We start from the raw sequence: 72089 nt of genomic DNA on the forward strand, positions 1-72089 counted from the left end.
CCCTGGCTGCTTCCTTTCCAGCTGAATCAGAGAGTTTGCAACCTTTGCATCCAATTGTACTGGAAACTGAGCTTCAAATTGAAGATCCTATCCATCAGTAAGACTGTCTACTTGCACCTCCTCAGCACTATCTGATTCATTCTTTACCTCATCCCCACTGCTGCTAAGACCCATAATCCATACTTTCATTACCTCCAGACTCAATAAGGCAGATTTTCCTGTTTCTGGGTGTATTGGATTGCCTGGGCACAGTGCATGAAGGAAACTGAGCAGAGAATAGCACATGCCTATAAGAATCCCCCACCCCTGACACCCCCACACCCCTCCCACCACAAGCCCTGATTTTCTATCCACTAGTCTAAGTAGCTGGAAAATTGGTTGAGCTCCTTTATGAATGTGTGATTCAGATCCAAAATACTTGCAATGATTGGTTAACATAAAAGGAGAGGGGTTTCACTCTCAATGGGCAGTGAGTGGCCAATGAGATTATTTGACATGCATGAGGTAACTGCCGACTTAACTCTATTTTTAAAGCGTGTTACGTGGCTATTTCTCATGCTGGTAAACGGGTTTATCATGTAAGCGGGGGTTTGTTTTGCAAATTGTGAGAAACTGTTTGGCAGCCTGTTGTAAAACAAAGAGATGGAAAATAATAGCCCGATCAAAGATTCCAGCAGAATTCCATTTGTAGAATGCTGTGAGGAAATCAGTAATGATTGTAATTAGCCTAATGAAATGACAGTCCAACATAACATGGCATTCAAATATAATGCAGGTAAGCTGACAGTACAGATTTCCTGTATCCTTCCTATGTATTTTGCTTTATTAACATTAGGACTGGGTAGTGTTGAACAGGATATATTTTCCCCTATAACTATGGAATGTTTCAAAGGACAGATGTGTTTATTTGGAGAAGTGAAGTAATTACACTGCTGAATGGGAACATGTGGTGCAACCTAATTATATTCTCACACCTGCTGCAGGGAATGTTTGATATGATGGAAATGGGAAATAATCATCCATGGGATTGAGGCCCACCTATGCTAGCTTTATAAAGTGTTTGCCATTCATTTACCTTATGAGTGAACTCAGCTGTTACAGGAGTAGGGCTCACGTGTAATCGGTTTAGATTTGCCAATATTGAAAACATCACTGAGCAGATTGAGTTCACCAAACTTTTACAACAAACCAAAATCTGAATAGGTTGGATGGCGGGGATTTAGATCAAACCAGCTAAAGCTCCTGCTGGCGAGTCGCCGTACAATTGTGTTTGTTGAGGGGTAGCACGATGGTGTGGCCATCAGAGCTGGGATACTGACTGCGATGATGTGGTCTCACAACTATGATTCCCTTCAAGCTGAAATCTTCTGATGTCAACCACGCTTTGCTGGGATGGTACTAAGCTGAGGTCAGTACCTACTTCCACACAAGGGGCAAAGAGGATCGTGCACTTTTTATTAGCCAGTTGGAGTATCATTGGTAGAGTTCTGAGAACAGCGTGCTCCACTTCTCTCGGGTGTGTCAGCCACGGCTCAGTTGGTAGCAACCTTGCCTCTGAGTCAGAAGGTTGTGGGTTCAAGTCCCACTCCAGAGACGGGGACAAAAATCTAGGCTGACACTCCAGTGTAGTGCTGAGGGAGTGCTGCACTGTTGGAGGTGGACGTAAAAAGTCCCATGGCACTATTTCAAAGGAGAGCAGGGGAGTTATCCCCAGTGTCCTGGCCAATAGTTATCCCTCAAACAACATCACTAAAAATAGATTATCTGGTCATTATCACATTGCTGTTTGTGGGAGCTTGCTGTGAGTAAATTGGCTGCTGCAGTTCTGACATTACAACAGTGACTACACTTCAAAAGTACTTCATTCCTCGACCAGCATCACTAAAACAGATTATCTGGTTGTAAAGCGCTTTGCAATGTCCGGTGGCCATGAAAGGTGCTATAAAAATGCAAGTCTTTCAAGCCTTTGCCTGCATGATGCAAGGCAAAATTAAGGAACTAATAAGCATCTGTTGGTTTAATTGCAGGAAATTTGCACTGTCCGTCTCATAATTAGTTTACTGTTACTAATCCCACAAGCTATTACATCAACGGTCACTGCATCTCCAAGTCATCTGTTGTCGTTGACATTTCTAAGAGATGTTATATGAAGCTTTATAAATGCAAATTATTTTTTCCAGTATTGTTGTGCATTTTATTGCTTGCAATCAAGAAACAAACAGCTAGCGTTCTATTTCTCATTATATGGGAATGTGTTTCGACATGACCATGATTGGGCATAGAAGCAGCCACAACTTGTTTGTGTGCAATCTGAAAATCAGTCCCAAATTGTCCATCTGTTTCGAGTTCAATCCACAGAAGGTCGGTAGCCGTTGATGATTGGAAATTTAAAGGAATATAAATAAGCAAAAGGTAAGTGCATTCCCTTTGTTAAACCTGTTGGCTGAGAGAGAGAGATCAACTTTGGCAGAAAGGAGCCAAGTGGGGAAGTCAGGTCTAAGATAAACACTGGAGATTGCACCATGTGGCTCAGTGGGTAGCACACTTGCCTCTAAGTAAGAAGGTTGTGGGTTCAAGTCCCACACCAGAGACTTGAGCACATAAATCTAGGTTGACACTCCAGTGCAGTGCTGAGGGAGTGCTGCACTGTCGGAGGTGTCGTCTTTTGGATGAGACGTTAAACCGACACCCCGTCTGTTCTCTCAGGTGGGCGTAAAAGATCTCATGGCACTATTTCGAAGAAGAGCAGGGGAGTTATCCCCAGTGTCCTGGTCAATATTTATCCCTCAATCAACATAACAAAAACAGATTAGCTGGTCATTATCACATTTGTGGGAGTTTGCTGTGTGCATATTGGCTGTCACGTTTCCCACATTACAGCAGTGACTACACTCCAAAAGTGCTTTATTGGCTGTAAAGCGCTTTGAAACATCTGGTGGTCGTGAAAGGCGCTATATAAATCCAAGTCTTTCTTTTTCATTAAAATTAGTTTTTTTTGTCCGTATTCATTCAGGATACTGGCAATGGAGCCCCACTGAAATTCTGACAAAGAACACTTTTAAATAAGACAAATTGGAGAAAGGTACAATGATCCATTTTGAAGCCAAAGCTCAATCATGGTCACAGCTGTACCTAGCAATACTTCAAAATATGTGAATGTTGAAATAGTCCCATTAGGAAAGTGCATAAATGTAACTTGGGATAGATTGAACACACAATAAACTTGATATACCGTGTATAACACGTGCAAACTAGGATTCAGAATTTGGTATAAAAGGCTTAAATGCATAACTATTTATAGGTTGAAAGAGATGTCTGAGAATCATTTGGAATTCTACTTTTGTGAAATGGGATGTTTCTATTTGCTGTGCACTTCCATCAGAATATGAATCATGGATTCAGTGAGTACGCTCCTGCCTTGCCAGTGTTTTATTTTCCCAATGTTTCTTGGTTGCAGAATAACTTGGCCCACTCTCCTGCACTCAGTTCAGTTAGAAGAAAAAAAGCAAAGTAGTTGAAATGAAAGTGTGTTAGAAAACAGGATTGTCTATGAATTCACTCCATAAGTAAATCTACAAACGTTCAATATGCCTTCTAATCCAACATCAGAAACACTAGATAACTTCAGCTCCTATAGCATAAATGCAGTGCATTTGTAAGTCTTATCTCACGGTGGGAACAGCAGCTTACTGCAAGACTTTCGGTACTGTTATAAACTCTTGAAGCTTGGTACTTAATATGTTATGTTTTACACTAAGTAGTTGGACATTTATTACACTTTGTTATGACATACAAAATGCTTTCATATCTGCAAGAAATGATTGAACCTCTGAGTGTATTGGACTAAACCCAGAGTTTTGAAACAAGTGCTCTTATGTCTGGTCCAGAACCGCTGGCTGTTTCACAATCACAATATTGAATTGGCTAGAGATAAGTGTTGCAACAGGCTCCAAATAACATTGTTTTGTGTGTTGGCAATGTGACAGTGGTATATGGTCAGGAAATAGACGTGTGCACTGAAGCGTTTGGGATAAGAGATCATGGCGGCCAGCATTAATTTCGGTTTATGTCTGTGATGCAGCTGCAATCCATGAGTCTGACATGAGGGGCTACTACCATTGCACTGATAGTAGAAAATGACCAACAGTCTCGGAGAAGGCGGTGAGCAGATCAGTTAGGAGATTGGCCAACAATAAAAACCTGCTTCGTGCCTTTCTTCTTTCTATTGAAATTAGCCGTTCTCCAATGGCAATTGTGGTATATTCTCTAGGACGTCACCAACACACAGACTACAAGATGGCTCTTAACACAGGAACTATCAGGTGACCTGAATCTTGATGTCTTTATTGTATTCACAGCAATGGCTGCGTTACCACAGTAGTCCACTAGGTGGAGCTATATATATTACACTTCTCTTTCCTTAATGAAGAAGTAATTATAACAAACAATCATCATACATAACTTGTTTGTTTATACATAACAAAAGATATGGACTTATTTTGCCATATTTACAAATCAAACTTAACCACTGTTTTTTTTGTTTTGAAGAGGATACCTTTGCTTTCGAATAGAACTTTCCAAACATGGTGTCGAACTTAGACTCATTCTAGTCTGACTCTGAGGAAAGTTTTCCTCCAAGGGACGCCTTTGATCTACATTTGAAATCTCCACAACTTCGGACTGTTTGGCTGCCTCGGACTCAGATTTAAATCCTGACTTTCTCTTGGATTTGTTTCTAATACATTGGATGTAGGATTTGCTACTGGTATTGCACTTTTAATAAGACTATCTGATTCATCAGAAATAATCGAATCATTCCAACTTTCAACTCCTTCCACATCTATAGGTAAAATAGGATCAATGGGAACAAACCTAATCTGTCCATGATCAAACATCTTGACCAAATATGTGCGAGGACCACATATCTTCACTATTTTTCTTAGTAACCACTTTAACCATTTATGGTGATGGCTCTTCACTCTCATCTTCTGATTCAATGTCACACTTATCTCTCTTACTCGACTTCGATCATGATTCTCTTTCTGTCTAATTGCTTCTCTTCTACTGACTGTGCCACGTTTGGCTTTAGCCACGAGAATCTAGTTTGTGGCTGTCTTTTGAGAAGCAGCTCTGCTGGTGTTCTACCAGTAGTTGTATGAGGAGTATTATGATAAGTAATCAGAAAATTAGACAACTGCCATTTCTTTGTATTTGGATCCAGCATTTGCTGATGAGGGCACATTTTACAATTTGTACTGTGCGCTCTGCTGCACCATTTGAAGCAGGGTGGTACGGTGGAACCTTGGTGTGGTTCACACGATTTCTGCTCGTGAACTGTGCAAATTCTTCCGAACAAAATTGCGGTCCATTATCAGACACAATTTCTTCTGGGAGGCTATGTGAAGAAAATAATCTTTGCAAATTGTCTAGTGTTTTACTTGTTATTTTCCGCATCAGAAACACCTCTACCCACGTCGAATGGCTATCAATTACAATGAACAATTGCTGTCCTTCTAGCTCAGCAAAATTGATAAGTAACCTTTGCCACACCCTGGGAGGTCATTTCCATGGCTGTCATGGTACTGATGGTGGTTTCTTGTTTACTGATTGACATGTTGTACACTGACTAACGATATACTCTATGGGCTAGAATTTGCTATCAGCCCACCAGTGCCTGATTGCCACCCAAAAGATTGGGAAGATTATCGCCGGCAAAAACTTCCACCCAAAAAATAAAAAAATCCGCCGAGTGAAAAACATGGGCGTTGCATCCCCATTCTGGGTGAAAAAGTGCAATTTAGGGTCAATTGGGCGGTTCCTATCCAAAATGAGCAATAAATTAAAAAAATCAATGAAAATTTACCTCGAGGCTGCAGGTTGGGCCTAGCAGCAAAAAAATTATTAAAATAATCAAAACAACATTCCCAATACTGTTTTAAATTAAATAACCACAACAGATTTTTAAAATAATTAGTAAAAAAACAATTACTAGCCTTTTTCTTACAGAGCTACTCACCTACTGCCTAGCTCCGCTGATCCTCGTGGACGTTTTTTTTCATAATCACCTATGGGTCACCACTGACCCAAATAAGACCACGGCGATCTCAGGATGGTGCACGTCGGCACCTTGAAACCGCCGACGTAACTCAGGTAAGGAATTTTCCGCTTACCAGAAATCGGGCGGTAAGCCACAGGAAATTCTAGCCCTATATCTTTATCTAGATCTCGCCACCATAAGTAACTGTGTGCAAAACTCTTGGTCAAGCACATTCCCAGATGCTGGTCATGAAGATCTAATAATTTGGACCTGAATTTATTTGGAATAACTACTCTTGCACCCCACATGATACAATCTTTATCCACGGACATCTCATTCCTACGAATGAAGTATGGATGAAAATCTTTCTCTGATACCTCGTTTGGCCAGCCATTTGCGATGTAATCATACACCTTTGACATAACTGGGTTACATTTGGTTCCGAGGGACTGCCTATGATGATGATGATGACATCTGGTTGTTCTACCAATCTCTTCAGCTGTGACTGGCAGTTCATCAATGTATGAAAAATAGAACACTTCTTCCCCATCGGGTGTAACTTGTGATGGGAATGGCAATCTAGACATAGCATCAACATTACTGTGATCTGCTGATCGTCTGTACTAAATGTCATACATACCATATATACTCGCGTATCCTACGATCTCACGTATCATGCGACCCCTAAATTTTCGTCCCCAAAACATGATTTTATCATATATCTCATGTATCATGCGAGTCACTTTTTTGAGATACCAGATGCCACTAGGCTAGGCTTTCAAACAAGTTTAACAAGTACCCAACACGTAACAAGTACCCTAACACATAACAACGATCGAATACAGACCTTAACAACCGAATCATGAAACATCGAGTGGATTCTGTTGTGAAAGCTGTTCGCGAATCGAACACCGATACAGCAATCGTTCCAGCTGGCTTGACTAGCGTCGTTCAGCCACAGCCTCTACTGTGTTTGCGGGTAAAAGAAGCATGGGCTGAGATAGATGGAGCCTCTAATAATGCAGCAAACTTCAGAGGGAGTTGTGGGTGGCGATCTCTAGACCACAGCAAAGATACAGTACAAGTGACAATAGAGGCTGCAATCCAGCCCAGGAGATACCTGCTGAGATTCAGCGTGGATACGGTCTGCTTAACAGCCTAACAGCCTAATCTTGGCCAGCACTTCACACCCGCAAATTTTGTATCTCACGTATCATGCGACCCCCCCAAATTTAGGTTACAATTTAGGTCTTCAAAAGTCGCATGATACGCGAGTATATACGGTATATGCTGACAAAATCAAAGCCCATCTCTGCATTCAGGCTGCAGCTAATGTTAGAACTGGGGACTTTGGATGGAGGATTGCTGTCAAGGGCATATGGTCCGTAACAATGGTAAACTTATGACCATACAAGTATTTGTGGAACTTCTTGAACCCAAAAATTAATGCCAAAACTTCCCTATCGATTTGCGCATAATTCCGCTCACTGGCACTGAGAGTGCGTGAAGCAAAAGCAATTGGTCTCTCCTCCCCAGTAGTACATGAGAGATCACTGCCTCAACTCCATTTGGAGTGATGTCACATGCTAGCTTGATCTCCTTAGACACGTCATAGTGAACTAAACATGGTGCTCTCTACCAACTGGCTTTTACACTCCTTGAATGCTTCGTCGCATTCTTCCAACCACTTCCAATGGACCTGTTTTTTCAACAGTGGATGTAACACTGTAGCCAAATCTGGTAGGAACTTCCCATAATAGTTCAAAAGACCCAAAAATGATCGAAGTTCAGTGACATTCTTGGGAGTGGGTGCCTTTCTGATTGCATCCAGCTTTCCCTTGGTTGGATGTAAATCATCTTTATTTGCTCTGTGCCCTAAGTGCTCCACTGAGTTTTGAAATAACTCACACTTGTGTGCAGTCACTCGTACTCTGTGCTTCTCTAGCCATTTGAAGACTTCATTCAATACATTATTATGGATTGGCCTGTTTGATGCTGAAATTAGTATGTCATCTAAATAACATACTACCCCTTCAATGCCTTGCAAAATCTGGTTCATCACTCTCTTGGAATCTGGCAGGGGCAGAAGACATTCCAAATGGTAGCCTATTAAATTGATAAAGGCCCAGATGAGTATTTATAGTCAAGAATGACTTGGACTCACCATCAAGTTGTAAGTAGACATTTGTGAGATCTAACTTTGAGAAGATCTGACCACCTGTCAGCGTTGTGAACAAATTTTCTACATTTGGCAATGTATTGGGGAGATTACCCGCTAGAACCTGGTTTACGGTTACTTTATAATCACCACACAATCTTACCTTACCATCGGACTTAGGTACAACAACAAAATCCATCTTAGAGATAAAGTTCTCAGTCTCTGGTCTTTTGAGTTCTTGCTCAACTCTCTCCTTTAGTGCATATGGAATGGGCGTGGCTTGCAGTAAACTGGTCTAGTGTCCTTCTGTACCCTGACACTCGCCTTGAAGCCTTGGATCGGACTGTCTGTTTCGCAGAACACCCTCGGATACTTTTTGATGACATCATCCTTCATTACAAGTCTTGTTTCAACATGAAAAATCTCATTCCAATCCAGCTTCAGTGATCCCAACCAATTTTTACCTAGGAAGGCAGGCTTGTCTCCTGCCACTACTAAGAGCGGCAAGCTCTGAAATTGATCCTTGTATTTACCGGTACGGTGATACGTCCATCCATAGGAATGTTCTCTCCTGAGTAGCCTTGCAGCTCTATCTTGGATTTCTCCAATGAGAAATGACGCAATTTGTCGAGATATAGCGATTCCGGTACTACGCTCATGGATGCACCAGTGTCAATTTCCATGGGTATCTTGGTTCCTGCAACATCTACTTGGATGATGATAATTTTCGAATCGCTGTTAGATACCCTCGTGCTACTGATGACATGTAGCCCTTCATCCTGTTGGTTTGCTTCCATGCTATATAGTCTCTGGAGATTTCTACTTATAGCCTTGAAAGTTGGTTTACTCTTCAATTGGCATGCCTTCGCAAGATGCCCAGTTTTCCTGCAGAAGAAACACTCTGCCTTCACATATGGACAACTTTGAGCACTGTGTTGTCCCAGGCACTGATATCATGACTTCAATGTATTGTTACCTGAGCCAGTTGCTGAGGCCTTGGTGCCCAACTGACTTTTACTTTTAACCTGCAGGCGATTTACCTCGGTTGTCTGATGACTGGAAATGATTCGAAATTCTAGGGAGTATTAGTCGGCCATATCCATTGACATAGCTGTCTGACAAGCTAAATCAAAAGTCAAGTTAGGAGTTGTTAACAACTTTTTTCTGATTGCTTCATTTTTCATCCCAGAAACAAAGTGGTCATGCTTTGCTCGGTCCTGAAATTTTCCGAAATGTCATTGAATGGATAGCTTTTTTAATGCTATAATGTATTCACTGATCGTGACCATCTTTAAAAAAGGGGGCAACTACAGGAGAATCTCCCTGCTATCAGCCACTGGGAAAGTTGTCGCTAGAGTTCTCCTCAACCGCCTTCTCCCTGTGGCCGAGGAGCTCCTCCCGGAATCACAGTGCGGATTTCGTCCCCTACGGAGCACAACAGACATGATCTTTGCAGCACGACATCTGCAGGAAAAATGCAGGAAGCAGCGTCAGCTCTTATTCATGGCCTTTTTCGATCTTACAAAGGCCTTTGACGCTGTCAACTGTGAGGGTCTATGGAGCGTCCTCCTCTGTTTCGGATGCCCCCAGAAGTTTGTCAACATCCTTCGCCTGCTCCACGACAACATGTAGGCCGTGATCCATACCAACGGATCCATTACAGACCCAATCCACATCCGGATGGGGGTCAAACAGGGCTGCGTCATCACTCCAGCCCTCTTCTCAATCTTCCTCGCCGCCATGCTCCACCTCACAGTCAACAAGCTCCCCGCTGGAGTGGAACTAAACTATTGAACCAATGAGAAGCTGTTTAACCTACGCCACCTCCAGGCCAGGTCCAAGATTACCCCATCCTCTGTGCTTGAGCTACAGTATGCGGACGACGCCTGTGTCTGCGCACATTCTGAGGCTGAACTCCAGGATATAGTCGATGTATTCACTGAGGCACATGAAAGCATGGACTTTACTCTTAACATCCGTTAAACAAAGATCCTCCACCAGCCTGTCATCGCCACACAGCACTGCCCCACAGTCATCAAGATTCACGGCATGGCCCTCGAAAACGTGGACCATTTCCCATACCTCGGGAGCCTCTTATCAACAAAAGCAGACATTGATGCGGAAATTCAACATCGCCTCCAGTGCGCCAGTGCAGCCTTCGGCCACCTGAGGAAAAGAGTGTTCGAAGACCAGGCCCTCAAATTTACCACCAAGCTCATGGTCTACAAGGTATTAGTAATACCCGCCCTCCTGTATGGCTCAGAGGCATGGACGATGTACAGAAGACACTCAAGTACTGGAGATATATCACCAACGATGTCTCCGCAAGATCCTGAAAATCTCCTGGGAGGACAGACGCACCAACATCAGTGTCTTCATCCAAGCTAACATCCCTAGCATGGAAGCACTGACCATACTCGATCAGCTTCACAGGGCAGGCCACATAGTTCGCGTGCCAGACATGAGACGCCCTAAGCAAATGCTCTATGCAGAGCTCCTTCACGGCAAAAATGAGCCAAAGGTGGGCAGCGGAGATGTTACAAGGACACCCTCAAAGCCTCCCTGGCAAAGTGCGACATCACCACTGACAACTGGGAGTCCCTGGCTGAAGACCGCCCTAGGTGGAGAAAGTGCATCCGGGAGGGCGTTGAGCTCTTCAAATCTCAACGCTGAGAGCGTGAAGAGGTCAAGCGCAGGCAGCAGAAGGAGCGTGCGGCAAACCAGTCCCACCCACCCCTTCCCTCAACGAATGTCTGTCCCATCTGTGACAGGGTCTGTGGCTCTCGTATTGGACTGTTCAGCCACCAAAGAACTCACTTCAGGAGTAGAAGCAAGTCTTCCTCGATTCTGAGGGACTGCCTATGTTGAAGATGATACTCTCATCAGTTAATTGATTTTGTGATCCAAAATGATAACATTCAGCAATTTCCAGGGGTTCAGGAGTAGTGCTGTTCTAACTTGCTTAGAATCTCCATAAGCGTGTCCTTTGGCTTGATGGGTACAAGCAAATTTTTCAGGGTTTCATGCACCTTGGGACCTGCTTCAGTCAGGAAAATAGCCCGTTTTCTTTCTAAAACCATCTGATTACTGTTTTCATCATCAGGGTCTTCGATGGTACTATTTGCTGTGAAAAACATTTCTAGCTGCTCCACATATGCTCCAAAAGTTTCTCAGTCGCATTGAAATGCACCCAAGTGCCATATTATTCCCATAGGTGCAGCCATCTGGAATCTTCCATTCAGCCAAGTGTGCTTATAATATACCTTGGACTTTTAGCTGTTCTTTAACACAAAGGATCTTTCTAGTCTCTCTGTTGATTGGCTGGAATTATCCACCAACAAAAATTTTAGCTCGGGTATCCAGAAATCCGATCCTTCTTCGCCAAATGTGGTATCTTCTCTACATCACAAACACACAGACTACAAGATGGCGCGACACAGGAATTTGTCAGGTGACTTATCACCTGATGCATTACCACAGTAGTCCACTAGATGGAGCTATATATTACAGCAGTGCTTCTGGCAAATCAGAGGACTTACTATTAACAAAGATCTGTGTCATACTGAGGGTATTATTTTCTACTACCTTGGAGTTATCTTTAGCTGGTCTGTCTCTGTGTAGAGTTAACAGATCAAATTAAAGAAAATATGCAGCTCCTGAATTCAGTCAGAATTTTCTAACTGGATTTGTTTCTCCTTTTTACAGATTTAAAAAAATATATATTTAGTTATGAGTTGTTGATTTACGCAAAGTACAATGTTTGAAGTTTGACGGGGACAGATCAAAACTTTTTATAACACAGCAAACCGTTGCTTTTATCCAGTCAATCCTATGAAGAAAATATTGCCGAAACTTTATCTGTTATAAATATGGGTTTGATGTAGATACCTTCTCGGGTTCAATGATATCAGTTAATCTCATAAGTGGATCCCATGCCCCTTATGTACAAGGGCGGGGAAGTCTGTGACAAGACGTAGGGCTTGAAGATGGGTATAGGGCCATATGTATAGTGTCATTTCAGGTTGATTAAGATCAGTTTCTGGTCCTGAAAGCTGATTGGTTAATAATATAGAAATTGCAGGTTTTGGGGGCATTCACTTGGTCAAGGGGACATGGAAATCATACATTCTTACAGAGACAAAACTAAATTATATAGGTAGAGAGATAGATTGAGTTGAACTGTTGGAGTGTTTTCAAAAGGAAATATTCACATAAAATATAAGAAGAATGAAATAAAGAAATGATCAACTAGAAAGGTACATGATTAACTTGGCTGGTCATTTATTGTCAACAGATGGTAATAAACTCACTTTCCCTCATTATCTGACTGGTGTTCGCTATGAAGAAAACAAATACAATATAATAAATAATGGGACTCTTAGTGATAGTGGGAGAGATACAGTGAGCCTGGCTACGAATTGTTTACTGTGAGAGCAACTCAGAACATGTTTCAGCTGAATTTACACTACGTTGTTGAGGGAGTCTCGCTCCTCTTTACTGCAAATTCTGGGCCTTGACCCTGGATTGACACGTATAACGTCTTGGTGCCAGTGTAAAATAACAACACTTCACACTGATGCTAGTGTTAGTCCACCCTCAGACTGACTTGTGCTTTGAAATTCTGAATGCACCTTGCGATAGTGCTTTTAAACAGTAACCTAACCAATAGAGAGTGATTTAAGTAGCTCCTTATGGGGTAAGAATTCATCTGGTTGCTTCATGTAGTGACACTACAAATCTGGTTGTGAAGATTTATTCTGTGAAGATTTCTTCTGTTTACCACTTCTCATGAAATGCAACAGATGTAATGAACAGAGGAAATCTTTACAAGTTGATTTATGGTGTTGCTACACATGTTGACCAGGGGAATTTTTGCCTTCATAATTTTCCCTTGACTTTATTTTCTGAGATTTAAAAAAAAAATTTTCATTTCCAAACTTTGGTCATTTATTTTCTTTGTTTGTCTGCGTTCTCTTCCAGTGAGACTGTTTTGTTGGTTGATGTAGACTGTGGGAGCTTATTAACCTTCTTTGGAGGGATTAATTATTGAGCTATGAATAATGGATGACTTTACGTTTGAGAACACAGATTAAAACAAGGTTTTAGTTGAGAGAGGCTGTGAATTGTTTAAAAAAAACAAGACGTGTGATACACTGATAGTAATGCGGTATGTTTCCAGTAAACCAGTGCTGGAACTATAACTTTGCACTCGGAGCTCTCTCTACCTTCCGCTCAGATAAATCTGCCTGAAATGGCCCCGAAAATACTTTTCTGAAATACTTTCCATCTCCAGGGACACCCTGGCTCGAATATAATAAATTCCCCAGTTGCCGAGATGGAATTTGAACTCATGTCTCCGAATCATTAGTCCAGACCTCTGGATTACTAGTCCAGTAACATTACCACTATGCTACCAAAAGTTAATGTCAGAAGTGGGATTTGAACCCATGCCCCAAGAAAGGGAACAGAATACACCAACCTTTGGTAAGATAAGGATTACAGTCCTTGAGTCTGGCACCTTAGACCACTCGGCCATCCTGACAATGGTCCCCAATGGCTCTACAAACCTGTGAGCACACTCACAGGTGCATATATTACGTGCGTGTTATATGATCTTCCCATTTGTAGCTCAAAATTAATGTTGTGGTCCTATGTATGCCATAGGATCCTAATTTGCATATTACAAGTGGCCTCCCACCTGAAATGGAAGGTGATCTGACTGCCCATCTCGGAACCTTACCCAAGATGGCGGTGACCTGAGCGCCAGTGTAAACAAGGTGTTAAGTGACTCAATGCCATTTTCAGGCTACTACCAGGCTGCATCTGCCAGATGGAGGGGTGGCCAATATGTTTGCGATTCAGCCAGATAGATTCAGAATGTCTCAAGTTTGATTCTGATATGTACTAATTTAGCTTATCTCAGCTGGGGACTTGGCTCACCTGATTCATGGAGTGGAAAAGCTTTCCCATCCCGAATCACAGCTGCTACTCTTGCTGGGCTGCATGACTGCGACTGTGCTGACACGTCGAGAAAGCTGTTTGGTTGTGATGCTGGAGGGAGTGCCAGCACCCATGGAATCATAGTCCAGAAATGGTGACTTATGACAAATAATCTATCTAATTCAGGAGAAACTCCTTTACCCAGAGTGGTGAGAATGTGGAAATCGCCACCACAGGGAGTAGTTGAGGTGATTGCGGACCTGGCTCGAGGGGATCGACTTCCTATCCTATAAGCTAGATAAGTACATGAGGGAGAAAGGAATCGAAGGCGAGAATTAGATGACATAGGGTAGGAGGAGGCGCGTGTGGAACATAAAATCTAGCATGGACCAGTTAGGCCGAATGACCTGTTCCTGTGCTGTAAATTCAATACAATTCAATCTGAAACAGCTAAACTAATGCTTCACCTCCAATGCCATTTAATGTTTGAGTTTTACGTCTCTGTAACATACAACTGGAAAAAGACTGCAGAAGACTAAAGCAGTGATGGTGGTATTGTATATACGTGGGGAGGGGCGCAGAGAAATGTGTGGATGTGTGACAGTTGGCATAAGGGAGAACACAATGATGAAGACAGGTGCTACCTATGTGCAACCTGGTTGGTTGGATGCTTTTCAATGCATTCTACCCTCCCTCTTACATCACCACTATCAGCATAGTTTAGAGTAAAGATAATACATTTCCACAGAAAAGCAGAGATTACCTGACAGAGATCTCCAATATTATGAAGAGAAATGTATTGTGATGGGTAATTTCCATTGGTCTCTTTGTTCAGGGAGACCGAGCGATTTAACAATAAGATTCTGTTTCTACGTTACAACAGTGACTACACTTTAAAATACTTCACCGGCTGTAAAGTGCTTTAGGATATCCCTGAGATCATGAAAGAAGCTGTATAACTGCAAGTCTTAGGTTGAAGGTTTCTGTGGCTCTCACACTATGGTTTCGATATTAATGCGAAGGTGGCTTCTGAGTGGGGTTGGGGGTGGTAGGTGGGATTGCGTGGGCGAAACCCAAGGTCAAATCAGCACATCGGATTCTCCAATTTCAGCTTGATTAAGGCAATAAACTTTGACTTCCGGGATTCTCATCTTCAAGCTGTGCTGCAGGTGTGAAGCACACTCGTATGATGTGATCTTAACTCTATTTAAAGGGACAATGTAGAAATGGAGCCAGGATGTTTAATGATGCATCCCTGGAATTACTGCTAGATGTAGTCAGGAACAGGAGGGTCATACTTTTCTCCAGTAATGGGAGGAAGAAACCTGAAGCTCTTGGCAAGAAGGAGCGGTTGAAGGTCGCTGAGGAGGCGAACAACAGGAGCGTTGTGCCCAGATCTTAAAGGCAATGTAGGAAGCATTTTAATGAGCTAACTAGGCCAGGAATAGAAGGTATACTTGCTGATTCACCGACATCCTGCGATTGAAGCGTCACCCCTTTCACTCTGTCTTGCCAAACGTCCTCCATCACATCATGCCTCACATCTAATCAACATCCAGCACCACACAGCCTTCACTTTCTATGGAAGTCATCACTTCCCCATTTATCCACTCGCCCCAATCCTCATGCAATGTGATGCATGTGTTTCATTGTCATCCTCACCAAATGCATTGCATCCATTGGGCGAATACCACAGCTTCACTCACCTGCAGGTCAATTTTTTGGCACCTTGTCGGCGAAGAAAGCACCAAACACAAGGGAGAGGGCGATGACTGGAGGTGGCCCACCACAAATAGTCCAGCTCACAGATGCACAGGAAGATGCCATGGAGTTAAGTGATATATCTGTGTCCCACTCAATTGGAGATGGAGAGCCAGGGAACTCGCAGATAGCTGATGATAGAATTACAAATATCTCTGACACACATGCAAACATTATTTCATCAATGACTGAACTATGAGAAGACTGAGGGGGCGAAATTGCCTCACGCTGGGTTTGGGGTGCAGAATTTGATTTATCTGATTTTTTTTAACACCTGGCAGTAGAAAGACACATGGGCCCTGGAATTGGGCTCGTTACCTGAAGAAAAGATGCTGGTGCTCTCTGGCTCTTGGGGCCACCATTGTCGGGCTGACTCCAGAGTCGGCTGACAATTAAATTAAGATGGCGCTCGGCCCTCCCCTTTAAGGGATGTCGCAGCTCCCCACAAAGTTGTCGGTGGCATCGCCCGGCACCGACCACGCTCCCACGGGGCACAAAGAGGTTGGCGCAGAGCGCTAAGAGGTCAGCAAGAACGGTGATGACATCATCGCTGTGCGCACCGCCACCCGATGCGTCAATGGGGGAGCACGGTGCAAAGCGGTTTTCGCCTGCAGCATCCCGGGGCAATTCTGGCCAAGTTGCTTCCGTCGCTGCCCCCAGGTGCAAACCACTTTTTGCCCTGTTAGCGCTGGCTGGAGATGCAAACGGAACTTGCGCAAAGGGGCAATTTTGGCCCCTGAATATCGTGATTATCAAAATCATTACTTTTCCATGACTGGGTACATTTTCTATCCTTGGTTCAGCTGCTGGACTGTGGCCTTTTCTGGAGTGTTCCCTGCCTGACTTCTGGGCTTCCAGATGGGGAATCTGTTAAAACAAACACACGGCATGGGGTTAAAACTCCATCACGTTCTGGGAAAACTGGACTTCCAGGTTTCAAGACCATCAATCATCCAACCACCCCCAACCACCCTGCCTGCTTCGAAACCCAACCCCAGTAAATATCATGGCCAAGAACACCCTGCTAAACATTTGCCAGAGAGACCTGACAAAGCAACTGTAAGAACTGAGCAGTTGTTATGTTTGGGCTTTCAGAGGATGATCGACCACCGCGAAATGCACCTGCAGCTCACCTCCTTTTCACTGGTCAGTTTCCCGGCTGTCGGGAAACTCACGCGGGTCATGTTCAATCTGAACGAAAGTTAAAATCCTGTGACAAGGCCCACATTTGCATTCCATTTTCACCTTAAATGCTATCTTCCTTGACCACCCCCCTGCGCTGATGCTCGTGCCCATCCCGGCGAGCATGTTGCTCACAGGCAGCCACTCAGTGAAACCTGGAAGTTACTGCATTGGAGCCAGCGTACGGTCGCGATTATTTTTTCTCTGCATTTAACTACACCTGCATCTAACTGCACCCTTTACTAAGCTTGCTGAGGTAGCTAGTTTCTTTTTGGATGGGGGGAAGCAAGAAACATTATGTGTGTAATGAGCTGACCCACGGTAAATAATATTTTATTGAAATTATTTTAAATTTAGAATGGATTAAATGTGCCATTTACTCATTATAGCTGCCTTCCTGCATGGGCTGTTGTGTCAGCTGTGGCTCAGTGGGTAGCACTCTCACCTCTGAGTCAGAAGGTAGTGGGTTCAAGTCCTACTCCAGGGACTTGAACACAAAAAAATCTAGACTGACACTCCAGTGCAGTGTCAAGGTAGTGCTGCATTATTTGGAGGTGCTAGCTTTCAGATGAGATGTTATAACAAGGCCCTGTCTGCTCTCTCAAGTGGACATAAAAGATCTGATGGCACTTTCCAAGTCTTTCTTTTTTTTATTGACAACGCAGAGACAAATGACAGATCTTAAGGGCACCAATTTTCTTCCTATAATGTGCTCATTTTTCCTTGCTGTTGTTTTACCAGATAGATGTTGAGCAAACAGTCTTAAAAGATTAAAACAAACCAGCCAGAACAGAAACTAACATTCAGCACTTATAGCAATAAATCTATATGTTTTCTTGTAATTTTTAGCTCCAAAATTTGATTTGCAAAAATGGATGGTGCCTTCTCAAACTAAAGGCTAGATTTTCTGATCCTTTGCACTCAGGGTTTCGCCCTGGAGCGGAATGAAAGTCGGGGATGAGGTCTCCAGCGCCCTGCCGCGATCCTCCGGTCGGGTTTTGCCGTGTCGCTGAGCAGCACCACCAGGAAGAGCTGCGCCGGGCATGCAACGCCCCTGGTTGTGACACCGGCGTGAGTTTTGAGTCTTGCCCAACCTGTCTGCTTGGAAGTGCGCCCGCAGTGACCGCATGGCAAGTGCTTTATGGTTTAAATTTTTGTGCGAGTTGTGTTGTGGTGACGTGGGCAATGTTTTCGGAATGTTTCTTTTTTTAGGTTCCCCCCCCCCCCAGGGCTCTCTAGGAATGCTCCCAGCCTGAGAGTACATCCTTGCTCCAAGAGAGATGTACAACGCCTGATGAAGGGCCCAGATGTCCAAACTTACATACTAAAGCGCAAACTATTCTCGGCCGCTAGTATTCCTGCCCCGCCACCATTATCGTCCCGAAAATAGAAAAGCTGAAAATCCATACAGTCTGTCCTGACATGCTGCTGATTTCTGTGCCGATAATTTACCTTGGTAGGAAGTTCTCTGGTCAACCCAGGTTCCTGGGCCAGCCAGGAGCAGTGTGAGTTATAAAGCTAATATTATTAAGCAGGAACACTCTGCCTGATTCAATTCAAGGTTTCCCCTTTGGATTTTACAACTGCAAAGAAAAACTAATTTAGTTCAATTTACTTTTACAATTGAAACCAAATCAAATTGAATGTGATGACCAGGAAGACCTGAAAATACAGCAGGGTATGTATTGCCATAAATAAAAAAGAAAGTGCTCTCCTGCTCGTTCAGTTAGTCAGTGCACTGCCTGGACTGGAACAGAGCCACGTACACTAGACAGGTCTGAAGTTCGGTCCCTGGTTGGTGCTGAGTTTGCTGGTTTCAGCCAAGGCAGCACTAGGGCTGGTACAATTGACTTCAGCACCCCTGGGCGAACAAGGGGAAACATTGACTTGAATGCTATCTAATCACTACTGTGACACCCAGCTCTACCTTACTGTGATATTTTCTTACAATATCACTAACAAACACACTCTTCAAGATGGCTCTTACACAGAAACTGTCATCATGTGACTTTGCCACATGACCCTTTTATTATTTATATCAGAAGTTGCAGTACATCAGTAGTCCACTAGGGAGAGCTCTATTACACTCACCATCACTTCTCTCAACTTCTCCATTGTCACTAGATTGTCAGACTAGTTGTCTGGCATCCAGTTCAGGATGAGCAGAAATTTCCTCCAATTAAATATTGGGAAGACTGAAGCCTTTTTAAACATGAAATCATGTTTAACTAACTTACTGGAATTCTTTGAGGATATAACGAGCATGGTGGATAGAGGTGTACCGATGGATGTGGTGTATTTAGATTTCCAAAATGCATTCGATAAGGTGCCACACAAAAGGTTACTACAGAAGATGGAGGTACGCAGAGTCAGAGGAAATGTATTAGCATGGATAGAGAATTGGCTGGCGAACAGAAAGCAGAGAATCGGGATAAATGGGTCCTTTTCCGGTTGGAAATCAGTGGTTAGTGGTGTGCCACAGGGATCAGTGCTGGGACCACAACTGTTTACAATATACATAGATGACCTAGAGGAGGGGACAGAGTGTAGTGCAACAAAATTTGCAGATGACACTAAGATTAGTGGGAAAGCGGGTTGTGTAGAGGACTCAGAGAGGCTACAAGGAGATTTGGATAGGTTAAGCGAATGGGCTAAGGTTTGGCAGATGGAATACAATGTCGGAAAGTTTGAGGTCATCCACCTTGGGAAAAAAAACAGTAAAAGGGAATATTATTTGAATGGGGAGAAATTACAACATGCTGTGGTGCAGAGGGACCTGGGGGTCCTTGTGCATGAAACTCTTTTAGAGTCTACCTGCAAAAACATAAAACATTAAATCGTGCCACCCGACCTGGGTGACACACCAGACATTTACAAGGCCCTTTTTTTCCTTTTTTTGTTTTTTTTTTGAGTTTTTCTTTTTCTTTTTTGTTTTTTTTTGGGCACTAAAATCACAATTTTCCAGTGCCCCCTATAAAAGGGAAGGGGACACTAAAAGCACCGGCATTTAAAACAAATTAAACTTTAAAACGTAAAATCAAATTAAAATTTGGTTGCCGGGCGTGATGATGCACTCCAGTCCCTCCGGTGCCCACCTCTCGCTCCATCTCCAAGGACACCCTGGACTGGATGTAAGAGCGGAAGAGAGGCAGGCAGTCAGGTTGAACGACCCCCTCGACCGCCCGCTGCCTGGACCGGCTGATGGCACCCTTGGCCGTGCCCAGGAGCAGTCCTCCTTGTGCATGAATCCCAAAAGGTTAGTTTGCAGGTGCAGCAGTTAATCGGGAAGGCAAATGGAATGTTGGCCTTCATTGCGAAAGGGATGCAGTACAAAAGCAGGGAGGTGTTGCTGCAACTGTATAAGGTATTGGTAAGGCCGCACCTGGAGTACTGCGTTTGGTCACCTTAAGGAAGGATATACTAGCTTTGGAAGGGGTACAGAGACGATTCACTAGGCTGATTCGAGAAATGAGGGGGTTAACTTATGATGATAGATTGAGTAGACTGGGTCTTTACTCCTTGGAGTTCAGAAGGATGAGGGGTGATCTTATAGAAACATTTAAAATCATGAAAGGGATAGACAAGATAGAGGCAGAGAGGTTGTTTCCATTGGTGGGGGAGACTAGAACTAGGGGGCACAGCCTCAAAATACGGAGGAGCCAATTTAAAACCGAGTTGAGAAAGAATTTCTTCTCACAGAGGGTTGTGAATCTGTGGAATTCTCTGCCCAAGGAAACAGTTGAGGCTGGCTCATTGAATGTTTTCAAGTCAAAGATAGATAGATTTTTAAGCAATAAGGGAATTAAGGGTTACGGGGAGAGGGCGGGTAAGTGGAGCTGAGTCCACGACCAGATCAGCCATGATCTTATTGAATGGCGGAGCAGGCTCGAGGGGCTAGATGGCCTACTCCTGTTCCTAATTCTTATGTTCTTATGTTCTTATGTTCTTTGCTGGAATTTTCTTCACCTGGGTGGGTCAGATGCAGGTGGGAATTACAGTCTCTGTCACAGGTGGGACAGACAGTTGTTGAAGGAAAGGGTGGGTGGGGAGTCTGGTTTGCCGCACACTCCTTCTGCAGCCTGCGCTTGATTTCTGCATGCTCTCGGCGACAAGACTCGAGGTGCTCAGCGCCCTCCCGGATGCTCTTCCTCCACTGAGGACGGTCTTTGGCCAGGGACTCCCAGGTGTCGGTGGGGATGTTGCATTTTATCAAGGAGGCTTTGAGGGTGTTCTTGAAACATTTCCTCTGCCCACCTGGGGCTCGCTTGCCGTGTAGGAGATCCGAGTAGAGCGCTTGCTTTGGGAGTCTTATGTCAGGCATGCAAATAATGTGGCCCGCCCAACTGAGCTGGTCGAGTGTGGTCAGTGCTTCGATGCTGGGGATGTTGGCCTGATCGACGACACTAACGTTGGTGCGTCTGTCCTCCCAGGGGATTTGCAGGATCTTGCGGAGTCATCGTTAATGGTATTTGTCCAGCGATTTGAGTTGTCTACTGGATATGGTCCACGTCTCTGAGCCATACAAGAGGGCGGGTATCACTACAGCCCTGTAGACCATAAGCTTGGTGCCAGATTTGAGAGTCTGATCTTTGAACACTCTCTTCCTCAGGCGGCCGAAGGATGCGCTGGCACACTGGAGGCGGTGTTGAACCTCGTCGTCGATGTCCGTCCTTGCTGATAATAGGCTCCTGAGGTATGGAAAGTGGTCCACGTTGTCCAGGGCCATGCCATGGATCTTGAATACTGGGGGGCAGTGCTGAGTGGCGGGGTAGGTTGGTGGAGGACCTTTGTCTTATGGATGTTTAGTGTAAGGCCCATGCTTTCATACGCCACAGTGAAGATGTTGACTATGATTTGGAGTTCAACCTCTGAATGTGCGCGGCGTCTGCACGAGGTAGAAAAGGCCATTCGTCAGCTCAAGAACAACAAGGCATCAGGAGTGGATGGAATCCTCGCTGAGGCACTAAAGTATGGAGGAGAGGCACTATTGGCACGAATGCATGACCTCCTCTCTCATCTGAAAGGAGGAGAGTATGCTGGGAGATCTCAGAGTTGCAGTAATTGTGACCATCTTTAAAAAAGGGGACATGTCCGACTACGGTAATTACAGAGGAATCTCCCTGTTATCAGCCACTGGGAAGGTCATCGCTAGAATCCTCCTCAACCGCCCTGTGGCTGAGGAGCTCCTCCCGGAGTCACAGTGCGGATTCCGTCCACTACAGGGTGCAACGGACAGATCTTTATGGCGCGACAACTGCAAGAGAAATGCAGGGAACAGCACCAACCCCTGTACATGGCCTTCTTTGACCTTACAAAGGCCTTTGACACTGTTAACCGCGAGGGACTATGGAGCGTCCTCCTCCGTTTCAGTTGCCCCCAAAAGTTTGTCGCCATCCTCCGCCTGCTCCACGATGATATGCAAGCCGTGATCCTGACCAACGGATCTACCACAGACCCAATCCACGTCCGGACCGGGGTCAAGCAGGACTGCGTGATTGTGCCAACCCTCTTCTCGACCTTCCTCACTGCAATGCTCCACCTCACACTCAACAAGTTCCCCGCTGGAGTGGAATAAAGTACAGAACCAGTGGGAACATGTTCAACCTTCATCGTTTACAGGCCAGATCCAAGACTGTCCCATCCTCTGCTGCAAACAATTCCACAGATGACTGCACAAAGACAGAGGGCTGCACCCAGGTTCTCCGATGACTCCCTCTAGATGCTGGTGGAGGGAGTCAGAGCATTCAGGAAGGTCAGCTTCCCTTTGACTGGGTGGAAGAGACCTCCCCAGGAGATTGCAGAGGAGGTCAACGGTAGGGATGTTGTCAGGAGTGTAGTGCTGTAAACGTTTCAATAATTTCATTAGATTAGGAAACGTTAGTACAAGGCCACACTCAACTTCATGTTGCTGTGCTTCTCATCACATCCCCATCACACTGCCTACCCAAACTTACTTCTGCACATCCTTACTCACACCAATGTACCTTGCACGTCCACCCATTACTTTCTCTTTATCTACAATATCACATCCTCATCTGACAGGCCACCTCTCACACTCACTCTCATCCTAATGCAACTAACAATACACAAGGAGATCACTTGGCATTGATAGTCGACTCCATCGTAGACTCCCTCTTAAGGTGTAACCCATCTATTGCTTACACTCATTCCATCATTCTCACTCAACCTTCACTTCTTTCCCTCCTTGAAGGAAAAGAGCATCCACAATAAGAGGGAGAGGGAGAGAACTGGAGGTGGCCCTTGTAATACAGAGCTCCACCTGGTAGACTACTGCTCCACCTAGTGGACTATTGTGGTAGTGCAACTACTGGTGTAAATACACATTTGTGATTCCTTAACATGAAAAGGTATAATTACATTTAACTTGAATCAACTTAAACTTTAACTGTCACCAAGGTAATGCACATCATTGATGTATGACCTGCACACCCAGTAGTGTTGTAGCTTTGTAAATAACAACAACGTTCTTTCAAGCAAAGCGCTCATTTATGAGTTGCTGACATAAGAGTCTTGCAGCTATGTATCCACCACGGGCCCTTGCCTGTGATCTGGAAGGGGCGGGGGCATGGTTTCGTCATCAGCCTGATTTTCTGGCCCGAGGTCAGCATCCACCTCCTTGTCCTCCTCTTCCTCTCTCTCCTGAGGTGGACCGTCAGTCCCTTCTGGCAATTCATGTCCCCTCCTGATAGCCAAGTTGTGCAGCATGCAGCACACCACCACGAATTGAGCTATCTGCTCAGGATGGTATTGGAGCTCACCTCCTGAGTGGTCTAGGCATCTAAAGCGCTGCTTAAGCACTCCAATGGTTTTCTCGATGATATTGCGAGTGGATCTGTGGCTCTCGTTGTATCGCTTCTCGGCTTCGGTGTGGGTGTCACGCAGGAGTTCATATCCTTTGTCACCAAGCATCCAGCATTGACCTTGTGGCTGACTGGTAAACATGTCAGATACAGCGCTCTCACACAGGATGTGAGCATCATGGATGCTGCCCGGAAATTTAGCATTTACTGCCATAATAATTTGTTGGTTGTCGACAATGAGTTGCACATTCAGGGAATGGAATACCTTGCGGTTCCTAAAAACCTCTGTATCCTGAAAAGGTGCCTGCAACGCGATGTGCGTACCGTCTATTGCTCCCTGCACCTTGGGGAAGTTAGCAATTCGGTAGAATCCTAAAGCCCTCTCAGCCTGAGCCTCCCTGGTCATAGGGAAGCTGATAAAGTCCATCCTGCATGCATAAAGGGCTTCAGTGACCTGTCTAATGCAGCAATGTGTGCCATGCTGAGATATAGCGCAAATGTCGCTAGCTGAGGCCTGAAAGGAACCCGACGCGTAGAACGAAAATGCCGCGGTGACCTTGACCTCGATGGACAGTGCGATCGTGATGGTGCTGGCAGGCTGCAGATCTCCCCTGATGAGCTGGCATATCTCACTGATAACCTCCTTGTAGAAGCGCAGTCTCCTAAGGTGTCAGACAAGTTGAGGTAAGACTGATTCTCCCTGTAAATGTGGGGTGTGTATGGTCTCGTCCTCCTCATCAGTCTGGCACGTCTTACATTGGGCACATAATGCAGTCAAATGTACCTTCAGCCATCTCACGTCTGCAACATGTGCGTGGTCATCAAGACAGGCTGTGAAATGACCAGCCCCATTCCAATAACTATCAGTATTACACCGATTGTTCACAAACAATAAATGTCCCCACTAAGACACCTAAAGTAAATTGTAATCATCTACAGTACGAAAAGATGTTTGTTCAGATGTTCATATCACCTTAAAAGATCTCCAGAGTACATCCAAAGTTGAAGCAGAGCAGCTGTTTAAATGATGCGACCTGCGATTTAGAAAATTGCGTCCATACCGCTGTGATTAGGTCAGGTCAGTTCAACTGTTTCACAGCGGTATTTTGGGCGAGCGATATTGTCGGGGAGATGTGTGTGAGGTGCCGAAAGTAACACTGGGTGATTTTCTGGGCATTAATTTTGGCTAATGTGCTCTTTACGACAAAAAACAGTGGCCGGGTGGTATTATTTTTAATCGGCATTATGTACATGCCAAAAGTAACGCTCGGCGATAAATGACCTAGAAATGGTCGTTACTTTCCGTTTTGTGGCTAAATGGGCGATCTATGGGCGTTACACCTCATTTCAGCATTAAAATGGACGTTAAGTGGGTGGTATGCATGCAAAAATAATGGAAAATCTAGCCCACAGAGTACATCGTTAGTCAGTGTACAACATGTCAATCGGTAAGCAAGAAACCACCATCAGTACCATTACAGCCATGGAAATGGCTTCCCAGGGTGTGGCAAAGGTTACATGTAGATTTGGCTGTGCTAGAAGGACAGCAATTGTTCATTGTGATTGATAGTCATTCAAAGTGGGTAGAGGTGTTTCTGATGCAGAAAATAACAACAATAAAACAATAGACAATTTGCGAAGATTGTTTTCTTCATATGACCTCTCAAAAGAAAGTGTGTCTGATGATGGGCCGCAATTTTGTTCAGAAGAATTTGTACAGTTCACGGTCAGAAAAGTTGTGAAACATTACAAGGTTCCACTGTACCACCCTGCTTCAAATGGTGCAGCAGGATACACAGTGCAAATTGTAAAACTTGCCCCCATCAAGCAAATGTTGGATCCAAATCCAAGAAAACGGCGTTGTCATTGGACAACAAACTAGCAAATTTTCTAATTACTTATAATACTCCTGATACAACTACTGGTAGAACACCAGCAGAGTTGTTTCTCAAACGACAGCCACAAACCAGGTTCTTATTGTTAAACTTGGCACAGTCAGTAGAAGAGAAACAATTAAGACAGATAGAGAATCATGATGGAGGTACAATAAGAGAGATAAGTGTGAAATTGAATCAGAAGGTTAGAGCGAACATCCATCACCATAAATGGTTAAAGTGGTTACCAGGAAGATTAGTGAAGATATCTGGCCCTCGCATATATTTGATCAAGATGTTTGATCATGGACAAGTTAGGTTTGTTCAGATTGATCATATTTTACCTACAGATGTGGAAGGAGTTGAAAGTTGGAATAATTTGATTATTTTTGATGAGTCAGATAATCTTGTTATAAGTAGAATACCAGTAGCAAATCGTACATTAGATGTACTAGCAACAAGTCCAGAGGAAGTACAAGAGAGGTTGAGAGGAGACCTTATTGAGGTGTACAAAATATTGAAGGGCCTGGACATAATGGATAGTAAGGGCCTATTTCCATAGGTGGAGGAGTCTATTAGGAGAGGGCATAGTTGTAAGGTGGTTGGTGGAAGGTTTAGAGGGGATTTGAGCGGGGGGGGGGGCTTCTTTACGCAGAGGGTTGTGGGGATCTGGAACTCGCTGCCTGGAAAAATGGTGGATGCAGAAACCCTCACCACTTTTTAGAGATGTTTGGATGAGCACTTAAAGTGCCGTAACCTGCAGAGTTATGGACCTAGAGCTTTTAATTGGATGACCTTTTGTTGAACGGCACAGATATAATGGTATATAGAATATAGTCAGGGTGATCTCCTGGGCTAGTTTTGATCGCCTGGATGGGTTGGAGAGGAATTTTCCCAGATTCTTTCTCCCTAAATTGGCCTGGGTTTTTATCTGGTTTTTGCCTCTCCCAGGAGATCACATGGCTCCGGTTGGGGTGGAGTGTAAAATGTTTCAGTATAAGGGGTGTCGCAGTTGTATGAGGCGGACTGGTTGGGCTGGTGCTCTTTGCCTTTCTGTCATTGTTCATAGGTTTATATGTAACCTTTAGGGGTTGCTGACCAAGGGCCGTGTGGCTCTTTGTCGGCCGGCAAGGATATGATGGGCCAAAATGGCCTCCTTCTGCGCTGTAAATTTCTACGTTTCGCCATGTTTCTAAATTTAAATCTGAGTCTGAGTCGAGCAGACAAACAATTTGAAGTTGTGGAGAGTCAAAATGTAGATCAAGGGTTTCCCTTGGAGGAAAACTCTCCTCAGGCTCAGCCTAGAATGAGTCTAATTTGACACCAAGTTTGGAAAGTTCTGTTCGAGAAGGTATCCTCTTCAAAACAGAAAACCAGTAGTTAAGTTTGATTTGTAAATATGGCAAAATAAGTCCAAATCGTTTGTTGTGAATTACCATGCAAGTTTTTATGATGATTATTTTGTTATGATTACTTCTTCATTAAGGAGGGAGAAGTGTAATATAGCGCTCCCCCTAGTGGACTGCTGTGCTAATGCAACTACTGGTGTAAATACAATAAAAGTGATATGATGCATTGGATCCATCTTGTAGAATGTATGTGTTAGTGATGTCGTAAAGAATATATCACAGCCTTCCATCATTGGCCATAGGAAGCTGCCATAGAAATATCTCGAGTTGCCAAGCAGCTGGAGGTGGGAGACGGAGAGAGAGTGGGACATCTCAGCACCTGGTGACAGAATCACATTTCATACAGCTATATGGTATATATCAGTCGAGGGACTGATGTTAGCAGCCATTGCATGGTCTTCACGTGCATTATAGTACCTTTACCCATTCTTATATTTAACGCATCCCTTTACTCTCCCACAGGTCCATCAAGAGCCACCCATTGTCCAGGAGGAAGAGGAAGATGACTCCTCAGAAGAGCCTCCAGCCGCTGAGGGCGCGCAGTCACCAGACATAAGCACACCCAGCACCAGCGCAGATATACACACCTGGGTGGGTTCTATGCGAGACAGGGTAGTGTTGGCACCTGGTGTTTCACAACTCACAAGTGAGCAAAAGCAGATAGTGGAGACAGGGACAGCAGTGGAGACTCCTTGACGGAGGTGGAAAATGCTCCCAGCTCTGCTCGGCTGCATGCAGAAACTGAGCCTTGGGGGCCATCAAGAAAGAGGGCTTTCCTGAGGGTGCAGGAAAAACTGCAGGAGGCTTTGACAGGTTTTACGAGCGCAATGTCTGCAAATATGCAGAGAATGGCAGAGTCCATCTCCAACATGGGCACCCACCACTGTGTCACAGTCAATGATGACTGTAGGCTCTTCCATGTAAAGAATGGCCACGTGCATGGAGCAGCTAATGAGCACATGGTATTTTTGGAGAATAGATGGCAGAGGCTCATAGCCCTCTTCTCTAGGAGGGATGTAAATGTAGACTGGAGTTTCCAGCTCCTTGCTAGCAGGGAAGTGCAGGTGGCCCATGAGAGAACATAAGAATTAGGAGCAGGAGTAGGCCATTTGGCCCCTCAAGCCTACTCCGCCATTCACTAATATCATGGCTGGTCTGAGGGATGATGGTGAGAGGGGACATGGAAGTTGGGGCTCCTCTCAAAGCGCTTCCACTTCTCCCCCATTGCTACCCTCTCAGTAAGAGCCCCCAGATGCCTCCTCAGACTGAGATGACTGAGTCTACTCCTGCAGGAGGAGCAGACTTTGGCGGGGTCCTCAGAGGCTTGAAAAAAAAGCAGAGAATGTCTGCCAAGAGTGTCTAAGCATTCGCAGCAGGGAAGTGAGGAGGCTGCCTCTACCTCTGCTGAAGCCACCAGGGTAGCACCTCACAGAAGCACGCATAAGAGAAAGATGTCACACAGGTAGATTCACAACGGTAGCCACTTGGAGGTTTTATTTAATGATTATGTAAAGTTTCAGTTAATGTGCTGTCAAACATAGAAATCTTTATTTTCACCACTTTCTGGTCTTGGACAAAATTGTGTGCAACTTTGGAAGTGACTTAGTGAGTTGCAGTGAATGGTGAGACATAACAGTACCTCCAGCAGTGGTGGTATGAAAGGAATGGCTTGGTGATTCTAGGGATCCTTTATGGTGTTGCTGTGGGGTGGCGTCTTCCTATTGCAGCACGTGGCAGCCATATGGGTGTACAGAATAAAGTTATCTAAATCTGGCCACAGTGAGGCCATCCCTGGTGTCCTGGGCAGTATTGTGCACGGGTGCTGGTGGGATCTGGCCTGCTGATTCCTCCAGCTCCTCCTGCTCCTCCTTGTCTTCCAGCTGATGCTCCTTCTGCTCCTTGTCCTCCTCCTCTGAAGAGGCTGTGCACTCAATGCCTTGCTCCTCATGCTGCGCTAATCCTTGCTGTTGCGTTAAGTTGTGCAAGACATGGCAGACCCTGGCTGGTGTGTATTGCAGGGCTCCTCCAAATGTGCCAAGACATCTGAAGTGCATTTTGAGCATGTCTATTGTCTGCTCTATGACACATCTTGTGGAAATGTGGCTTTTATTATATCTCTTCTCTTCCTCAGTACTTGGCTTCCTCAAGGGTGTCATGAGCCACATCTTCAGTAGATAGCCCTTGTCTCTAAGCAGCCAGCTGGAAAGTCTGTTTGATGGTGTGGAGAGCTGAGGCATGGCAGCTGCCAGGGACTTTGACGCACACATGCATGATGATCTTCCTATGGTTGCAGACCAGCTGAACATTGAAGGACTGGAAGCCCTTGCGGTTGACAAACACTCCTGGGTGATGATAGGATGCACTGATGGCCACATGTGATGATGCCCTACACCCGTAGGAAGCCAGCCAGAGCTGCAAAGCTGAGTGCTCGCTCAGTAACACTGGTTTCATCAGTGGCAAAGTTGATATAATTGGCTGACTTGTCAAAGAAGGCATCAATGACCTGTGTGATGCATCTGTGGGTAGCCGACTGCGAGATGCCGCAAATGTCTGCTGCAGATCCCTGGAAGGAGCCAGAGGCGAAGAAGTTGAGGGTGCTGGTGACTTTGACAGCCACTGTTAAGGCAAGTCCACTTGGTCCTCTGGGCTGCAGGTCTTGCTCCAGCAATGTGCAAATGTCTGTGATGACCTGGCAAGATAGCCTGAACCTCCTTTGGCACTGGTGCTCAGTCATGTTGAGGAAGCTCATCCTCTGCCTGTATACCTTGTGTTGGGGCATCGCCTCCTGCGCAGCGCAGCCCTGTGCTGATCCCCTCTTGATCAGCTGTGAGGTGGGAGCTTTTGAAGTACATTTCATGCTGTCAACTAATCAGCTGGACCAATGGCCACTCAACTCCCGCCTCAGGTTGACAGACGTGATTCCCGAGCTGTGTGATTCCCACTGTCATCCAGGGAAATTTGAAAGGTAGCATTAAAAAGGCACTTAAGGGTCTGATGAGTAAATGTTAATGATTTAACATAGATGGCCCGCCTCAGCTGTTCAGGTCATTGCCCCACTGGCAAACATGCCCAAGAGAAAGGCGCATGGAGGTGGGATGATGGCGAGTTCCCGACATGTTCCAACATATTTCAATTTTCCCACTGACCCGGCTCTGATCGCATCCGCATGGACCCCAGAAAATTCCAGCCATTGTCTTCAGTCTCCACCACAAACTCTATTCCCCAGCCACTAACTCCATCCCTCGCCCTAGCATCTGTCTGAGGCTGAACCAGGCTGTTCACAGGCTTGGTGTCATATTTAACCCTGAAATGACCACATATCCCTGCCATAACTAAGACCGCCTATTTCCACCTCCGTAATATCGCCGTCACCCCTGCCTCAGCTTATCTGCTGCTGAAGCCCTCATCCATGCCTTTGTCATCTCTAGATTTGACTATTCCAAAGCACTCCTGGCTGGCCTCTTACCATCTACCCTACATAAACCTGAGGTCAACCAAAACTCGACTGCCCCTGTCCTAACTCGCACCAAGTCTCATTCATCCATCATCCCTCGCTGACCTACATTGGCTCCCGTTTAAGCAACGCCTCGATTTCAAAATTCTCATCCTTGTTTTCAAATCCTTCCATGGCCTCGCCCCTCCCTACTTCTGCAGCCCCACAACTACCTGAGATATCTGCGCTCCTCTAATTCTGGCCTCTTGTGCATCCCTGGTTATAATCGCCAAAGCCCTAAACTCTGCAACTCCCTCCCTAAACCTCTCCATCTTTCTACGTCGCTTTCTTTCTTTAAGATGCTCCTTGACAACTTACCTCTTTGACCAAGTTTTTGGCATCTGCCCTAATTTCTCCTTATTAGGGTCAGTGTCAAATTTTCTTTAATGATGCTCCTGTGAAACACCTTGGGATGTTTTACTGTGTTAAAGGCGCTATATAAATACAAGTTGTTGTCGTCTAATAATCTGTTGACACATATAAATAATGATCATCTGGGCACAGGCATCAAAGGAGGAGTACAATTGGAAGAAGTAACAGAAAAATGTGTAAAGGAGTCAGAATGTTGTTGAGTGTTAACTGAAATGACCCTGTCTGCTGACGAACACAGTCAAGTGACTGAAGACCATTTAACTGTGATAATAGCAGCACCCTTTGAAGTGGAAGTGCATGTGATTTAGGAATTCTATGATAATTAAGCAGTTTGGGACTTGTGAAACATCAGGAGCATTTTATTTGTATCTACTTATTGGCACAAGTGAGGATTCAGAATGCTTTTACCATTAAGTGCAGCATATATCCTTTAACTTATTGTTTCCTCTATAGCTACAAAAGCGGCTGAGGTGGCAAGCCCAAAGCAAACTACACACCTCACTTTACTCTGCTGTTAAATTAAAGATAAACACTGCACATAATTACAAGAAGGCCTGCTCATGCCCATAATCATCCTAGCACTTAGATGACACGTGCTGATGGGCTCTGTTCAGAACTGCTGGTTAGATACACACTTGTCATCTACACATTTACTCAGTAGGGAGTAATGACTGTAGTTGCTGCATCCAGTCTCGTAAAAATGTATACTCAAGGGGGATTTCTTGAAGCTACATTGCTCTTCCATTACATGAGCTTTTCCATTTATGTCAATATATCCCTGTGTCAGACACACTAAATTGACTGGCAGCACAACCATTACTTTCTTTGATCTGAATTCCCAGTTTGCTGTTAAAACATTATTTAAAGGGTTATTGGTGACAGTTAGGAGGTTTTTGAGATCATCATTCAGTGGAGCAGCTAAATCTCAGGGCAGTTACGGTCTTGATCGTCACCGCAGTATTTTGCTCTGCAGAAGATATATTTGCATAATGTATAAGCCCACTTATAACATGACTGTCAAGCCTAAGTCATAGCGGCATGGACTCAACCCTTTGGAACTAGCCCGTGAAGCTCCTTGGGATGTTTTACTACGTTAACAGTGCTATATAAATGCAAGTTGTTGTTGTTTACAGGAGCGTTAACCAACACAATTTGACACCGAGCCACAAGAGATAGGTTTTAAGGAGCGTCTTAAAGAAGGAAAGAGAGGTAGCGAGGTAGAGACATTTAGGGAGGGAATTCCACAGCTTAGGGCTTTGGCAGCTGAAGGCAATGGTGCAGCAATTAAAATTGGGGTGCTCAAGAGGCCAGATTTGGAGGAGTGCCGATATCTCAGTGGGTTGTAGGGCTGGAGGAGATTACAGAGATGGGGAGGGATTTGAAAGCAAGGATGAACATTTTAAAATTGAAGCATTGTTTAACCAGGAGCCAATATAAGTCAGCGAGCACAGGCGAGGGGCGCTCTGCTCAATATTCATCCCGAAACCAACACTGCCAAAACAAATGAATGAGTCATTTATCTTATTTTATTTGTGGGATCTTGCTGTAAGGAAATTGAAAGCAGTTTTTTCCCACGAGATAACAGTGACGACATTTCAAAATTATTCATCAACCATGATGCACAAAGGTAATCAAAAACATTATATAAATAAACATTATTTATTTCTCCTTCTGTTCTGGTATCTTTGTAGTTCCCTCACATTAACATATTGGAGAAAGGTAGAAAAGGTCATCAGGACCATAAATGTCTCCACAGCCAGTTAAATGCCAGCCTCATTTATCATTGAAACCTGATACATTTCACCAGTTTGGAATCAGGCACTTCAGCATAGCAGAGTGCAGCAGATGTAACTCAATGAGGAGAAACAGTTCTGCTCCATCAGTACATAATGGGATAACATTGACTATGGCCATGTTGATGTCAGTATGTCACACCTTTCTGCCTGAAAAAGGGAACATGTGAATGGATGGAAGCAGTAGGAATTTAATGAGAGGTGGGGCATTGGGAGCTTGGGAGCCTACTGTCAACAAGAACAGACATCGATGACAAAGTCCAACACCACCTTCAGTGTGCCAGTGCAGTCTTTGGTCGCCTGAGGAAGAGAGTGTTCGAAGATCAGGATCTCAAACCCGGCACCAAGCTCATGGTCTACAGAGCAGTAGTGATACCCGCCTCCCTATATGCCTCAGAGACATGGATTATGTACAGTAGGCACTGCAAAGCACTGGAGAAGTACCAGCAACGCTGCCTCCACAAAATCCTGAAAATCCATTGGCAGGATAGGCGCACTAACGTCAGTGTTCTCACTCAGGCCAACATCCCCATCATCGAAGCATTGACCACGCTCAACCAGTTCCGATGGCCGGGCCACATTGTCCGCATGCCCGACACTAGACACCCGAAACAAGTACTCTACTCCGAGCTCTGACACAGCAAGCGAGCACAAGGAGGGGTAGAGAAAACACTTCAAGGACACCCTCAAATCCTCCTTGAAAAAATGCAACATTCCCACTGACACTTGGGAATCCCTGGCGCAAGACAGCTCAAAGTGGAGAAGAAGCACTTTGAGTCTCTTCATCGGGCGCACGCAGAAGTCAAGTACAAACAGCGGAAGGAACGTACGACAAACCAAGCACCCCACCCACCTGTCCCTTCAACCACCACTTGGCCCACCTGTGTCAGAGACTGTAGATCCCGCATTGGACTCATCAGTCACATTAGAACTCATATCAGTGTGGAAGCAAGTCATCCTCGACTCCGCGGACTGCCTAAGAAGAAGCGGGACGTTGGAGTGAGTGATATCGTATAATCTAAGCACAAAGCTATATCCGTAACAGAAATGTGAATTTAGAATTATTTGTTAATGGGACATAATTTACCTTGTACAAAGACGTTGCTAACTGTCCATGCATATAGAATAATATATTGTTCTTTTGGCAGTAACCCTTGAGCCACAGCAGAACCATGCAAACAAACAAGACTCTAGGTTACTTGGTGTTGCTGTAGATATTAGTCAGTAGCCTACACTGTTACTTCTGCTGCTGGTGAAGGAATATATAATACCAGGCACACGGGGATATACAGATTCTATTCATAGAATGGAGGTCACTGTACTAAACATTTATTCTCTATCCTTATTGCAGAAACAATAACCTTTGATATAATTAGCACACTTGAAATGAAGGCAGTCTGTCTGCAACTTGTAAATATGTTCTTTATTTGACATTCATATTGTACACAAATATAGATAAGATTGACATTTTTATGGTACATATATTTTAATTCATTTTTAAGTACAATTTATTTAGCCCTTGATTTTTGTTCTAAAACCAAATCCATTTAGTGCATGAATACAGAAATGTCTGTTCAAACAAGCTAACATTCTCACAGCACATTAATCAAATGATGCACAGCACAATGTGTAATTTTGCCTCTATGTAAACATTTTCACCCAAGTAGAACAAAGAGGGAGCTAGCTGGTACTTTTGGAGTTTGGCTGCTGACCCGTGAAATCGTACCTCAGATCACAGTCACGGGAGTAAAGCTCATTTTATCGGAATTGTCATATCGGGGCTGTTCACCACAGACACAGTTCTTCAAGAAACCAAGAAAAAGCCTAAATAACCTAAACTTGCACTTTAAGATCTGCTTTTCTGGCTGTTCTGCTGACTTACAGTGAAACAGATGCAGCAGTGCAAACTTTGCACTGTGTTAACTTCATAGCTTCCCCTCGTGACTCAGTGCAGACCCATGATGTCAGCCATGGCTCAGTTGGTAGTGCTCTCACCTCTGAGTGAGAAGTTTGTGAGTTCAAGTCCCACTCCAGAGACAAGAGCACAAAGATCTAGGCTGACACTCCAGTGCAGTATTGAGGGAGTACTGCACTGTCAGAGGTGCCGTCTTTCAGATGTGATGTTAAACCGAGGCCCTGTCTGCTCTCTCAGGTGGAAAAAATCCCATGTAACTATTTCAAAGAAGGGTAGAGGAGGTCTCCCCAGCGTACTGGCTAATATTTGCCCCTCAATCAATATTACTAAAACAGGTTATCTGGTCGTTATCTCATTGCTGTTTGTGGTAGCTTGCTGTGTGCAGATTGGCTGCCGTGTTTCCCACATTACAACAGTAGTGACTACACTTCAAAAGTATTGCATTGGCTGTAAAGTGCTTTTTAGAACGTCCTGAGGCCATGAAAGGCAGGCTCTGAATGCAAGTCCTTCTTTCTTTCAGTTTGTTACTGAACTAAACAGATTAGAAGGTTCCAGGTTTAATCTTCCATTTACGGATAGCTGATCTCAACCAGAGCAGCAGCTGGGATATAACCATTGAACACAGCGTCCTTGGGGTAGAGAGTACCAGCTGCTGAGCACTGGTCCACTGACCCCGGCTGGAAAGTGCATGTGGGTAGTCAGCTGAAGACAGGAGCAGGCTTGCAGGTACTTCCCCCGCAGTTGAGTAGCTTGTTGAAAGTCACTGCAAAGGCTCACACATGAAAAACAGACACTTGCTTGAAGCACTGGAGGGCTGCCAATGCACAAGGAACCAGCAAACCGCCAACACCTTCAGAAAGGCAGGCAAGAAAATTGGACAGTAAAGTGTTTAATAAAATATTCATAACAGCCCATTGGTGAGACAAGATGAAGTGTTCCGACACCCCAGTTGCCAAGTATGATGTTTGCATTTGTCAGAGCCTCAGAGAGAATATCGTTTGCTTGAGAAACCCATGCTAAACACCCATATTTGCCAGTTTACTTCAAAGACCATACCATAGAGCTGCCAATACTGTTTCAGGAGTGAAACACTGACAAAGACACTTTTTTACTTGGAGCTTTGTCTGCAATGCTGTAAATAGAGAACACCAGTCAGTGAGCCAAGTGGAGTTATGGAGGGTGGGGGGGGATTTGCTGGGCAGCAAGTGTTGGGTGTGTTGGAGACAGAGCTCTGTTACGCCTCAGTCAAGAGAATTTCTATATCAATATCCTTTTTATATGATTTTAGATACTCAGAGTAATGAGAATTAAGAATCGGCTTTGTTATTTCATTAAAAGTGAGTTTGTCAAAAAGCAATGCTGTCTAGAGACAATGGGCTAGTTTTTCTTAGCCTATTGCCTCATATGCACCATCATCATCATAGGCAGCCCCTCGGAATCGAGGAAGACTTGCTTCCACTCTTAAAATGAGTCCTTAGGTGGCTGAACAGTACAATACGAGAGCCACAGTCCCTGTCACAGGTGGGACAGATAGTCGAGAGGGTAAGAGAGGGTGGGACAGATTTGCCGCACGTTCTTTCCGTTGCCTGCGCTTGATTTCTGCATGCTCTCGGTGATGGGACTCGAAGTGTTCAGCGCCCTCCCGGATGCACTTCCTCCACTTAGAACGGTCTTTGGCCAGGAACTCCCAGTTGTCAGTGGGGATGTTGCACTTTATCAGGAAGGCTTTAAGGGTGTCCTTGTAACATTTCCACTGCCCACCTTTGGCTCATTTGCCATGAAGGAGTTCCGAGTAGATCGCTTGCTTTGAGAGTCTCCTGTCTGGCATGTGAATGATGTGGCCCGCCCAATGCAACTGGTCGAGTGTGGTCAGTGCTTCAATGCTGGGGATGTTGGCCTGAGCGAGAACACTGACGTTGGTGCGTCTATCTTCCCAGTGGATTTGCAGGATCATGCGGAGGCAGCACTAGTGGTACTTCTCCAGCGCTTTGAGTTATCTGCTGTATATGGTCCACGTCTCTGAGCCATATAGGAGGGCGGGTATCACTGCTGTCCTGTAGACCATAAGTTTGGTGCCAGATTTGAGATCCTAGCATTCAAACACTCTCTTCCTCATGTGACCGAAGGCTGTGCTGGCACACTGTATGTGGTGTTGGATCACGTCATCGATGTCTGCCCTTGCTGATAGTAGCTCCCGAGGTATGGAAAATGGTCCATGTTGTCCAGGGCCGCGACGCGGATTTTGATGATCCGGGGCCAGTGCTGTGTGGCGGGGTCAGGTTGATGGAGGTCCTTTGTCTTACAGTTTAGTGCAGGGACCATGCTTTCATACGCCTCAGTGAAGGTGTTGACGATGGCTTGGAGTTCAGCCTCTGAATGTGTGCAGACGCAAGCGTCATCCGCGTACTGTAGTTCGACGAAAAATATGGGACGATCTTGGATCTGGCCTGGTTGAACAGGTTCCCATTGGTTCTATAGTTTAGTTCCACTCCAGCGGGCAGAGTGAGATGGAGCATTGCAGCAAGGAAGATCGAGAAGAGCATTGGTGTGATGATGCAACCCTGCTTCGCCCCAGTCCAGATGTGGATTGGGTCTGTGGTGGATCCATTGGTCAGGATCACGGCTTGCGTGTCATCGTGGAGCAGGTGGAGGATGGTGACAAACCTTTGGGGGCAGCCGAAATGGAGGAGGACGCTCCATAGTCCCTCATGGTTGACAGTGTCAAAGGCCGTTGTGAGGTCAAAGAAGACCATGTACAAGGGTTGATGCTGTTCCCTGCATTTCTCTTGCAGTTGTCGCGCGATGGTGATCATGTCCGTTGTACCCCTTAGTGTTCAAAATCCGCACTGTGACTCTGGGAGGAGCTCTTCAGCCTCAGAGAAGACGGTTGAGGAAGATTCTTGCGATGACTTTCCCAGTGGCTGATAGCAGGGAAATGCCTCTGTAATTACCGCAATCGGATTTATCTCCTTTTTTGAAGATGGTCACGATTACGGCATCTCTGAGATCTCCTGGCATGCTGTCCTCCTTCCACATAAAAGAGAGAAGGTCATACATTCGTGTCAATAGTGCCTCTCTACCATATTTTAGTGTCTCAGCGGGGATTCCATCTGCTCCTGATGCCTTGTTGTTCTTGAGCTGACGGATGGCCATTTCTACCTCGTGCAGGTCTGGGGTTTTGCTGAGATGGTGGCGAGTAGTATGCTGCACGATGGAGTCGAAGACACTCGCGTCGAAGGCAGAGTCTCGATTAAGGAGATCTTCGAAGTGCTCGTTCCATCGGGCCCTGACTGTCTCGGTGTCCTTAATGAGTGTCTCCCCATTCTTGGCCAGCAGTGGGGTGGGGCCTTGGGTGCTTGGGCCGTAGATGGTCATGACTACGCTGAAGAATTCTCGCATGTCATGACTGTTGGCCAGCTGCTGAATCTCCTGTGCTGTCTCCATCCACCATCTATTCTTTAGGTTGTGGATTTTTTGTTGGACCTCAGCCTTCAGCTGTCTGTAGAGTTGCCTTGCTGGTCCCGAGTTGGGTTGTTGCTTTAAGTTCAGAAATGCACTGAGCTTGCGGCTTATTAGCTCCTGGATCTTCTGGTCGTTTTCATCAAACTAGTCTTGGTGTTTCCTGGTTGAGTGACCGAGCATCTCTTCGCAGGCGCTGGTTATGGAGACCTTGAGGGCAGACCAGGCATTGTGGGCAGTCTGCGACGGGGTCATCGAGGGTCACCAGGTTGGCAGTGAGGCGCTGGCTGTATAGGGCTTTCTTAACTGGGTCTTTGAGTGTCCCAGTGTTGATTTTCCTGCGGCGTTGTTTCTGTTGCCATCGCTGTTCTGGGGCTATATTGATGTTAATGACGGAGCGGATTAGGCGGTGGTCTATCCAGCAGTCGTCAGCCACTGTCATAGTGCGGGTGATGCGCACGTCGTTGCGATCCCTCGCTCGGACAATGACGTAGTCAAGCAGATGCCAGTGCTTGGAGCGAGGGTGTTGCCATGATTCCTTGTACTTGTCCCGCTGACGGAATAAGGTATTGGTGATGACAAGGTGATGTTCTAGGCATTTTGTCAGGAGCAGGGTACCACTGGGGTTGGTTTTCCCTACCCCACCTCTGCCGATCATGCCTCCCCAGAGGTCCGTGTCCTTACTGACTCTGGCGTTGAAGTCACCAAGGAGGATCAGCTTGTCACCGTAGGGACTTGGGACAGGGATTATTCGAGGCTGGAGTAGAATTCCTCTTTGGACTCAACTGTTGCGTTGAGTGCTGGGACGTACGTGCTGATGACTGTGACGCACTTGTTCCAAGCTAGGGTGAGCTGGAGAGTCATGAGACGTTCGCTTATCCCACAGAGGGAGTCTCTGAGACAGCCCACTCCATGGAGGTGGCGTTCTTCTTCTGGTTTGCCTTTCCAGAAGAAGGTGTAACCATCACCTTGTTCTTTGAGCTGGCCTTTCCCTACCTGCTGGGTCTTGCTTAGGGCGGTGATGTCAATGTTGAAGCGTCTGAGTTCCCGGGCAATGATAGCAGTGCGACGTTCCAGTCTGTCGCTGTTGGGGTTGTCCTTGAGGGTCCTGACGTTCCAGGTCCCAAACTTCATTTTGAAGGGTGGAAGATGCCTGTGCGTGAGTTATTTTAACGTGGGGTGGCCGTTGCACACCGACTACCACTCGGGCTTAGCAGAGCAAGGTCTTGGTCCAGTGGCAAGTGGGTCCGAGATGACTGGAGAGCATTCCCTACTGTTTGGGCCTAGTTGCCTTTGGTGGAGTGTGAGCCATAAGCTCGGCACTGAGCAGCACCTTCAGGAGAGGTGGTGGGAGATCTGAGGTATGATGAGGGGAGGGGATGAGAGATGCTGGGGCCCTGCTCCATTTTAGCTTCTCAAAGGGTCGTGAGAGAAGTCAGAGTGGCCGCCGTCATTCCCTTTGGCCAGCGGAGAGCCTTGACAGAACCTGTAATAGCTAGCTTATGTTTAAAACTCCCTCCAGCTACTCCAGGCTCGTGTTGCCTCCGTTGTCAGGGAGATGCTTATGTTTAAAAAAAAATCCAATAAGCATGTGAACAATGATGGCCTGGGGTTCCCCCAGCCTGTCGCACACAATTGCAGTGCCTTGTGCATCACAATATATAGACTCCGCACTGACCCAAAAACCATGTGGTCTCCTGTGAGTGGTGTAAAAAACAGATAACTTGAAAGACCAAGGACACCCAGTGCTATCTTGGCTCGTGGCTCTTCTGGTGGAAGATCTCACTGATAAGCAGATGAAGGATATTGCTGAGGATCCTGGGGAGGCAAAGGATGCAGAATAAGCACAATTGGTAACTGCTAGAGCCAGTCTCAAGACCTTTATCCCACAATGAACCTTTCGACTATTCCCACAGCCAATCCTCCCTGTATCTTCCCCATGCCCCATTTCCATAAATCACAATCCTCACATTGTCAATGTACTCATTTCCCAGCCAGATCCTGTTCATACTTTACCAGCCACAACAATGAAACTACCTGTAGATCTGACAGCTCCAGTGACAACATATTTTATTTCCTAAAATTTGTGTTGTATCTGAATCTAGGGCTCAATACCACAGTGCCTCACACAGCTGTGGCTCAGTGGATAGCACACTTGCCTTTGAGTCAGAAGTTGTGTGTTCAAATCCCGCTCTAGGGACTTGAGCACAAAAAAATCTAGGCTGACACTCCAATGCAGTGCTGTGGGAGTGCTGCACTGTCGGAGGTGCCATCTTTCTGATGAGACGTTAAACCGAGGACCCATCTGCTCTCTCAAGTGGATGTAAAAGATCCCATGGCACTATTTCAAAGAAGAGCAGGGGAGTTATCCCCAGTATCCTGGCTAATATTTATCCCTCAATCAACATAACAAAAAAATAGATTATCTGGTAATTTATCTCATTGCTGTTTGTGGGTACTTGCTTCTGTGCAAATTGGCTGTCACGTTTCCTCCATTACAACAGTGACAACACTCCAAAAGTAATTCATTGGCTGTAAAACGCTTCGAGGCATCCGGTGGTCGTGAAAGGCTCTATATAAATCCAATTTTTTCTTTCTTTCTAATAGCTTGTGTGTGTTTGGCTGTATAATGTAATATTCTCAGCACAGTTCGGGCTGTTGGAGCCTATTAGCTTGTTGACAGCTGAGTGCTGGTAAGGGAGTGCTGAGAGTGAGATGGCTGTCAACCTCTGTGAACACAGCCCGTAGATGGTTCTGCTTCAGGCTATAGCAGCCTGGCTTAGACCACTTACTGACACAGAGGGAGTCACTGGAGGGATGGGGCAGAATTATGTTGATTTGTTGTTTTCACCTGAACCCGCTCCTGTCCTGGTGTCTGTACCTGCTCATCTGTGGGTGAGTAGACCACATGGTGCCAGTGACATTGGTAAAGTTCCTATCAAGGGCTATTTCCATTCTGCTAAGCTGATACGCTGACCTGCCCAAGGAAGAGCTGATATTGCAGCAATCTGAGCTTTCATGGGAGATGCAAAGACTGGCATAACAGTCTCTGCTGTGAGGAGCTGCATTGCAGATATCCCTGGAGATGCGATATGCTCCAAGACAGGTTGCAGAGTTTAATTACCTTGCCTGAGAGCCTCACACAGGTGGGTTGAGGATTCTTTAACATTAGCTGTCATGCGATGGATGTAATAAAAACAGAAAATGCTTGTAATACTCTGCAGGCAAGGCAGCATCTGTGAAGAGAGAAAGAGAGTTAATGTAATCTATATGATGCACTGCAGCAACTCGCCACGGCTTCTTCGACATCACCTCCCAAATTTGCGACCTCTACCACCTTCCATGGGTAAGAGCACCATCACCTGCAAGCTCCCCTCCATATTACACACCATCCAGACTTGGAAATATATCGCCGTTCCTTCATCGTCACTGGGTCAGATTCCTGGAACTCACTCCCCAACAGCACTGTGGGAGTAACGTCACCACAAGGACTGCAGCAGTTCAAGAAGGCGGCTCACCACCACCTTTTGAAGGGCAATTAGTGTCATGTATCCTACATGGCTACTGTTGGTACTATCACCAGGTGTGCCATCAGAGGGCACAGCAGTGGGAGACTTGTAGGTTACCTGTACAGGTGTGCTTGGCCTAGTATAAATGCAGGCCACCAGGTGTGATCCTCACTCTGGAGTTAACAAATAAAAGGACTAAGGTCACTACAGTTCAAGTACAACACACTGCCTCACAGAGTCATTACTAGAGCATCTAAGGACATAACAATTGGCGACAAGATTACGAACTTTCACGTGAAAATGGCTACCTTTGGTACGTTGCAGCAGTTCGCCGATGGTGATGATTGGGACGCCTTTGTGGAGAGGCTCGAACATTTCTTCACAGCAAACGACCTGGCAGGAGACGACCCAGCCATACTGGCTGATGACGCAGAGCTATCTTGTTAACCAATTGTGGGCCCACCGTCTATGGCCTCGTCATACCTGCTCCACCGAGTGTTCCCCGCTGAAGATGGAAGTCGAGATAGATGGTGTTCCAGTCTTCGTTGAAGTGGACACGGGGGCAAGCCAGTCAGTGATGAATCAAGAAGCCTTTGAGAGGCTATGGGACAATCAAGCTGAACGACCCAAGTTGGTCTCGGTTCAGGCAAAGCTGCACACCTATACCGATGAAATCATCCCAGTCGTTAGTAGCGCAAATGTAAACGTACTCCATGATGGCGCGGTGCACAAGTTACCTCTGTGGATTGTTGCAGGTGATGGACCAACGCTGCTCAGCAGAAGGTGGATGGAGAAGATCCATTGGAAGTGGGGAGACTCCACCCCTCCAGCGATCGACGCCCTCTGCACTTAGAGGCAAAGCAACCCTCACCTGAGGGTGGACCCGGCACCGGAGAGCAGACCAGCATGGCACCCGAGGCACAGACCACTCAGCACGACTGTGTGGAGATGATCCAGCTGAGACGACCTGAATGCACCTTCCAGGCTCCAGTGGCAGGACTCCGGAGGAAGAAAATCGGATCCAGAGGTGACTTCCCAGCTTCGGAGGCAGAATCCGGGGAGAAGAGGATCACCGCAGTCGACATCGTGGATGGAGGAAAGATGGCGCCCAAACCATGAGGTGAGGCGCTGAAGAAAAAGATGGCAGCGGCCAGACCACGAGGTGCAGCGCTGATGGAGCAACACATGGCACCAAACTGAGAAGAGGATTGGGGTAAAGATAGCAAGGCCCTCTTAAAGGAGGCCTGCAACCCACCACAATTAAAGGGACAGTTCCATACACTCAAGCAATGTAACAGTAACTGTGTCAGAGACAAAATGTGTAATTGATCATGTAAAATGTGTAAGTGATGATCAGAGTTGTGTACATGCAATGAGTAAGGAAAAGTTGCGCGATCATGTAAAATGTGATTGATGATCTGAATTGTGCATATGCAACCATCAAGGAAAAGTTGCATGATCACGATCGGACCCACAGAGTGTCCATCATAAGTAATGGAAGGTTGTACGATGTAGGATTTCAACTGCACGCAACCAATGCAGCGGGCAGACATCCATCAGGAGCACACAGGTCTAGCGAGCTACCCAATGCTGTAGCCTGTGTCCCGGGGACCAGAGTCATGCACCATGGATTGTGACCACAAGCAGCCAACACACACGAGCTGCAGAACAAGCGACCTCAGCAAGGCAACGGCACCGGTATCGATACCCTGCCCCTGATCGGCTCCACCTCTCAGGCACCCGATGGCACAAACCGTCACGAGCCTGAAAGAGCAGACTGTACTAAGGTGCAGTCCCCAGCCCCCATCGCCACCAAGGCCATACCCATAAACGAAGGATCACCCGCCACAGTTCCCCCAAAGGGGACCGGGACCAGCCAGGATCCAAAACCAAACAACGCCCAGGACAGCGAGTCAGCAGTCCCCTGTGCACTGCTAGGCGACAGCTCCTCAGGAAGCAGCAGCGACCAAGGGCGCAAAGAAAGGACAGGGAGGTCACAGGCATCTGTGAACCAGCCTGTCGCTAGGGCCCTCAGCAACAGCCCCAAGAGCAGGCAAATCAAGCCAACCGGGTTCCCACTGCCAGCACCGGACACCGAGCCACCACCAGACTGCAGGGACACAATCCAGCAGCTCTGGAGCTAGTTTGACCTCACGCACCATTCACTGCATCGATAAGGCATCTCACCAGTCTAATGTACTTGTCTCACAACGGAACCACAGATGTAATGCAAACCTGTTTTCCTGAAACAGAATGTATATGAATGCTATGAGCCTCCGGCTTAATCTATTTGTGGGGGGGTGGGGTGGAAAACGGAGTGGTCAGGGATACACACATAAACAGCAACCACCAGCACTCTATTGCACCAACCATTCACCCAAGACTGAAACGACCTGCCAAGGGTCAACCAGATAAAGCCCACATAGAGCTAAGCCCAGAGCACAAACAATGCAGAGGCGATTTGCACTAAAGGCTCAGGGGAGAATGATGTCATGTATCCTACATGGCTACTGTTGGTACTGATATGTCCTTACTATACAGTATAAATGCACACGAGGCCCATGCTTGAGAGAAGGTCAGTCTGTGACCTGTCCTTTATTCCTTAACACTCAAGTGATGGAAGTGGGTGGAGCTTCCCCTTTTATACCTGAAGGTCCAGGTTAGGAGTGTCTCCCACAAGTTCACCAACTAGTGGTCATTGTTCCTACAGTGTACAACTTAGGTCAGATTATACATGGGTTACAATGCTGGTTGAATACATGACATCACCTCCCCCCCAAAGTCTTATTGGGATCACAGGTTGAGTCTCTCTGGTGGTTTACGCTCTCTTGTAGAGCACCTGAGTTGGGGCTCCGGTTGTTGGGCGCTGGCCTGAGTGTCTGCTGTTTGCGGTGTCTCAGGCCTATCCGGAATGCCCACAGTGACTGGGCTCTCCTCCCTTTGGTTCTGGTGGTTGGTCACCTGTGGTGGAATGAATTCTACATCGTGTTCTTCCTCTGCTTCTTCTATGGGGTTGCTGAACCACCTTTTTGTTTGATCCACGTGTTTGCGGCAGATTTGTCCATTGGTAAGTTTAACTACCAGAATCTTATTTCCCTCTTTGGCAATCACAGTGCCTGCGAGCCATTTGGGCCCTGCAGCGTAGTTGAGGACAAAAACAAGGTCATTTACATCAAGACATCGCGCCCTCGCATTCCTGTCATGGTAGTCATATTGTGACTGGCGCCTGTTCTCGACAATTTCTTTCATATTGGGGTGTATAAGGGATAACCTGGTTTTGAGGGTCCTTTTCATTAGCAGCTCTGTGGGTGGGACCCCTGTGAGCGAGTGTGGTCAGGATCTGTAGGCCAACAGGAAGCGTGATAAGCGGCATTGTAGGGAACCTACTTGGATTCTGAGCATCCCCTGTTTGATTATCTGCACTGCTCGTTCTGCCTGGCCGTTTGAGGCCGGCTTGAACGGTGCCGTTCTGACATGGTTGATTCCATTGCCTGCCATGAAATCCTAGAATTCAGTGCTTGTGAAGCACGAGCCATTGTCGCTAACCAAGATATCCGGTAGACCGTGGGCCGCGAACATTGCCCGTAGACTTTCTACCGTGGCAGAGGATGTGCTTGAATTTAAAATGTCACATTCGATCCATTTGGAGTAGGCGTCTACTAGAACCAAAAACATTTTTCCCATGAAAAGACCTGCGTAGTCCACATGGATGCGTGACCAAGGCTTGGCGAGCCATGGCCAGGGACTAAGGGGGGCTTCCCTGGGCGCATTGCCCAGCTGGGCACACGTGTTGCACCTGCGAACACAAAGTTCCAGATCTGCGTCTATCCCTGGCCACCAAACGTGTGACCTGGCAATTGCCTTCATCATGACAATGATGGGTGCCCATTGTGGAGTTCTCTGATGAACACCTCTCTGCCCATCTGGGGCATGACTACGCGGTTTCCCCACAGCAGGCAATCGACCTGAATCGAGAGTTCATCCCTGCACCTGTGAAATGGTTTAAATTCCTCAGGGCATGCCCTGTACGTGGTTGCCCATTCTGGACACATTTCTTGACTAGAGACAATAGCGGGTCTCTATTTGTCCAGACTTTAATCTGACGGGCTGTCACGGGTGAGCCTTCGCTTCCGAAAGCTTCAACAACCATGACCATCTCAGCAGCATGCTCGGTAGCCCCCTCAGTGGTGGCTAGTGAGAGTCTGCTGAGTGCATCGACGCAGTTTTCGGTGCCCGGTCTGTGCCGAATTGTATAGTCATAACATAGAAACATAGAAACATAGAAAATAGGTGCAGGAGTAGGCCATTCAGCCCTTCTAGCCTGCACCGCCATTCAATGAGTTCATGGCTGAACATGCAACTTCAGTACCCCCTTCCTGCTTTCTCGCCATACCCCTTGATCCCCCGAGTAGTAAGGACATCATCTAACTTCCTTTTGAATATATTTAATGAATTGGCCTCAACTACTTTCTGTGGTAGAGAATTCCACAGGTTCACCACTCTCTGGGTGAAGAAGTTTCTCCTCATCTCGGTCCTAAATGGCTTACCCCTTATCCTTAGACCGTGACCCCTGGTTCTGGACTTCCCCAACATTGGGAACATTCTTCCTGCATCTAACCTGTCTAAACCCGTCAGAATTTTAAACGTTTCTATGAGGTCCCCTCTCACTCTTCTGAACTCCAGTGAATACAAGCCCAGTTGATCCAGTCTTTCTTGATAGGTCAGTCCCACCATCCCGGGAATCAGTCTGGTGAATCTTCGCTGCACTCCCTCAATAGCAAGAATGTCCTTCCTCAAGTTAGGAGACCAAAACTGTACACAATACTCCAGGTGTGGCCTCACCAAGGCCCTGTACAACTGTAGCATCACCTCCCTGCCCCTGTACTTAAATCCCCTCGCTATGAAGGCCAACATGCCATTTGCTTTCTTAACCGCCTGCTGTACCTGCATGCCAACCTTCAATGACTGATGTACCATGACATCCAGGTCTCGTTGCACCTCCCCTTTTCCTAATCTGTCACCATTCAGATAATAGTCTGTCTCTCTGTTTTTACCACCAAAGTGGATAACCTCACATTTATCCACATTATACTTCATCTGCCATGCATTTGCCCACTCACCTAACCTATCCAAGTCACTCTGCAGCCTCATAGCATCCTCCTCGCAGCTCACACTGCCACCCAACTTAGTGTCATCCGCAAATTTGGAGATACTACATTTAATCCCTTCGTCTAAATCATTAATGTACAGTGTAAACAGCTGGGGCCCCAGCACAGAACCTTGCGGTACCCCACTAGTCACTGCCTGCCATTCTGAAAAGTACCCATTTACTCCTACTCTTTGCTTCCTGTCTGACAACCAGTTCTCAATCCACTTCAGCACACTACCCCCAATCCCATGTGCTTTAACTTTGCACATTAATCTCTTGTGTGGGACCTTGTCGAAAGCCTTCTGAAAGTCCAAATATACCACATCAACTGGTTCTCCTTTGTCCACTTTACTGTAAACATCCTCAAAAAATTCCAGAAGGTTTGTCAAGCATGATTTCCCTTTCACAAATCCATGCTGACTTGGACCTATCATGTCACCATTTTCCAAATGCACTGCTATGACATCCTTAATAATTGATTCCATCATTTTACCCACTACTGAGGTCAGGCTGACCGGTCTATAATTCCCTGTTTTCTCTCTCCCTCCTTTTTTAAAAAGTGGGGTTACATTGGTTATCCTCCACTCGATAGGAACTGATCCAGAGTGAATGGAATGTTGGAAAATGACTGTCAATGCATCCACTATTTCCAAGGCCACCTCCTTAAGTACTCTGGGATGCAGTCCATCAGGCCCTGGGGATTTATCGGCCTTCAATCCCATCAATTTCCCCAACACAATTTCCCGACTAATAAAGATTTCCCTCAGTTCCTCCTCCTTACTAGACCCTCTGACCCCTTTTATATCCGGAAGGCTGTTGGTGTCCTCCTAAATGAATACCGAACCAAAGTACTTGTTTAATTGGTCTGCCATTTCCTTGTTCCCAGTTATGACTTCCCCTGATTCTGACTGCAGTGGACCTACGTTTGTCTTTACTAACCTTTTTCTCTTTACATACCTATGGAAACTTTTACAATCCGCCTTAATGTTCCCTGCAAGCTTCTTCTCGTACTCCATTTTCCCTGCCCTAATCAAACCCTTTGTCCTCCTCTGCTGAGTTCTAAATTTTTCCCAGTCCCCGGGTTCACTGCTATTTCTGGCCAATTTGTATGCCACTTTCTTGGCTTTAATACTATCCCTGATTTCCCTTGATAGCCACGGTTGAGCCACCTTCCCTTTTTTATTTTTACGCCAGACAGGAATGTACAATTGTTGTAGTTCATCCATGCGGTCTCTAAATGTCTGCCATTGTCCATCCACAGTCAACCCCTTAAGTATCATTCGCCAATCTATCCTAGCCAATTCATGCCTCATACCTTCAAAGTTACCCTTCTTTAAGTTCTGGACCATGGTCTCTGAATTAACTGTTTCATTCTCCATCCTAATGCAGAATTCCACCATATTATGGTCACTCTTCCCCAAGGGGCCTCGCACAATGAGATTTCTAATTAATCCTCTCTCATTACACAACACCCAGTCTAAGATGGCCTCCCCCCTAGTTGGTTCCTCGACATATTGGTCTAGAAAACCATCCATAAGTGGCTAACCTGAGTGCCCACCTCTGTATGCGGGCCGATGCGTTTGCATTTATGGCCTTGTTGTTGGCCAAAAGGGACATTAGGGGTTTGTGATCTGTCTCCAGCTCAAATTTCCTGCCAAACAGGTACTGGTGCATTTTCTTTACCACATATACACATGCGAGCGCCTCCTTTTCTACCATCCCGTAGCCCCTTTCTGCCTGGGACAGACTTCTGGAGGCATAAGCTACCGGCTGTAACTGACCCTTGGCATTGACATGCTGCAACACACACCCGACACCATAGGACGACGCATCGCACGTTAACACAAGTTTATTACATGGGTCATATAGCGTTAACAGTTTGTTGGAACATAACAAATTGTGTGCTCTATTAAAAGCCCTTTCCTGGCTGTCCCCCCAGACCCATTCGTTACCTTTGCGTAGGAGCACGTGCCGTGGCTCTAGCAGCATGCTCAATTTGGGAAGAAAGTTACCAAAATAGTTCAGGAGCCCCAGGAACGAACGCAGCTCCGTCGTGGTACTGGGGTCTGGGTGCTCTCTGGATCGCTTCCATCTTGGACGTAGTAGGGCTGATCCCGTCTGCTGCTACCCTCATCCCCAGGAATTCTACCTCTGGAGCTAGGAAGACGCACTTCGCCTTTTTCAGTCGCAGCCCTACCTGGTCCAGTCTGCATAGCACCTCCTCCAGATTGTGGAGGTGTTCTTCAGTATCGTAACCAGTGATGAGGATGTCGTCCTGAAAAACCACCGTCCTTGGAATCGACTTGAGGAGGCTTTCCATATTTCATTTGAAGATCGCGGCGGCCGAGCGAATCCTGAACGGACATCTGTTGTACTCAAACAACCCCTTGTGTGTCATGATGATGGTCAGCTTCTTCGACTCACTCGCCAGCTCCTGGGTCATGTAAGCTGAGGTCAGGTCCAATTTTGAAAAAAGTTTGCCACCGGATAGCGTTGCAAAGAGGTCCTCCGCTCTCGGTAGCAGGTACTGGTCTTGGAGTGACACCCGATTGATGGTGGCCTTGTAATCACCACATATCCTGACCGACCCATCCGCCTTGAGCACCAGCACAATCGGGCTTGCCCAGTCACTGAATTCGACTGACGAGATGATGCCTTCCCTCAGCAGGCGGTCCAATTCGCCTTCTATCTTTTCCCGCATCACGCACGGCACCGTTCTGGCCTTGTGGTGTACTGGCCTGGCGTCCGGGTTTATGTGAATCACTACCTTCGCCCCCATGAAAGTGCCAATGCCGGGTTGAAATAATGAGTCAAATTTGTCCAGGATCTGTGAGCATGATACTCGCTCCACAGAGGAAATTGCATTGACATCGCCCCATTTCCAATTCATGACAGCAAGCCAACTCCTCCCCAGTAGTTTGGGACTGTCCTCCGGGACAACCCAGAGTGGCAACCTGTTCTCCGAATCTTTGTGGGTCACGACTACCGTGGCGCTGCCCAGCACCGGAATGATCTCCTTTGTGTATGTCCGTAGCTGTGCGTCAATCGGCGATAATTTTGGCCTCCTGGCCTTGGGCGCCCACAACTTTTCAAACTGTTTGATACCCATCAGGGACTGGCTGGCCCCCGTGTCTAGCTCCATTGATACTGGGATGCCATTGAGAAGCACTTTCATCATTATCGGTGGCGTCCTGGTGAATGAACTGTATACGTGCTCCACATGAACTCGCTGAGCTTCAGCTTCCAGCGATTTCCCCCAGCGTTCATTTCTGTAATTTCTGCAGGTATTTTGCTCATCTCTGCAAACTCCGGCTGAGTGTGTGCCTACACATCTCCAACATGAGCTGTTGTTGGAAACAAAAGGTCCCTTGCCAGTCAATCGCCCCTGACTGCCCCTGTGACTGTCCTTGAGTGCGTCATTAACAGGTGTTGATGGCCCCATTTCTGGCCGCATTGTCCCTTGCAATGGCGTGAATTGCCGTTCAGCTTGCCATTGACTCTGTCGAACTCCCCCTCTGGGTTCGACTACATGTTGGGGCATGCCCGATTGCCCTTGTCTGCCTGGAGAAATGTGTGCTGCTTTAACAATGTTGAATCTCTGTCCCAACCATTCCTTAACACAGGACGTCTCGTCTGTTCTGCTAGTGGCCATGCTCGTGTGGTTTAAATCCCAATTTCTTGTCGCCATTGATACATCCTTACTATACAGTATAAATGCACACGAGGCCCATGCTTGAGAGAAGGTCCATCTGTGACCTGTCCTTTATTCCTTCGCATTCAAGTGATGGAAGTGGGTGGAGCTTCCCCTTTTATACCTGAAGGTCCAGGTTAGGAGTGACCCACAAGTTCACCACCTAGTGGTCATTGTTCTCACAATGTACAACTTAGGTCAGATTATACATGGGTTACAATGCTGGTTGAATACATGACAGGTACTATCACAAGGTGTGCCACTAGAGGGCACAGCAGTGGGAGACTTGTAGATTACCTGTACAGGTGTGCCTGGCCTAGTATAAAAGGCAGGCCACCAGGTGTGATCCTCACTCTGGAGTTAACAAATAAAAGGACTAAGGTCACTACAGTTCAAGTACAACACATTGCCTCGTGGAGTCATTACTAGAGCATCTAAGGACACAACAATTAGGAAATGCCAATAAATGCTGGCCTTGCCAGAGATGCCCACATCCCGGAACGAATAATTTAAAAAAGTGTTTCAGGTCAATGACCTTTCGTCAGAACTGGAAAAGGTTAGAGATGTAACAGGTTTTAAACAAGTGTAAAGGCAGGGAAAGGGGGGAGGGGAGGAAAGAACAACAAGGAAGGTCTGTTATAGGGTGGAAGGCAGGAGAGAGTACATGACAAAAGGGATGATGGTGCAAGGCGAAAGGAGCCACGTATCTAGCCATGTCGCTCGAACACTCTAAACAATTTGTTCTAAAAGCATCTTTCTTTGAAATATTGGGTCTTGAAGATCAGGATCCCTGTCATCTTCAGCTGTCGATAAGTTGCGAGATGGCCTTACCGATTGAGTTTGGGGCCAGTCTGCTCTGTATGTCTCAGCTACTGAGTGTCTAAACAACCTGAGGCATTGGGGCAGCCTTAATTACCCATTTTATGATTGGTGCTATTGTGTGTGAATTAATCATGTTGGGCTAGAAATTAGCCAGCCTAACACACGTTTTAACATGATTTTTTTTGCGTTAAAAGTGTTTTTTGATTGTTAAAAGAAACCTAATAAAATTGCTCAAAGGCATTTAAGAATGGCGGTTTCAAAATATCGCCAAAAAGCGGATTGTCATACGTAAAAAATAGGACCGCCTAAATTTGGCCATTTGGCGAACCGATACTCGGATGAAAAAACAACGCGAGAAAAGCAGGCGTTGCAGCCTCAGAAATGTCCTAAGTAGGAAGACCTGCAAAAAACGTAAGTTGAAGTTTAAAAAACATTTTTTTTCAGTGATTGATTACTTAAGGGTATTGTTAATGTATTCTGATTTTTAATTTTTGTATTTTTGCTATTTTTTTGTGTGTTCCCCCCTGTATTTTTGCCGATATTGGCCTCGTGGTAAAGTTAGCGAGGACGGCGGCTTCCAACAGAAATCCTCCAGCAAGGTCGATTTTTATAAACAGGTGTATTTTGGGGCCAAATTTACCCTGTTAAAAAATGGTGACATTTTTATTCTTATTTTTTCACAATAACGATGTTAAAAAATAAATATCAACAACCCTCCAAATCTTGTGACATTAATAGATGAGCACCTGCTTTCAATTTAATTTCCAGGAGCAGATAATGAAGTTAAGACTGCTCATTCACAAGATGGCAGTTTCTAGATGTAAAGGGAACAGTTCCAAATTTAGACGGATTTCATGTGGAGTTTTGTGCAAAGTATTGGATAAAATCAACTGCTCGCAAGACTAATTGTTAAGCAATGATTTAAAAACCATGGCAAAGATACCAGGAGCAAAGAGTGAACCCCTTCTAATTTAAACTAATCTGATTGGACTAGTTGATACAAAAATTGCCATTCATAGAATCTTACATTACAAACGGAGACCATTCGACCCATCGTGTCTGTCCCTCTCCTCAGCTCTTTCCTCATAGACTTGCACATTTTTCCTTTTCAAGTAGAACCCTTCGAGATGTCTGCGCTCCTCTAATTCTGCCCCCCTGAGCATCCCTGATTATAATCCCTCAACCATTGGTGGCCTTCTGTTGCCTAGGCCCCAAGCTCTGGACCTCCCTGCCTAAACCTCTCCGCTTCTCTACCTCTCTTTCCTCCTTCAAGACGCTCCTTAAAAATACTCCTGTGAAGCGCCTTGGGACATTTCACTACATTGAAGGCGTTATATAAATACAAGTTGTTGTTGTTATATATCAAATTCCCATTTGAAAGTTACTGTTGAATCTGCTTCCACCACCCTTTGAAGCAGCGCATTCCAGATCATTACAGCTCGATGTGTAAATAAACTCATCTCATCTCCCCTCTGGCTCCAATGACAATTTCAGCAGACTAATTCCTATTGTTTACATTTCTCACAGCAGAAAGAGGATGATGGAAAGTCAATGATAAAAAAAAACCTTTTCAGATTCTTATCAAAGTAAAATATGACTTCCTGCCTATCGCACCACAGAAATTTGACTTTAGGTCGTGCACACAAAGCAACTGCTGTCAAATTTTAGTTTTAGCATCGACTCAGGGCAAACCTTTGGGGAGCTTTGACCTGGGGCACAGAAGGTTTCCTTTGGTAAAATAATTGGAGACAATCTGATGGTTCAGGTGTTTAAATTAGTTCAGTTAATTACACATTATTCTCATATTGTGGTAGTTTTTATATTAAAAATCTTAAACCACTATTCTAATTTATTGGACATGAACAGTGAAGAAGCACCCAGCCCTGTGATAAAATTATCCATGAAACTGTGCCTATCTGGCCAGTGTATGTGCAGAAAATCTCTTTAAAAGAACTTAAGCATTTGGATTTAATAGTAACTCTCATTACTGTGAACTGTGTTTTGGGGAGAAAATATAAAGAGCTGATTAATTGAACCACTGCCACTGATTATGGCTAATGCTAATGTGATTACTAAATGAACATGATGCAAATGTTACAGATGTTAGAAGTTTAGCGGTGGCGGTAACCGGTAGCGAAAATTCGGTAGCCTGGTGCAGGAACTCTCACCTCGCGGGGGGTATCGCCCCCAGATGGGGCGGTACCGAATTTCACCCCGTTAATCTCCATCGATAACTCTCAAGTTTGTTATGGAGTAACAACACTTATGCTCCAGAGATGGGTTTGAAAATTGATGGGTGAGACTTGATATTATCATGTTCTATTTCTGCTTAATGCAGATGACGTGCTAACACAGCCAGAATTGACAGCCTCCTGATTCCATATCATCAGCAACAGAAGGTGTCAATTCCTACCTTGACACTGTCATTCAATGGAGGGATTGTTATACAAAAGTTGGAAACTTTTCCTGCATTTCTAGTCACAGATTAACTTTCTAATATGTATAAGGCCAAATAAAAGTAGGTGAAATAATTTCAATCCAGTGGTATAATGTTTGCTAAAATCGTGGGGGCCGACAGTATGGCCTAGTCCACCACATTATTTCGATCCCTGTATGATTGTTTCTCTATGGAAACATAGAACAGGCTTAGGTTTTCTGTCCCTTCACCGTGAATGGGTGGCAAACACAGTCTATATGACCTCCCAAAAACAACCTGTATAAATCTCTCAAACACAGCCTGTATGAATAGGTACATAGTGTCATAGGAACAGGAGTAGGCCATTTATCCCCTTGAGCCTGCTCTGCCATTCAATGAGATCATGGCGGACCTGCGACCTAACCCCATATACCTTTGCCCCATATCCCTTAATACCTTTGGTTAACAAAAATCTATCAATCTCAGATTTAAAATTAACAATTGACCTAGCATCAATTGTCATTTAAAGAAGAAAGTTCCAAACTTCTACCACGCTTTGAGTGTAGAAGTATTTCCTAATTTCACTCCTGAAAGGTCTGGCTCTATTTTTAGACTGTGCCCCCCGAGTCCTAGACTCAACAACCAGCGGGAATAGAAGGGCTCAAGTTTCGGCTCGAGTTGCTCCTATTTTTTTGGAGCAACTCGTTTAGAATGAAGTATCTTAGAAATTGCAATTCTCGGCATTTAGTTTGCTCCCATTCTAGTGAGTTAGAATACTTTCGTTTTAGAACAGTTTTTTTTCCAAAAGGGGGTGTTACCAGCCACTTATGCCTGTTTTGCAAGTTTAGGCAGCAATAACTTACTCCAAACTAACTTAGAATGGAGTAAGTGTAGATTTTTCTACGCTCAGAAAAACCTTGCCTACACATAAATCAGGCGTCGGGAACGAGAGATGCGGGGGGGGGGAGGGAAGTTCACAAGCATTAAACACTTCACTTTTACAAATAAAGAACCATCATCAATAATAAACGATAACCAAATCAATAAATCAACCAATAAATCAATCAAAAAAATATTAAAAAATTAAAAATTTAAAAAAATATAAAATCAATCAATAATTAAAAATTAAAGTTTCTACTCACCTGCTGCAGCACTGGGAGCCCTCCAACAGCCTGCTGGGATGGGGCCCCCACAGGAGATGCTGGTCAGGCGGGCCCCGCCGCCGCCGAGGACTTCCGGCAGGCCCTGCCACTGACGCTGAGGACTTCGGGCGGAGCCCGCCCCCAGGAGAAGCCAGGCCACCGCCGAGGACTTCGAGATGCCGGGCGGGCGGGCCCCGCCGCCGGTGAAGAGTTCGGGCGGATGCCGGGTGGGCCGCCGTAGAAGAGGTAAGGGCAGTCAGGCCATTTGGCCCGGGATAGGGGCGATGTCCCTTTGGCCAGGGATAGGGTCGTCGCCCGGAGACAGGACGCGCTGGGAAGGCCAGGAGCTACTGCGCACGGGGTAGCCTAACATCTGCTGTCAGGAAATTACTAGAGTCTATAATTAAAGAGAGAGTGTCTGAACATCTCGAACATTTTCGGCTGATCCGAGAGATCCAGCATAGGTTTGTAAAGGGTAGGTCATGCCTGATGAACCTGATTGATTTTTTGAAGAGATGAATAAAGTAGTGGACAGGGGAATTTCTATGAATGTTATTTATATGGACTTCCAGAAGGCATTCAATAAAGTCCCTCATAAGAGATTGTTAACTAAAGCTGAAGCCCGTGGAATTGATGGCAACTTATTGACCTTGTTACGAAATTGGCTGAGTGGCATGAGACAGAGAGTCGAGCTAATAGCCCCAGAAGCTCCTGTTGCACCGTGCCGAGCTGGAAACGGGCCCACAGATATCGGAGAATTGCGAGGTAGGTATTCGCCGCAAATTTCTGGTCTACAAATTAGGCGGGCCTCTCCGATGTGTGCTGTTCTAGCGGGGGTCCAAAACTTGAGCCCTATCTATCTACCCTATCTGTTCCCCTTAATATCTTGAAAACTTTGATCAAGTCACCTCTTAACCTTCTAAATTCCAGGGAATGCAACTCTAGTTTGTGCAAACTCCCCTCGTAATCTAACCCTTGGAGTCCAGGTATCATTCTAGTAAACCTACCCTACACTTCCTCCAAGGCCAATATATCCTTCCTAAGATGTGGTGCCCAGAACTGCTCGCAGTCTCCATGTGTGGTCTAACCAGGGCTTTGTATAGCTGAAGCATGGCTTCTACCCTTTTCTATTCTCATCCTCTAAATATAAAGGCCAGTATTCTATTAGTTTTTTGTTTATTTTCTGTACCTGTTTATGACATTTTAATGATCTATGTACCTGGGCCCACAAATCTCTTTGGACGTCTACTGTTTTTAGCATTTCACCATTTAGAAAATACCCTGTTCAATCCTTTGTAGGTGCAAAGTTGATGACCTCACATTTGCCTACATTGAAATCCAATTGCCACAGTTTTGCTCATTTGCTTACTCTATCAATATCTCTGTGTTTTATGTTTCAATCTACATTGCATACAATGCCGCCTATCTTTGTGTCAGTGGCAAATTTGGATATGTGCCTTTCAATTACATCATCTAAGTCATCAATAAATATGGTGAATAGTTGAATCCCCAACACAGATCCTTGCGGGACACTACTAGTCCCATCCTGCCAATTAGAGTACCTGGCTATTAGCTCGACTCTCTGTCTCATGCCACTCAGCCAATTTCGTAACAAGGTCAATAAGTTGCCTTCAATTCCACGGGCTTCAGCTTTAGTTAACAATCTCTTATGAGGGACTTTATTGAATGCCTTCTGGAAGTCCATATAAACAACATTCATAGAAATTCCCCTGTCCACTACTTTATTCATCTCTTCAAAAAATCAATCAGGTTCGTCAGGCATGACCTACCCTTTACAAACCTATGCTGGATCTCTTGGATCAGCCGAAAATGTTCGAGGTGTTCAGACACTCTCTCTTTAATTATAGACTCTAGTAATTTCCTGACATCAGATGTTAGGCTAACTGGTCTATCATTCCCTGGTTTTTCTCTCTCACTATTCTTAAATAGCAGAGTGACATGTGCAATTTGCCAATCTAAAGGAACAGTTCCTGAATCGAGAGAACTTTAGAAGATTATAGTTAGGGCATTTGCAATATGCTCACATACTTCCTTTAAAACCCTGGGATGGAAACCATTTGGCCTTGAGGATTTGTCACTTTTGGTACCATTTTCTTCATTATTGTTATTTTGCTTATATTAATTTTGGTGAGGCCCTGTCCCTGATTCAATCTTGGTTTCCTTGGGATTACTAGCATTCTGACCCCTTCCTCTACTATAAATACTGATGTAAAGTAATTACTCAACATTTCATCATTTCCTTATTTTCATTGACACTATCACTGTTATCAGTTTTCAAGGAGCCAATATTGCTCATGACCACCCTCCTTTTCCGAATATAATTGCCATTTTTTTGTGTTGATTTTGATATTCCTTGCAAGTTTCTTTTCATATTCTCTTTTTGTAGTTCTTACTGTTTGCTTTGTCACCCTTTGCTACTCCTTGTATCTTTCTCATTCACCAAGATCCGTGCTATTATTTGCATTTTTGTATGTTTTATGCTGTCTCTTACCTCTTTAGACGAGGTTGAGTAGGTTGGGCCTATACACATTGGAGTTCAGAAGAATGAGAGGGTGATCTTATTGAAACATATAAGATAATGAGGGGGCTTGACAAGGTGGATGCAGAGAGGATATTTCCACTCATAGGGGAAACTAAAACTAGGGGACGTAGTCTTAGAATCAGGGGCCGCCCATTTAAAACTGAGATGAGGAGGAATTTCTTCTCTCAGAGGGTTGTAAATCTATGGAATTCTCTGCCCCAGAGAGCTATGGATGCTGGGTCATTGAATATATTTAAGGCGGAGATGGACAGATTTTTGAGTGATAAGGGAATAAAGGGTTATGGGGAGCGGGTGGGGAAGTGGAGCTGAGTCCATGATCAGAGCAGCCATGATCTTATTGAATGGCGAAGCAGGCTCGAGGGGCCAGGTGGCCTACTCCTGCTCCTATCTCTTATGTTCTTATGTTCTTATGTTTAGTTGTCTATTGCTTTTTATTTGTCAAGTAGAGCTCTTGCCCCTTAGGGGTAAAAACTGGTTCTGTATCACATTAAATTATTTTTTGAACGTTTCCCACTGATGATCTGTCATTTTACCCACTAACAGATTTGCCCAGTTTACTGTGGGCAGTCTCTGTCTCATCCCGTTGAAGTTGGCCTTACCTAAGTCTAGAATCTTTGTAGCTGTTTTGCGTTTCTGCTTATAAATGCTACGTTAAAATGCTCGATCAAGTTATGATTGCTATTGGATAAATGTTCATGCACCGTTAGGCTGTCAACTAAATCTGGCTCATTGCTTATTGCTAAATCTAATATGGCATGCCCCCTTGTTGGTTCTATGACATATTGTTGCAGAAAACAATCCTAGACATATTCAAAAAATTCACTACCTTTCTGACATGTGCAAATCTGCTTATCCCAATCTATATGAAAGTTAAAAAAACACCCATTAAAGCCACTCTGACTTTGCTACATACTTGTTAATCTCTGCATTTATACAATCTACTTCACAGCTGCTACCACGGGGCCTATACACAACTCCGACTACAGTCTTAAATCCGTTCCTATTTCTTAATTCTACACACAAAGTCTTCACTGCCTGCTTACCTCTCGTTATAACTTCTCTTATCATTGAAATGATTTCATCCTTACAGGCTGTGTTTGGAGATTCATACAGGCTGTGTTTGAGAGGTTTATACAGGCTGTGTTTGAGAGGTTTATACAGGCTGTGTTTGGTATGAACCTCTCAAACACAGCCTGTGTGAACCTTCTTTTCCTACTTTCTCAGATTATCACATGGTGACCATTATGTCCAACTACGAAGGTTGTTTATGTGGTTAACAATTGGCCATGAGGAAATGAAAAGCTTATTACCTGGAAAGGAGAGAAGTACTTCTGTGAAATTAAATGTTTTACAAATAATGCAAATAAAGGGTCCTTGTAGTTCACACAGGAAAAGGTAAAGCACGATACTGGATCTACTATCCCAACAGGAGTCTCATAAAGCTGGGTAGCAGGGTTGAAGTATGGCTTGTGGCATACACTTTTATGTGAAGAATAATGACTATGACACACAAGTTATTTACTTTGTTTATTATATTTCCAATATGACAGGTAATTTTTAAAATGGGTATGGCCTGACAAATTGCATACCATTGCTCACAACATGATCAAATGTCAAGTAAAGGTATTGCTTTACTTTCTTTCTTATAAAGAATTACAGTTTGGGATAAAGTATATGAGTAATTTAGGAACATAGGAATAGGTGTAGGTCATTTAGCCCCTTGAGCCTGTACCACCACTCAATGAGATCATGGTTGATCTGTGATCTAACTCCATATACCTGCCTTTGCCCCATATCCTTAATACCTTTAGTTAACAAAAATCTATTAATATCAGATTTAAAATTAACAATTGACCTAGCATCAATTGCCATTTGTGGAAGACAGTTCCAAACTTCTACCACCCTTGAAAAAAAGCAAAGTCTTTGGTCCAATTTTGTTACCATGCTGCAACATTTGAGATCCATCACTGTTTGCAGATAAGAAGTTAAACTCTGAACATTACTGGAGCTCAAACTGCACTGTTCCAGCAAAGTTCAAGCACTGTAACACCTTGAAGTCGTTTGTATATCAATGAACCCCGCTTGATAATCTTGCACCATCAGCACTCATATGGTCCCCTGCTCAAAAGAAAAAACAGAAAATCCATTGTGGCTTTCCTGCAAGCCCAATGGATTAATTCATCAAATCATAAAATTTCTTCGCAAATATTCACTTAAAATTAAGAAACTTTTGTTTAATAATGTCCAATATCTTTAAAATTTAATTCAAGTAATTCAAAAGTGGTTCCTTGCTGAATTGAGAAAACACCTGTCAGTGGAAAGGGTTAACTTCTTTCTAGATTTATACGAAGGCGAGCAGAATATTATCTGACATCATTACGTCGCTTCACGTAAATTTAAGAAAAACTTTTCCAAACAACCAAACGCCATTTTTTGATTTTAAACTTTCCCTTTCTCTTTTCTTACTGCAACCACAACCTGTTGTCTCCTACACAATTTTTTTTCAAAAACAATTTCCTCTGGTATGTGCTTACAATTGAATAGACAGTGCTTTGTTATGATTTGAATTTTCAAATTGAATTTATTGCCTTCCTTTTTTTTAGCAGACATCATCGCAACTAACTTCAAGGCTGAAGCTTAACTTTTGCAGAACAAAGGGTCTTCTGTGCATTTCATAACTCCGTAAATCATAACCAAAATAAATCTGCACCTGCATTTTTAACACAATTTGTCTTTCTTTTCTTGGGACACAACAAACATTTTAACACTCAATTTTTTCACACTTTCTTAAAACTTCTAACATCCAAAACAACACTACAAAGGCTTAAAACAGCAGGACCTGGGGGTCCTGATGCATAAAACACAAAAGGATAGTATGCAGGTACAGCAAGTGATCAGAAAGGCCAATGGAATATTGGCCTTTATTGCAAAGGGGATGGAGTATTAAAGCAGGAAAGTCTTGCCACAGTTATACAAGGTATTGGTGAGGCCACACCTAGAATACTGCGTGCAGTTTTGATTTCCATATTTACGAAAGGATATACTTGCTTTGGAGGCAGTTCAGAGAAGGTTCACTAGGTTGATTCCAGAAATGAGGAGGTTGATTTATGAGGAAAGGTTGAGTAGGTTGGGCCTCTAATCATTGGAATTCAGAAGAATGAGAGGTGATCTTATTGAAACGTATGACAAGGTGGATGCAGAGAGGATGTTTCCACTGATGGGGGAGTCTAGAACTAGGGGGCATAACCTTAGAATAAGAGGCCGCCCATTTAAAACTGAGATGAGGAGGAATTTCTTCTCTCAGAGGGTTGCAAATCTGTGGAATTCACTGCCTCAGAAAGCTGTGGAAGCTGGGTCATTGAATAAATTTAAGACAGAGATAGACAGTTTCTTAACCGATAAGGGAATAAGGGGTTATGGGGAGCAGGCAGGGAAGTGATCGGATCAGCCATGATTGCATTAAATGGTGAAGCAAGCTCGAGGGGCTGTATGGCCTACTCCTGCTCCTATTTTTTATGCTCATATGTTCACACAGAAAAGTGGGTGGAGCTAAAAGAAACATAACAGACACTTTCTTTTAAAGACAGACTTTCAACCAAATGAAAATTCAGCTCCCCGCACATTCACGACCGGTAAGTTTAATTACAAACGTCCATTTTCCATACAAACTGAAAATGTTTCCAACTTCCTTTCAGGTTCCTTTCGCTCAGTAAATTGTATGTCTTTTTTTCCCCTTGACACAAAAGCTAGCAAGCTTAAAGTTTCAACTTTAAGTTTCTTTTTTCCGCCTTTTAAACAATCACTCTACTTTGTTCCCGGGCCATGAAGTAAACACAATTGCTTCTCTGAACCCCAAATTTATCCTGCAAATCTTTGAACTTCCTTTTGGAATCCGCATGGTCCTACTGCCCACCTTGTTTCACAACCTGTCTCTGCACCACCCTATTGGCAACTGTCAAACCCACATCAGTTCTGAGACCGCCAATTCCTTCAGAAACTTCAAGTGCTTCTGAACAAGCTTCTTCCACTGCTTTAATCTCTGACTGTTTATCCTCCAACTCCTTTTCAAGCGGGGACAAAAGAGCAACTGAAACCAGTGCGAGACCAGACCAGCAGTGGGGGATAAAAGAACGTCTGGGAGCAGTGCCAACAGACCGGTGAGGGGAGATAAGTAAAAAGAAATCAAAGTATGACATCATAGGGAAGCAGGTAAGTGATTGATTGGTCAATATTTTTCTCTCTTTTTTTTCTAAACTTGGGCATTGGTTTAAATTAAGAGCCGGGATTAAAAACTAAACATTCAAAACTTGAAAACTTAATTAGTTAAATAAAATACAATAGAGATGGCAGGGTAGGTGATGTGCTGCAGTTGTAGCATGTGGGAGCTGGTGGACACCAGTGTGATCCACGGCGACCACATCTGCAGTAAGTGTTGGCGGCTCGAAGAACTTCGGCTCCGAGTTGATGAGCTGGAGTCTGAGCTTCAGATACTGCGAAACATCAGGGAGGGGGAGCGTTATCTGGATGCTGCTTTGAAGGAGGCAGTTGCACCCCTTAGCTTAAATAATTCAAATTTGGTCCGTGGTCAGGGATAGGAGGGTGTGACTATGAGTGAGGCAGATAAGGGGACCCAGGAGTTAGTGATGGAGGAGCCTCAGCCCTTGTTCTTGTCCAACAGGTTCAAGGCTCTTACTCCCTGTGTGGACGAGAGCAGGGACTGCAGAGAGGATGAGCAAACTGACCACAGCACCGCGGTATAGGGGGCCATTCAAGTTGGGGGAATAAAAAGCAATGTGGTGGTAGTAGTAGTGGACAGTATAGTTAGGCGGATAGATACTGTTCTCTGCAGCCGAGAGCGTGCGTCCCGAAGGCTGTGTAACTGGCCAAGGTTAACGACATCTCCTCTGGGCTGGAGAGGAACCTGGAGTGGGATGGAAAAGATTCAGTTATCGTGGTCCATGTAGATACCAACAACATAGGTAGGACAAAGAAAGAGGCTCTGCTAGGGGCTAAATTAAAAAGCAGAACCACAAAGGTAGCAATCTCTGGATTACTTCCTGAGCCACGAGCAAATTTGCATAGGGTACATAAAATCAGAGAGATGAACATGTGGCTCAAAGATTGGTGTAGGAGAAAATGGATTTCAATTCATGGGGCACTGGCACCAGTACTGGAATAAGAGGGAGCTGTTCCATTGTGACAGGCTTCACTTGAACCAGGCTGGGACCAGTGTCCTGACAAGTTGAATAACTAGGGCTGTAGATAGGGCTTTAAACTAAATAGTGGGGTGGGGGGGGGAGGGAGGGATCAGGTGAGCGGAAATTTAAAAAGTCAAAGAGAAAGGAGAAGGCAATAGTGCAGTGTAGCGATAGGAGTAATGATAACCAGAGTGTGACAGGAAGGGACAGAACATATAAACATAAGAGTGCATTAGAAAATGGGGTCAGAGTAGGGAAAAATGATAAAAAGACCAAATTAAATGCTCTTCTACTGAATGCATGCAGCATTCATAACAAGATTGATGAGTTGACGGCACAAATACAAAGAAATGGGTATGATCTGAGAGCCATTACAGAGACGTGATTGCAAGGTAATCAAGGCTAGGAACTGAATATTCAGGGGTATTTGCCATTTTGGAAGGATAGGCAGAAAGGAAAAGGTGGTAGGATAGCTCTGTTAATAAAGGGTGAGATCAGTGCAGTAGTGAGAAATTATATTGGCTTAGAAGATCAAGATGTAGAATCAGTTTGGGTGGAGATAAGAAATAATAAGGGAAATAAGTCACTGGTGGGAATAGTCTATAGGTCTCCTAACAGTAGCTACACTGTAGGACAGAGTATAAATCAAGAAATAATAGAGGCTTGTAAGAAAGGTACGGCAAAAATCATGGGCGGTTTTAATCTTCATATTGATTGGACAAATCAAATTGGCAAAGGTAGCCTTGAGGAAGAGTTCATAGAATGTATTCGGGAAGGTTTCTTGGAACAACACAATGTGCAACCAACCAGGGAGCAGGCTATTTTAGATCTGGTAATAGAAACATAGAAACTAGCTACAGGAGTAGGCCATTCGGCCCTTCGAGCCTGCACCGCCATTCAATGAGTTCATGGCTGAACATGCAACTTCAGTACCCCATTCCTGCTTTCTCGTCATACCCCTTGATCCCCCTAGTAGTAAGGACTACATCTAACTTTTTTTTGAATATATTTAGTGAATTGACCTCAACAACTTCCTGTGGTAGAGAATTCCACAGGTTCACCACTCTCTGGGTGAAGAAGTTTCTCCTCATCTCGGTCCTAAATGGCTTACTCCTTATCCTTAGACTGTGACCCCTGGCTCTGGACTTCCCCAACATTGGGAACATTTTTCCTGCATCTAACCTGTCTAAACCCATCAGAATTTTAAACGTTTCTATGAGATCCCCTCTCATTCTTCTGAACTCCAGTGAATACAAGCCCAGTTGATCCAGTCTTTCTTGATATGTCAGTCCCGCCATCCCGGGAATCAGTCTGGTGAACCTTCAATAGCAAGAATGTCCTTCCTCAAGTTAGGAGACCAAAACTGTACACAATACTCCAGGTGTGGCCTCACCTGTGTAAAGAGACTGGATTAATTAATGATCTCATAATAAAGGATACTCTTAGGAAAAGTGATCATAGCATGGTAGAATTTCAAATTCAGTTTGAGAGTGAGAAAGCTCAGTCTCAAACTACTGTCCTGAATTTAAATAAAGGCAATTACAAAGATATGAAGGCAGAGTTAGCTAAAGTGGACTGGGAAAATAGATTAACGGGTAAGACGGTAGATGAGCAGTGGCAAACATTTAAGGAGATATCTCATAGCTCTCAGCAAAGATATATTCCAGTGAGAAAGAAAGACTCTAAGAGAAGGCTAAACCTTCTGTGGCTAACTAAGGACGTAAAGGAAGGTATCAAATGGAAAACAAAGGCATATAATGTTGCAAAGAATAATGGAAGGTCAGAGGATTAGCAATTTTTTAGAAACCAGCAAAGGACAACTAAAAAAATAAGAAGGATATTTTATGAGTAAACTAGCAAGAAATATAAAATTAGACAGTAAGAGTTTCTACAATAATTGATAATCAAGGGGCTATTGCAAGGGGGGAACTTAAAACAATCACTATCACTGGAGAAAAAGTACTCGGCAAACTAATGGGACGAAAGGTGGACGTGTCCCCAGGACCTGAAGGCCGGCATCCTAGGGTCTTAAAAGAGGTGGCTGTAGAGATAGTGGATGCATTGGTTGTAATCTACCAAAATTCCCTGGATTCTGAAGAGGTACCAGTGGATTAGAAAACCGCAAATGTAATGCTCCTATTTATGAAAGGAGGGAGACAGAAAGCAGGAAACTGGAGATCAATTAGTCTAACATCTGTCATTGGGAAAATGTTGCAGTCCATTATTAAGGAAGCAGTAGTGGGACATTTAGAAAATCATAATGCAATCAAGCAGAGTCAGCATGATTTTATGAAAGGGAAATGCTGTTTGGCAAATTTGCTGGAGTTCTTTGAGGATGTAACGAGCAGGATAGATAAAGGGGAACCAGTAGATGTCATGTATTTGGATTTGCAGAAGGCATTCAATAAGGTGCCACATAAAAGATTACTGCACAAGATAAGAGCTCACGGGGTTGGAGGTAATATATTAGCATGGAGAGAGGATTGGTTAACTAACAGAGAAGAAAGTCAGGATAAATGGGTCATTTTCATGCTGGAAAACTGTAACTAGTGGGGTGAGCCAGGGATCAGTGCTGGAGTCTTAACTACTTATAATCCATATTAATGACTTGGATGAAGGGAGCGAGTGTAATGTAGCCAAATTTGCTGATGATACAAAGATAGGTGGGAAAGCAAGTTGTGAGGAGGACACAAAGAATCTGCAAAGGGATATAGATAGGCTCAGTGAGTGGGCAAAAATTTGGCAGATGGAATATAATGTGGGAAAATGTGAAGTTATCCACTTTGGTAGGATAAATAAAAAAGCAAATTATTATTTAAATGGAGAGAGACTACATAATGCTGTAGTACAGAGGTATTATGTCCAGAATAAAGTAATGTGATTGAGTACTATAAACATGAGTAAATGTCCTTATTCTCTGAGTCTCTCTATTCTAATTCCAGAGTGTTCGTACAGCATGGGAGGCCTGCTTATAGACAGTGCTCCCAAAGGATGCTAGGATCCCTTGGGACTCCAACAGATACGCCCTCTGATGGCGATAGAATGCTGGTTACATAGGGTTGCATACATAATATCACTCCCTCCCAAAGTCAATTGTACAGGGTGAGACGATCTGGAGCCTTTCGCTCCCGAGTCGATCATCTCGTTACAAATGCAGGTGCAGGTGAGTTGGTTGGTTCTTCGCTGGGCTGCTGCGCAGCTGGTCTTGCTGGGCTGCTGGAGATAATGAGTTCAGCTTCGTGGTCAACCGTGATGTCGGTTGCCACTTGTGTGTGTGTGTCAGAAGGTCGAGGTTGGTGGTGTCCTCTTCAGGTTGCTCGTGGCTGTATGTGAATCGCAGTTTGGTTTGGTCCAAATGCTTTCTGCAAGTTAGTCCATTTGCGAGTTTGACTTGAAACACCCTACTCCCTTCTTTGGCGATGACAGTGCCAGCAAGCCATTTGGGACCATGTCCATAGTTGAGTACAAATACAGGGTCATTGACTTCAATATCGCGTGACAAATTTGCGCGATCATGGTACATGCTTTGTTGATGCTGCCTGCCCTCGACGTGATCATGGAGATCAGGGTGGACGAGAGAGAGCCTTGTTTTGAGTGCCCTTTTCATGAGCAGCTCGGCTGGAGGAATCCCGATGAGCGAGTGGGGTCTGGTGTGGTAGCTGAGCAGGACTCGGGACAGGCGGGTCTGCAGAGAGCCTTCTGACTCGTGTTTCAAGCTTTGCTTGATGGTTTGGACTGCCCATTCTGCCTGGCCGTTGGATGCGGGCTTGAACGGGGCAGATGTGACGTGCTTGATCCCATTGCAGGTCATGAATTCCTTGAATTCAGCATTGGTGAAGCACGGCCCGTTGTCGCTGACAAGGGCATCAGGCAGGCCGTGCATGGCAAACAAGGCCGGTAGGTTTTCGATGGTGGCAGTGGACGTGCTTTCAGACATTATTACACACTCAATCCACTTTGAATAAGCATCCGCAACAACCAAGAGCATTTTGCCAAGAAACGGGCCAGCGAAGTCAACGTGGGTCCTAGACCACGGTTTGGAGGGCCATGACTACAAACCTAGCGGTGCCTCCCTGGGTGCATTGTTCAGTTGAGAGCAAGTGTTGCATTGGCGCACGCAAGACTCCAAATCTGAGTCGATGCCGGGCCACCACATATGGGATCTGGCTATAGCTTTCATCATTACTATGCCTGGCTGGGTCCTGTGTAGCTCGCGTATGAACATTTCCCTGCCTTTCTTGTGCAAAAACAAGCGATTACCCCACAAAAGACCATCCGCCTGTATGGACATTTCGTCTTTAAGCCGCTGGAACGGATTGATCTCTTCATGCATCTCTGCTGGGACGCTGGACCAGCTCCCATGGAGGACACAGTTTTTTACAAGGGACAGTAAAGGATCCTTGCTGGTCCAGGTCCTGATCTGGCGGGCCGTAACGGGTGACTTTACATTTTCAAATGCATCCATCACCAAGAGCAAGTCTGCAGGCTGTGCCATTTCCACCCCGGTGGTGGGCAATGGTAGCCGATTGAGAGCATCAGTACAGTTCTCTGTGCCTGGCCTGTGACAAATGACATAGTTATATGTAGACAGCGTGAGCGCCCATCTTTGGATGAAAGCAGAGTCATTGGTATTGATACCATTGCTCTCTGAGAATAGCGATATGAGCGGCTTATGTTTAGTTTCTAACTCGAACTTAAGCCCAAACAGATACTGATGCATTTTTTTATTACCCAGTAAATGCATGACAGACCTTCTTTTTCAATCATGCTGTAGGCCCTTTCGGCCTTGGACAAACTCCTGGACGCATAAGCGACCGGTTGCAATGTCCCCGATTCGTTTGCTTGTTGTAACACACACCCGACCCCGTACGAAGACGCATCGCAAGCTGGCACTAAACGTTTACAAGCATCATACAGGACAAGCAGTTTGTTGGCACATAACAGATTTCGGGCTTTCTCAAAAGCTGTCCCTTGTGATTTCCCCCATACCCAGTCATTTCCCTTGCGTAGCAACACGTGTAGAGGTTCTAGCAAGGTGCTTAACCCGGGTAGGAAATTAACAAAATCATTGAGGAGTCCCAGGAATGACCAGCTCTGTCATGTTCTGTGGTCTCAGTGCGTTCTTGATGGCCTCCGTCTTGGCGTCGGTGGGTCTGCTGCCGTCTCCCGAAGAACTCGACCTCTGGCGCCAAGAAAACACACTTCGAGCATTTCAACCTGAATCCCACACGATCTAGCCAACTTAGAAGCTCTTCCAGGTTCTGCAAGTGTTCGATGGTGTCCCGACCTGTGACCAGCATGTCATCCTGGAAAACCACGGTGCATGGAACCAACTTTAGCAGACTCTCCATGTTCCTTTGAAAAATAGTCGCAGCCGATCGAATCCCAAACGGGCGTCTATTGTAGATGAACAGACCTTGTGCGTGTTAATGCAGATGAGGCCTTTCGAAGATTTCGCCAGCTCCTGCGTCATGTAGACCGAGGTCAGGTCCAATTTGGTGAATGTCTTTCCTCCTGCCAGCATCGCAAATAGGTCGTCTGCCTTGGGTAGTGGGTATTGGTCCTGCAGCGACAAATGGTTAATCGTTACTTTATAGTTCCTGCAAATTCTGACCGTGCCATTGCCCTTGAGAACCAGAACAATCGGACTGGCCCACTCGTTGAACTCCACCGGCGCGATGATGCCCTCTCATTGCAGCCTGTCTAGCTCGATCTCCACTTTCTCTCGCATCATATATGGCACCGCCCGTGCCTTGTGGTGGATGGGTCATGTACCAGGAATCAAGTGGATCTGCACCTTCGCCCCAGAGAAACTTCCAATGCCTGGCTCAAACAATGACGGGAACTAGCTCAAACCTGGCCACATGAGGCGTCGTCAACGGCCGAAAGCACTCGGATGTCGTCCCAGTTCCAGCGGATTTTTCCCAGCCAGCTTCTGCCGAACAGTGTGGGGCCATCTCCTGGTACTATCCATAATTCATAGTGATAGTTCGTGCACTGCTATATCATAGGAGACTTTTACTGCTGTGCTGCCAATTACAGGGATCAGCTCTTTAGTGTAAGTTCTCAGCTTGGTGTGAATGGGGCTCAGCTTGGGCCTGTGTGCCTTGTTGCACCAAAGCCTGTCGAAGGCCTTTTTGCTCATAATGGACTGATTCACACCCGTGTCCAATTCCATGGATACTGAAATTCCATTCAGTTCAACTTTTAACATGAGCGGTGGACATGTCATGGTGAAGGTGTGTACCCCGTACACTTCTACCTCCTCAGTTTGAGTCTCTAGGTCAGCTTGATCCACCATGGATCGGTCTTCCTCTGCATTGTGGTGGTTTGCTGGGTTTGCAGCTCGTCTGCACATTCGTTGGAGGTGTCCCATTGTTCCACAGCCTTTGTACGCATAATGTTTGAAGCAGCATTGATGGGCTCGATGATCACCTCCGCAGCACCAACAAGGTGTTAACTGCCTCGCATTAACGCTTGATGGCAGACTCTGAGTCATCTGAGGTCGTGCAGCTGCAGGCGTGTACATTCTGCCATATGCATTCCTGCCTGAAAACGATGTTACTTTGCGTACAGTACTTGCCGAAACATCTTTATGCTGCAAAATTTGTTTGGTGTTATTGCTGGTGGACATAAATGCCTGGGCTATCGTTATGGCTTTCCTCAGGTTCGGTGTTTCAACAGTCAATAGTTTGCGAAGGATAACCTCAAGCACAAAAAAGTCTCTTAGCATTTGCTCCAGGAATCCATCAAATTCATAATGTCCTGCAAGGCGCCTTAGTTCGGCAACGTAGCTCGCCACTTCCTGGCCTTCAGACCGTTGACATGTGTAAAATCGATACCTTGCCATCAGAACGCTCTCCTTTGGATTTAGGTGCTCCCGGACCAGTGTACACAGTTTTTCATACATGGTTGCTGGTTTCACCGGAGCAAGAATATTCTTTATGAGGCCATAAGTTGTTGCCCCACAGACGGTGAGAAGGATCGCCCTTCATTTGGCAGTGTTCAGATTCCCTACCAGCTCTTTGGCCACGAAGTATTCGCCGATGAAGGGCTCCCAATCATCCCCTTCTGAGAATTTCTCCAGGATACCAACAGTTCTCTGCATTTTTGCGTGATGGTTCGTTATCTCGTCGCCAATTGTTATGTCCAGAATAAAGTAATGTGATTGAGTACTGTAGACATAAGTAAATGTGACCTTAGTCTCTTTATTCTAACTCCAGAGTGTTGGTACAGCATGGGAGGCCTGCTTATATACAGTACTCCCAAGGGATGCTGGGATCCCTTGGGACTCCAACAGATACGCCCTCTGGTGGCGGTAGAATGCTGGTTACATCGGGTTACATACATAACAAGAGGGACTTGGCGGTCCTTGTACATGAAACACAAAAAGTTAGTATGCAGGTACAGCAAGTAATTAGGAAGGCAAATGGAATGTTTGTCTTTATTGCGAGTATATAAAAGTAGGGAACTCCTGCTACAACTGTACAGGGCATTGGTGAGACCACACCTAGAGTGCTGCATACAATTTTGGTCGCCTTATTTAAGGAGGGATATACTTGCATTGGAGGTAGTTCAGAGAAGGTTCACGAGGTTGATTCCTGAGATGAGGGGGTTGTCTTATGAAGAAAAGTTGAGCAGGTTGGGTCTATACTCTTTGGGGTTTAGAAGAATGAGAGGTGATCTTATTGAAATGTATGAGAATCTCAGGGGCTTGACAGGGTTGATGCCAAGAGGATGTTTTGCCTTGTGGCGGAATCTAGAACTCGGAGGCACAGTTTCAGAATAAGGGGTCACCTATTTAAAATGGAAAAGAGGAAGAATTTATTCTCTCAGAGGGTTGTAAATCTTTGGAATTCTCTACCTCAGAGCTGTGGAGGCTGGGTCATTGAATATATTTAAGGTGGAGATAGACAGATTTTTGAACAATAAGGGAGTCAAGGGTTATGGAGAGCGGGCAGGGAAGTGAGTTGAGACAAAGATCTGAACAGGCTCGAGCGGCCAAATGGCGTACTCCTGCTCCTATTTCGTATGTTCTTATGTTCTCCTCCTCAAACTTTTCCTTTTGCTAACTTCTTACATAGAAACATTGAACCACAGAAAATAGGTGCAGGAGTAGGCCATTCGGCCCTTCGAGCCTGCACCACCATTCAATATGATCATGGCTGATCATGCAACTTCAGTATCCCATTCCTGCTTTCTCTCTATACCTCTTGATCCCTTTAGCCATAAGGGCCACATCTAACTCCCTTTTGAATATATCTAACGAACTGGCCTCAACAACTTTCTGTGGTAGAGAATTCCACAGGTTCACAATTCTCTGAGTGAAGAAGTTTCTCCTCATCTTGGTCCTAAATGGCTTACCCCTTATCCTTAGACTGTGAACCCTGGTTCTGGACTTCCCCAACATCGGGAATATTCTTCCTGCATCTAACTTGCCCAATCACGTCAGAATTTTATATGTTTCTATGAGATCCCCTCTCATTCTTTTAAATTCCAGTGAATATAAGCCTAGTCGATCCATTCTTTCTTCATATGTCAGTCCTGCCATCCCGTAAATCAGACTGGTGAACCTTCGCTGCACTCCCTCAAAAGCAAGAATGTCCTTCCTCAGATTAGGAGATGAAAACTGTCATGTATTCAACTATCATTGTAACCCATGTATAAGCTGACCTAAGTTGTACACCTTGAGAACATTGACCACAAGGGGTGAACTTGTGGGAGACACTCCTAACCTGGACTTTCAGGTATAAAAGGGGAAGTTCCACCCACCTTCATCACTTGAGGTCTTGGTAATAAAGGTAACTGGTCACAAAGTGACCTTCTCTCAAGTATGGGCCTCGTGTGCATCTAGATTGTATAGTAAGGACATATCATTGGTGACGAGAAACTGGGATTTAAACCACGCGAGCAAGGCCACTAGTAGCACAGAAGAGAGGTACTGTGTTGATGATGATTGGGACGACTTTATTGAGAGACTACAGCAAAGTTTTGTCACTAAGGAATGGTTGGGACAGGATTCGGCCGACAAACGCAGGGCTCATCTCCTGACGGTTTGTGGTTCCAGGATGTACTCCCTGATGAAGGACCTTCTAGCGCCAGAGCAGCCGGCGGACAAGACGTTAGAAGAGCTCAGTAAGTTGATCGGGGAAAACCTTAAACTGGCGAGCAGCATGCACATGGCGAGACACCGGTTTTATACGCACTGGCGGCGAGAAGGGCAAAGCGTTCCAGACTTCGTGGCAGATCTCCGGCGACTGGCGAGCCTATGTAAGTTCCCAGATGCAGGCAGAGCGGAGATGCTGCGAGACGTTTTTTATTGAGGGCATCGGGCACGCTGGGGTTTTCAGGAAACTGATTGAGACCAAAGACTGACCTTGGAAGC

The 72089-nt window shown here is 45.2% G+C and overlaps 1 non-coding gene across 1 annotated transcript; it reads right to left on the bottom strand.

The window, feature by feature from the left end:
• Positions 1 to 13619: 13619 nt before the first annotated feature.
• On the bottom strand, positions 13620 to 13737 carry trnal-caa (transfer RNA leucine (anticodon CAA)). The gene is made up of 2 exons: positions 13700 to 13737; positions 13620 to 13654 (listed from the first exon to the last, which is right to left on the bottom strand). It is a non-coding gene; the product is annotated as a tRNA-Leu (tRNA).
• Between the last annotated feature and the right edge of the window lie 58352 nt (positions 13738 to 72089).

Source organism: Pristiophorus japonicus, chromosome 17 (genome assembly GCF_044704955.1).
Source record: "Pristiophorus japonicus isolate sPriJap1 chromosome 17, sPriJap1.hap1, whole genome shotgun sequence".
In the NCBI taxonomy this organism is placed as follows: Eukaryota; Metazoa; Chordata; class Chondrichthyes; family Pristiophoridae; genus Pristiophorus; species Pristiophorus japonicus.